This window comes from Vigna unguiculata, chromosome 4 (assembly GCF_037176805.1).
Source record: "Vigna unguiculata cultivar grain cowpea cultivar isolate G323 ecotype 2 chromosome 4, ASM3717680v1, whole genome shotgun sequence".
NCBI lineage: Eukaryota > Viridiplantae > Streptophyta > Magnoliopsida > Fabales > Fabaceae > Vigna > Vigna unguiculata.
Genome location: NC_140795.1, coordinates 10,299,913 through 10,372,001, shown reverse-complemented (window position 1 = coordinate 10,372,001; position 72,089 = coordinate 10,299,913). Strand labels below are relative to the sequence as shown.

General features: G+C 36.1%; 2 protein-coding genes and 2 pseudogenes across 3 annotated transcripts; all 4 read left to right on the top strand.

Moving 5' to 3' along the window:
- Positions 1 to 7,928: 7,928 nt before the first annotated feature.
- Positions 7,929 to 8,582, top strand: LOC146886765 (uncharacterized). Its single transcript, XM_085671861.1, has 2 exons — positions 7,929 to 8,169; positions 8,311 to 8,582. Exons 1-2 carry the CDS (start codon positions 7,929 to 7,931, stop codon positions 8,580 to 8,582), a joined length of 513 nt encoding a protein of 170 aa, XP_085527987.1.
- Positions 8,583 to 47,179: 38,597 nt separating this feature from the next.
- On the top strand, positions 47,180 to 49,456 carry LOC114171933 (uncharacterized). Its single transcript, XM_028056705.2, has 4 exons — positions 47,180 to 47,362; positions 47,439 to 47,577; positions 47,662 to 47,861; positions 47,965 to 49,456. Exons 1-4 carry the CDS (start codon positions 47,285 to 47,287, stop codon positions 49,285 to 49,287), a joined length of 1,740 nt encoding a protein of 579 aa, XP_027912506.2. The 5' UTR covers positions 47,180 to 47,284; the 3' UTR covers positions 49,288 to 49,456.
- Positions 49,457 to 54,987: 5,531 nt separating this feature from the next.
- Positions 54,988 to 56,406, top strand: LOC146886764 (uncharacterized; annotated as a pseudogene).
- A 2,824-nt stretch (positions 56,407 to 59,230) lies between these two features.
- Positions 59,231 to 60,176, top strand: LOC114181039 (uncharacterized; annotated as a pseudogene). The gene is made up of 4 exons (XR_014994221.1): positions 59,231 to 59,491; positions 59,585 to 59,797; positions 59,886 to 59,998; positions 60,054 to 60,176. The product of XR_014994221.1 is annotated as an uncharacterized LOC114181039 (transcript).
- Positions 60,177 to 72,089: the final 11,913 nt, after the last annotated feature.

Genomic DNA, 72,089 nt, shown 5'->3' with positions numbered 1-72,089 from the left:
TTAGAAAAAGCAGTGGAATTGACCTATTTACTATTATTGTGTTTACAATCTTCCGTGTCATTTTCTTTGCACATCAAAATCCCCCTATTTTTATAGTTGCTAGTTTCAATTGCATTTTTAAGAATCAAATATTTGAGATCAATTCCGTATTCGTTGTGAGACAACTCAGGGTTATCTTAACCCTAACTATTTTGTTCACTACAAACTGGCAATACTGAAGTTGCTAAAGTAGTGGTAATTTGATCGCCTAACGACGGCAATATCAGTCTCACTCATTTCTTCTATTTGATGTACTACTGGAGCTTGGCTAGTAGAAGAGTGAGCACCTGTAGAACTAAAATTTTTTTTGCTTAATGTATCAAGTCCATACACATTCCCTTTTTACTTTCACCTCCAACAACACTAAAGTATATTTCATTGTCAATAATAGAGGGAATATGAGAGTTTTGTGAAGATGAGCCTTCATGCATGTGTTGTTGTTGGAGAGATTTTAAGATGATACTTGGTTCAACTTTTTGAGCTACTCTTTAAAAAAGAGTAGCTGGGCAAAATAATATTTCAAGATAAGCATTTTAAATGAAGAAAATTTCTAAAAATGTGGCTTTAAAATTTTAGAGTTTAAGGTTTAACTTAAAGAGAGTAAGAGAATAAACTAATTGTAGCTAAATTTTACTATATATTATCTCTGTTGCAAGAAATGATGCTGAATCCATTTGAAAAGATGTCCCTGCATACCCATGCCACCACCGTCACTTAGTATTATTGTTATATAGGATGCATAAGGCTAGATTAATTTATATAACTTAGTATTATTGTTATATAGGATGCATAAGGCTAGATTAATTTATATAAGAAATTACACAACTATAAATATATATATATATATATATACATATATACAAAATTTCTTGAAATTTTTCTTGCAATCACAATCAGTAAACAAAAATAAAAGTTCTATAAAGCATTCAAATGTTAAAAATAAAGCTAAATTCTTTTTTTTTTCAAATGCGAAACATATCCAAATCCACTTTTTCAAGCTTCAAGCCAAGTTCTTTAGTAAATGTATCAGTAATAAGTTAACAAAATAAAATTTAATCCAGCAGTTACTTGTAAACAGTAAATTTACTGCTCCTCATGTTAGAACTGCAAATATGTCTTACTAATTGGACTTAACAATTTTATTGAAATGAAATTAATTAAAAATAATTATTATTTTAATAGAAATTTTAATATTTTAAAATCCTATATTACATATTTTAACTATATAATAGCAAAAGTGTAGTCCCCTACAAGAGTCATGTTTGAACACGAAACAGTCCTTTCCTCATTTAATATTTCAGCCAAAATCACCCAGCACCTCACATGGCTTACACATACTGACATTATGCAGAGTCATGGATTTAAGCAATATCAGACTCACAAGAGTCAAGGATCTACACCAATATTACCACTCTTTTCTTAGCTCAACAAGGCATTGTTCATCCCAAGATGTGTAAACATAGCGATCATTGATTTCAACCCCTCTAATAACCATTTAAACAAATTCTACCATAAAAATCCAATTTCAAGGAACACAAAAGTTAGACAGCAATCAAAACGCAGGGGATTTTATTTTAAAATATCAACTCTGAATATCCAATATGCTACAAGGGAAAACATCATAGAAATTGTGTTTGTATGGTTTTGAGTTCAATTCTTTCAGTTACAATTTCTCTTTATCTATCTGTTTGTATGTGAATATAGAAATGGAAAAGAAAAGAGATAGAAATACAAAAATAAACAATAGTGGAGAGACAAATAAGTATTACCTTGCCTACTAGTCCCAGAACTATTGTTGCATCTGAACACCCATAAACAATAGCATATCTCAAAGGTGCTAAGATATATATGGCAAACTCGTGGAAATTTAGAACCTGAATGATCAGACAGGATTCAACACGACTTCACCAATATCAGAAACAAAATATTTTATCATAGCCAATATCATTTTTTTCATGCACACACAATCAAAAGAAAAGCTTACAACCAAATTAAAAAATTCATTCACTTAGAACAATGGTTTAGCAACCAATATACATAAAAGCTACCACATCCCAAAATGAAAAACCCTAAACCCATCACTTACGAATTTTTTCCAATCCACAGAGGGTTTCTGATTCCTTTCCTGTTCACAAATTTAGGGTTTGTGAAGGGGTTTTGTTTCTAAGTGTGAACCTCGTTTTGGACGGAGCTGGGTCGTGTTAGCTGTTGATGAACCTTTGCTCCCTTTCCTCTCAAACAATACTCCCATTGCTGCCGACGAAGTCACTTTGCGTTGATCGATGAAGGTCAACGTGAACTGCTATGTAGGATGAAGGCTAAGTTGTTGCGTTGCTGTGACGGAGGAACGATCCAATGTCGATTGAGGTTTTTAGTGAGTATGGAGGATTCTGAGTGAGTGTGGAGGTCTAAGTTACTGACTTCGAAAAATTATTGTGTTAAACAAAATGAGTTAGGGGTCTTTGAAGTTGTTTGGAGCATTAGTCGAACCTGTGAAGGACAGGAAGGGCAACGTATTGCTTTCTGAATACAGTATTACAGCCTAGAAGTTCGATGCGCCTGGCGCCTCATGGCTTGCGCCATGCGATGGTACTGTGGTGAAGGGGCGTTGTCTTACTTCGGGGTGCGTTGTCTTACTCTGGAACGTATCCCTTGAGTTGAGCTCGGGATAGGGGTTAAGCATGTGGCATTCCTCGAGTTGAGCTCGGAATGACATCCCTCGAGTTGAGGTCGGGATGGCGGATGAACACGAGGAACCCTTGAGTTTAGCTTGGGTTGGCGAGTGTTGCCGATGTGAGTGTGCTAGTTGTGGCCAATACGGATGGGTCCAGATAGATTGCCCTCCTCAGTAGTTGACTAACGAGTTTGGTAGTCTTGGGATGTTGCGAAATATGTTCGTATTTGGGAACTCCACCTGACATTACGGTGTGTGATCCGTAGCAATGGCAGCAAATCACCTTGGGGTAATCACTAGAAGATATAGAACACGATTCACATGGTGGTGGCCATGTGATATGGAATTAGCGAAAGGAACTTTCCCTGATATGAATGATGTGTTATATATATATATATATATATGTGTGTGTGTGTGTGTGAATATATAATTATATGCTTTATTTGTTAAGCTCACCCTATCTGCTTGTTTTTGGCGATGATCGTGTACGTGGTACACGTGAGCAGATGATGTTGTTGCAGGTGGTTCTGGTGAGGCTTAGCCACGGAAATGGGATATCTCGGGAGTTTTATGTATATATTTTATGTTTTTGGAAATAAATTATAATCCTTTATTACTCAAACTTTGGAAGTGTTACTATGGATTATAATTATGGTTTTGAATTATATTGGTTATAATAAAAGATTTAAATTTCCCACGTTTTTGGGAAATGAGGTTTTATTAAAGGCAACTTATTTACTATTTTCTTATTCTTTCATTTAAATTCGTAATATCCTGTCGGGATGTTACATCATCAATTACCTCCTTAAAACGTCACTTTATATAATGTATAAAATGATGTTTACTGTGACGTTTCATTTCAAAACGCCATATTATAATTTGTGGTGTAGGAATTACGACACTTTCAAAAAACACTAGGCATGTAAAAACCAACGTCTAAAATGTCATAAGATACAAAAATAAACGCCACAACTTACATGATTTTTTGTAGTGAATAAGAGATATAATTGTTCAATGAATATTTGTATTAAATTAATTATTAGCATATGTATATGCATAAATATCTGAGTCATACAAAATAATTTTTCAACTTGTCAAGGGGAAATCTACTTGTAGGAAATTCTCCAACACTATGGGCAAAAGAAATTATAATTATATTATTGAGTACGAGAATAAAGTGAGGGATATATAAGTCTTTTTGAGCCTAGCCAGAAGTAATCAAGTCATATTTCAAAATAATGAGGGATATAATTGTTCGATGAATATTTGTCTTTCAATCAATTATTAGCATATGTATGTGCATAAATAATCAAGTCTAAGATGATGCATTAACCTAGTTCTAACTCTAAAAAAATACATAAAACATAAGTTGTATGAAATTAATGAAGTTATGCACAAATGTGATTCTATCTTTGAATTTCCTAATTTGATGGATGAAATGACATTATGAGTGAATGGAATGTATAAGTGGATGTATTATAAGATGTTTTGATCTTTCCAATGGAATGAATTGATGCAAAAATAAGAAAACTAAAACGGTTTGTTAAAAGTCCTCAATGAAAACCTATCTAACCTAAGTGTTTGACAAAATTCCTAAATGAACTAGAATATGGTTTTTACAATGCAATTATCCAGGACCTAAACATTAAACTAACTCTAATATGCAATTAAAATTGAATGAAAGCTATAGGAATTGAAACTCGTGAGTTAAACTAGGAAAATCATAAAACTAATATTTAACATTCATGAAAAACCATAGCCGAAGGACCAACCACAAGAGCCAAGACCAAGCATAAGCAAGAAGAATGGGCTTCATTTGTGGAAGGTTAGCCTAAGCTCTTATTCTCTTGGACCATAAGTGATTGTAATTAGTAGATTAGGTTTTTTATTCCACTATGATTGTTCGTGCCATGTAAGGCCCTCATAGAGAAAATACCATGTAACAATGATTAAAACCATAGCAAAGAGAGAAAATATCAAACACAAGTACATAAATTTTTATATTGGTTTACTCATAACAAAGCTATATCTAGTTTGTCAAGGCAACCTGAGTCTGACTTGCACTATATTAAAAGATTTACATAATCCACAAGATTACACTTTTAAAATATGAAAAATCCCAAACCAAGACTCTTGAATCGCACAAGAGTCTCAACAAGCACAACAAGATCACACTTGCAAACTTGGAAACCCACTAGCTAACATCTAGAAATCTGAGAAAGATCAAACCAGAATGAAGGCTCTCCTAAACCAAACAAAATTGCTTCAAGAAGATCAAAGATCAAGCCTATATGATTTAAAGAGAGAGAAATTTCCCAAAGTTTAGAATGATTTTGCGCTCAAAATGGCAAGTGTTACCACTCTCACTGAAAAACCATAACATAAAGCCAATTTGTTAGTGTAACACCCCAATTTTGGGATGTCACAAAACATTAGAAAATTTTTACATTTAGCAGAAAAGGAATTAACATTAAAAATGTACTTAATAAAAACTTTTAATTTAATTTAAATTACATAATTCAAATCGCCACTTTGTCAAAAACTTCCAATAACATTTGCGATCAAAAGAAAATTACATAATTTTTAGTATATGATTTAAAACAACCAAACAAATTATAGAGACTCCCGAGTTCATCCTAGCCTCTCGTCGATTTACTTCATGCCAAAAGTATCTGCATTATCATTTGCTCCTGTATAACACACATGTTATCCCTTTCATGCGCCCAACGCTTCGTGGAGAGAACAAGCCACAATTCTTACCTGCTCACCAAAACCCGGTAAGAGCACTACTTTCCTTAAGACTTACAAGGAACCACCCTTGTCTGCTCACCAAAACCCAACAAGAGCACAACCCTTACCTGCTCACCAAAACCCGGTAAGAGCTTAAACCAAAGCCTTACAATAGAACAAAACCCTCCTTTTACCCGACTCACCAAAGTTCTATGGATAAAATTGCAACTTGATTTTACAAATATGAGAGAATTCATACTACACATCACACACACACAATCAAGTATAACATGCTTCATCACCATAGCACTCACTAAACATAGCATCTCACCCAAGCATGCATCACACTAACATTACCAATCATACCTTACATACCATGTAAATATCACCAAACAATTAATACAAGTCAACCCAAAGGAAACCATCCAAAAATACCTCAATCAAGTCTAATTCACAACATTGTTTAGAGTAACACAACATCAACTAGACAAGCTCACTCCCCACAATCCCAAAGTTTTTCAAAAGCCAGGCTTTGATACCAAAATGTAACACCCCAATTTTGGGATATCATGGAATGTTAATTTTTTTTTTACGTTTAGCAGAAAAGGAATTAACATTGAAAATGTACTAAATAAAAACTTTTAATTTAATTTAAATTACATAATTCAAACCGTCACTTTATCAAAAACTTCCAATAACATTTGCGATCAAAAGAAAATTACATAATTTTTAGTATCTTATTTAAAACAACTAAACAAATTATAAAAACTCCTAAGTTCATCCCAACCTCTCGTCGATCTACTTCATGCCAAAAGCATCTGCAATATCATCTGCTCCCATACAACACACACGTTATATGATCATCGCACACACAACAAACAAACAAACAAATAAGGGTAAGCTAACCATAAACAATGATATATAAAAGAATTTCGTAAATAAAACACAACAAATAATTCTCAACATCTCATTCAAGTAACACTTAAGCATTAAGATTACAATCAAACTTTATTTTGAACACACAAACCCCAACATCCAAACAACCATATCAAGCCAACAACTATCACATTCATGTTTCATCCTTAAACATAATAATTATAATCAAGCTTTGGTTTTCCGCGGCCTCTCACCCCACAACAACATCTAGTTTCCTAGAACAGATGGTTTGATGTGTCCCACTATTGCAGCCAAACTGTCTCCCTTATTCCTCAAGGAATTATGAGTAAAAACGTCGATGCATCGCATACCGGGTACTATACTCGCAAAGAGCCGAAATAAGGTGAAACATCTTACCCTACCCCACTGCTTCACACAGGCGAGAGAGTACAATACTCGAACCAATCCTCTACCACTACTTCACATAGGCGAAGAGAACCCCTTTCCATTGCTTCACACAAGCGAAAGAGTCTTCACTAGGTTCCTAGATACGAAAAACCTCACACAACATTTAATTCCACTAAGAACTTTCAATAAGGCAAAACACTCTCAACATGCAACACAGAGAATTTATATATTGCCAACAAAATACACGCCACCACATCATGCATGGGAATTAAAGTTTAATAACATAACCCATCAACTTATCAAATAATACATTCGTACACCGAATCCAACGAGTGACATTCATTCAACCACAACATAACATCACACTAAATTGATTATCCTCAAACTACCACTTAAATTCCATACCATGTAATCCCATATGACTTACAAATCAACAAAAGTTACACTAATAATTATAGATAACCAAATAATATCATAGCATTATTTAATATTATCATGTATGAAGCCATTTACTACAAAAAAGCCAATGAAACAAGAAAACAACTCCATGCATCCACATAAAATGCCAGATATCCAATCAAACTCCCATGAACCAATCAACACATGAGAGATAGTTGGAAATTCACACAGTGATGCACTAGTATTAGAGAAAACAAGAGAACTACACCAAAGAGAGCACTAAAAACCAACACCTCACGTGAATGAGAAAAAACAAAATACTTGAATGAATTGTAATATTAAAGAGGAGTGACTACACCACAATTACACACCAAAGGCTAATGAAAGAGAAAAATTATGTCTATGATGAAAAAGAAATGTAACATTTGACAACTCCCATCGGGCCCCACATGCGGAAGTTAAGTTGGAAAAGTTTTGTTCTCATAAAACAATTTGTGTTTAATATGCATAGGCCTTGACACATTAATAGTGGAACGAGAAACTACCATGCTTCACATCACAATTTCAAAGTTGCAAATAAATGCATGGCTACAAAATAGAAAGAGAAAAAACAACAAGGTTGCAAACGAAAAGAGAAGCAAGGTGGAACCAAATTTATATCATGCATTCCCGTGAGATTCATATAGAAAGAGAAAAGAAATAGAAAGAAGTGAAGAGAAAGGCAAATATGAAATTACGTATGGTGGTCTGCACCATGCTTCTCTCCAATCACCAAAACTTACAGAACCCACATAGCATCTCGATGGATTTTGTGAGCCATTTGCCACGAACTTTTAGGGGACATGACACCATCTGGGTTATAGCAAACCGACTGACCAAGAGTGCTCATTTCTTGGTGATGAACTTGAGGATGTCTATACCCAAGTTGGCCCAACTGTATATTAAGGAAATAATGAGGTTGCATGAAATACCGTCGAGTATAGTATCAGATAGAGATCCACGGTTCACTTCCCGGATTTGGCAGACCTTGCAGATTGCTCTAGGTAGTAAACTGACTATGAGCTCAGCCTATCATCCCTAGACCGATGGTCAGTCAGAGAGGACGATTCAATCGCTTGAGGACTTGTTGAGAACATGCGTACTTGATAATTTGGGTGCTTGGAATGACGTACTACCTTTGATAGAGTTCACCTACAATAACAGTTTTAACGCGAGCATTGGCATGGCGCTATACGAGGCTCTTTATGGCAGGAAGTGTAGGACTCCCTTATGTTGGTATCAGGATGGGAAGGAAGTATTGGTTGGACCAAAGTTGTTAGAACAGAGCACCGAGAAAGTGAGATTGGTGAGAAACAGAATGCAGGCTTCACAGAGTAGACAAAAGGCTTATGCGAACCGTAGGAGGAGACCCTTAGAATTCGCAATTGAAGATCATGTATTCTTGAGGGTGACCTGAACCACTGGTGTGGGGAGAGCTCTCCGCTCAAGGAAGCTTTCTCCTAAGTTCCTTGGTCCTTACCCGATCTCGAGGAGGATTGGGCCTGTGGCTTACGAGATTGCTTTACCTCCTTAATTGGCAAATCTCCATCCGATGTTCCATGTGTCACGACTGAGGAAGTATGTGTGTGATCCATCTCATGTGTTGGAGGCCGAAGATGTGCAGATCAGGGAGGATCTCATTATGGAGGTACCACCCATTGCTTTAGAGGATAGTCGGGTGAAGGAACATTGAGGGAAGCCAGTCAGTCTAGTCAAAGTCATTTGGGATCGGAGGATAGGTGACTCTACTTGGGAGTTAGAGGAGGATATGAGGAAGTCACATCCACATCTACTTTCCTGGTAAGTCTTCATTTTCGAGGTCGAAAATTTTTCTTATTGGGGTGAATGTAAGGCCTACTTTTATTAAGTGCTCTAAGGTTTAAGGGCTGCCACACTATTGGGCCTAAAGGCTGGCCCATAGGGTGCCAAGGCACCTAAAGCAGCCAAGGTTCTCCATTTGCAAATCATTCTCAAAAATCAGTGCCCTAACTCTCCCATTTTCTCTCCACAAAACCTCTACTAGGGTTTGGAGATCCATCCAAGTTCAAGTGGGCTCAACCTCCTTCTTCCATTCGCGTAACTTAGTTCTTGAACCTAACCCCCCTTTCTAAGTTGTTTTCGTGGTTTATGTTGGGGCTCACTGTAGTGAATTCAATCTTCTTTGTTGTGCCATAGTTTCAGCTCATGATTTGCTCTTGGAGTTACTGGTTTCATTGACTCAAGAGTCAAAGTCTAATATTAGCCCCTTTCCAAGTAAGGGAAGCTAGGGTTTCGAGTTTTAAATCATTTTTGGCCTGTTTTTAAGTCTGCTTGGTGTTTGTATGGATTATACGTTGTTGTGAACATACGGGATGCCTTCTGTTGTTATTTGGATGTGAAAATGTGACTCCTGCAAGTGAGAACAGGGACGAGAACTGATAAGCTCGCCCAAGCGAGTTAGTCTCGCCTAAGCGAGACAGGTAAAGGCTCGCCCAGGCCTTCTGCACGAGTTATTGCTCAGGAGATCTCGCCTAAGCGAGGTAGTGCGAATGGCCACTATTCCAAATTGTCGAGCTCTCGCCTAGGTTAAGGGAGCTCGCCTGAGCGAAAGCCCCTCTCGCCTGAACGAAACCCTTCAGCCGGAGCGAGGAGTTGGGCAAGGGTACTGTGATATTTTGTTGTTTCTCTGTTATTGGATGGTTGGCAATTGCTAGATTTGAATCGTTATATTAAAAGCATGAGGAGAATGATTATGTATGAATGATATGGTGCATGGGTTGTAAATGATAGGTGTGGTATGATCTTGGCATGTGATTTTAAATGGAATGGTTGGTTATCAAAGTGGCATGGTGTCAGTATGAAATACACTTCTATATTCACAGATTGGGAAGGATGCGTTGAAATGGATTCAACATGGCATATGACAGAGGATTGATTATAAAGGCTGGCATGAGATTTATATGCATGATAAATATTACTTGATTGATTGAGTATGATTGGTATGTGGTCAGTACGTAAATCCATGAGCCTCTAGGTGAGACCTCATGGTTGTGCTTCAGTGGTCGGGACGTAATTCCATAACCCTTGTTAGTGGGAGTTCATGGTGATGCCCCATCTATATAATTTGGTAAGGATTCAAGGTAAGGTTGCATCCTGACACTTTAAGGAGTCAATTAGTCTCACTTAGAGCGGATTGACTCTTGTGGTGAGAGTAGCAGGAGGCCTGAAATCCATTAAGGGTTAACCTTGTGTGTGGGGGTTGAAACATTGTAACACTTGGCTCGGGGGTGAGCAGGGAAATCCACCACAAGTGCAATCCAGCTAAATTATATGTATCCGGATGAGTCGATTCTGAGTCTTAGTGTATTGTTTGAGAAGTCATAACATGTTTGGATGACATATACTGCTTGGACTGTGATGGCTTCTTCTTGTCTCCATTGATGCTTGCATGAAGAATGGAGGCTCCATGGATGGTGTTGGATGCGGAAGCATGAAGGAAAGAAGCTTAAGGTGTTTGGTTTGGTGTAGGTGAAAGGATTCTTAAGAGAGGTGAGGCCAACTCCTAAGGAAGAAGACTAGAGTAAACTAGAGAAGAGTTTACTCTAAGGTGAGCTCAAAAGAGATTTGTGCACAAATTTGGACAGCAATTCATTACTCAATTTCAAGCTGAAAAATACATCTCCTAAGCCTTCTATTTATAGGCTAAAATGAGACCAAAGGGTCTCCAAAAAGTGGAGGGAAAAAGGAGCCTAGAAAGTTGAATTTTGGAGCCAAAAAGGAGCATGTGGGAGGTGTGACTTGCCACCTAAGCAAGTCACACTTGTCTTGCCATGGGAAGCTAACTCTCATCCTTGGAGAGCAAGTTTGAGAAGCTTCTAGGCTTTTCTAGAGTAGACACACTACTCTTAGCCCATTTGGCCCAATTCCCCTTTTTGGTCCAAAATTACTTCTAAAGCCCAATTTCCTCTAAGGCCCAATACATGGCCCAAAGAAAACCCTATTCTACTGGGCCCAAAATACAAAGCCCAAAATAAAATCCTAATCTAGTATTACAAGCAAAATGTCCTAGGCTAGGTCTTCACATCTTCCTTGGCCCATGTGAAGTTCATCTTGGGCCTTGCATGCGCATTTAAGGCCCATTCCTCTTGTATTCTCCTAGCCATGGCTCTTATTGTAGGTCCCTTGGCTCGAGGCATCTCATTATCCCCTCCCTCTTGAGAAGGATTTGTCCTCAAATCTGTAGTCTTTGTCTCATCATCTGTACCACCTGCAAAAGGTATTAAGTCAGCAACATTAAAGGTGGCATGCACATCATAGCCTTCAGGCAACTCTAGCCTATACGCATTATCATTTACTCTTTTCAGCACTTTAAAGGGACCATCACCTTGAGGACAAAGTTTAGACTTCCTTTGCTTAGGAAATCTATCTTTTCTAAGGTGTAGCCACACCCAATCCCCTTCTTCAAAAATCATTTCCCTCTTCCCCTTATTGTTATACTTAGCATACCTCTCTGCTTGTTGCTGGATTTGACTTTTAATCTTTTCATGCATTTTTTTAACAAAATCAGATTTTGCCACCCCTTCTTTATGAATAAAATCAAAAGATGTAGGAAGTGGTAGCAAGTCCATGGGAGTGAGAGGATTAAAGCCATAAACAGCTTCAAATGGAGAGATTTTAGTAGTCCTATGAACTACTCTATTGTAGGCAAACTCAATATGGGGAAGGCATTCATCCCAAGATTTGTGGTTCCCTTTCAAAATTGCCCTTAACATAGTAGACAAAGACCTATTAACAACTTCAGTTTGCCCATCAGTTTGTGGGTGACATCAAGTAGAGAAATTAAGCTTAGTTCCTAACCTTGACCAAAGTGTTTTCCAAAAGTGGCTAAGGAACTTGGTGTCTCTATCAGAAACTATAGTGCGGGGTATACCATGAAGCTTGACCACATCTCTAAAGAAAAGCCTAGCAATGTTGCTAGCATCATCCACTTTGTGGCAGGGTATAAAGTGTGCCATTTTTCTAAAACGATCTACCACCACAAAAATGGAATCAAAACCCCTTTGTGTTCTTGGGAGTCTTAAGACAAAATCCATACTTATATCTTCCCAAAGGGGGTGTATAATCCATGAGGCATTGTTTTAGACTTTGATTGTAAGCATGAAATACATCTATTACAATGCCTTTGGACATCCTTCCTCATATGGGGCCAAAAGAATTTCTCTTTTAAAAGACCTAGGGTTTTTTCTACCCCAAAATGACCCATTAATCCCCCTTCATGTGTTTCTTGAACAAGGAGTTTTCTTTGTGAACATTGGGGAATACAAATTTTTCCTTCTTTAAACAAATACCCCTCATTCACATAGAAACCTCCTTGAGGTCTTTCCATACATTCAGCATAAGTAGAGGAAAACTCAGAATCTTGATTATACATTTCTGGAATGTGATCGAATCCAAGAATTTGGGCTCCCAATTTTGAAAACAAGGTGTGCCTTCTAGATAAGGCATCAGCCACCACATTACTTTTGCCCTTCTTGTACTTTATCACATAAGGAAATTGTTCCAAGAATTCCATCCACTTAGCATGTCTTTTATTCAGCTTATGTTGACCCTTCAAATATTTTAGCGACTCATGGTCACTATGAATGACAAACTCTTTGGAAACAAGGTAGTGTTCCTAAGTTTAAAGGGCCCTAACTAAGGCATACAATTCCTTATCATAGGTGGGATAGTTGAGGGAGGCACCATGAAGTTTTTCACTGAAATAAGAAATTGGGTCCCCTCCTTGCAACAACACAACACATATTCCTACACTGGATGCATCACACTCTAGCTCAAAGGTTTTTGAAAAGTTTGGTAAAGCTAGAATGGGTGCATTGGTGAGATTTTCCTTGAGTTGTTGAAAAGCAGACTCTGGTTTTTCACCCCAATTAAAAGATACATCTTTCCTGACAAGTTCATTGAGGGGTGAAGCCAAAGTAGAGAAGTTAGGAACAAACCTCCTATAAAAGCTTGCCAAACCATGGAAGCTCCTAACCTCTCCAACATTTTTAGGAGTAGGCCATTCTTGGATGACCTTTATTTTTGTAGGGTCAACATGGACCCCATTTTTGTTCACAACAAAACCTAAGAAAACTACACTATCTACACAGAAAGTACATTTCTCTTTATTAGCAAACAAACTATTTACCCTAAGGATGGTAAGGACAAACCTCAGATGGTCTATGTGCTCATGCAAGCTTTTTGCTATAAATCAAGATATCATCAAAATAGACAACCACAAACTTTCCTATGCACTCTCTAAGGACATGGTTCATTAGCCTCATGAATGTGCTAGGTGCATTAGTAAGCCCAAAGGGTATCACCAACCACTCATATAGTCCAAATTTGGTCTTAAAAGCGGTTTTCCACTCATCACCTTCTTTGATTCTTATTTGGTGATAACCACTCATTAGATCAATTTTAGAAAACATGAGGGACCCATGCAACTCATCAAGCATGTCATCAAGCCTAGGGATTGGATGCCTATATTTAATGGTGATGTTATTTATGGCTCTACAATCACAACACATTCTCCATTTCCCATCCTTTTTAGGTACTAACAAAACAGGCACAGCACAAGGGCTAAGGCTCTTTTGAACCCAATCCTTCTCCAACAACTCTTGGACTTGAGACTCTATCTCCTTTGTTTCTTGAGGATTTGTCCTATAGGCTGGTCTATTTGGTAGACTAGCCCCAGGCACTAAATCTATTTGATGTTCAATTCCTCTAAAGGGAGGAAGCCCAATAGGCCCTTCCTTAGGGAATATATCCTCAAACTCTTTCAAAAGATTTTCAATTTTAGGAGGTAGATTCTTAAGTTCAAGAGTTGTGGCAGTACATGTGAGTGTTCCTTTACACAACAAGAGGCATGAAGGTTGTTCATCATTGAGAACTTGGTTCAAAGATTTTATAGTCAAAATGTTCTCATGTTGAATGACCTTGGGAGAAGGAACACCAATCTCTCCCACCTCAGATTCATCTTTAGTTACTTTTTTTGGGAGAGAAGGAGGACTTTTTTTTTATCCTCTTTTCTCTCCTTTTCCAACTTCTTTCTCGTTTGGATTTGATCCTCTACCACTTGGGATGGTGATAAAGGATGCAAGACAAATTTTCTATCCTTGTGAGTGAAGGTGATTTCATTGGTAAGACCATTATGCATGGTTTTCTTGTCAAATTGCCAAGGTCTTCCCAATAAAACATGGCAAGCTTCCATAGGTACTACATCACATAGCACACTATCTTCATATTTCCCTATGAATAACTTGACCTTCACTTGATGTTGGACTGTCAAATCCCCACTTTCTTTAAGCTAATGCAATTTGTAAGGTTTTGGATGGGGAATGATAGTCAAAGCCAACTTATCAACCAACCTTGTACTACAACAATTGCAACATGAACCACTATCAACAATGAGAGAACAAGTGTTTTCTAAAATTTTACATCTTGTATGAAAGATGTTCTCTCTTTGTGTTGGCTCTTTTGGAATGGGTTGGTTGCTAAGAAGTCTTCTAATCATTAGAAGGTCTCCTTTACAAGGATAGGCAATTTCCTTAGCCTCATCATTAGACTCCTCACTAGAAGTCTCACTCTCACTTTCTTGCTCATCTTGGCTACTATAATGGTCAACACCCCTTGAGATCATGGTCTTTTTGGTGGGGCATTGAGATGCAACATGACCTCTACCAAGACACTTGAAACATTTGATTTCACTAGTGCGAGTGTGTGAAGATGTGCCTTCCCTTGGTTTCTCCTTTTCCTTGAAACTTTTGGAGGGTTCCTCTTTGACTTGTTTACCCTCCCTCTTGAATTCTTTCTTGGTATAAGAGTTAGAGTAGTCATTTCGAAAATTTTTTCTTAGAATTTGTTGCTCTACCTTTATGCAAAGTTGAACCAAGTCATTTAAGTCTTGGCAGGGCAACAATTCTACTCTATCTCTTATCTCAAGACTTAAGCCACTAAGAAACCTTGCAATGGTGGTATCCTCGGACTCCCTAATCCCAGCCTTCATCATATATAACTCCATCTTTTGTCTATATTCTTCGACTTTCATTTTATTTTGATGGAGTCTTTGGAGCTTATCCATTAGCTCTCTATGATAATAGGAGGGAATATGTCTTCTCCTAAGGGCTCCTTTGAGGTCATTCCAATATTTGACCTCGGGACTTTGATTGATTCTCCTATCTCTTTCGAGGGCAGTCCACCAATACATAGCATTGCCCTGGAAGCTAAGGGTAGCTAAGGGTACTTTCCTCTTCTCACTTATTTGATGGCAAGCAAAGAGTTGCTCAACCTTCATTTCCCAATCAAGATAAGCTTCAACATCATCTTTCCCATAAAAGTGAGGGAGGTCTATTCTAATGGCTCTTGGTTCCCTAGGCTCTCTTCTTTCTCTTCTTAGAGGAGGAGGTTGATAGAAGTTGTCAACTAGTCTACTATCTTCTTCATAGTGTGTGACTAGTGTTGGAGTGTGGGAGTACAAATGTTGACTCCTATAACTCATCCTCTCATGCAACCTTTCCATATTTCTTGTTCCCCTCCTCTCTTCATCTAAAAGTTGATGAAACCTATCTCTTTCTTGTTTTTCCCTTTGCCTTGCAATTATTTCATCTTCCTTCCAACGTAGTAGTGCTCTCAAATCAAAGGCAATTTGTTTCAAACTTATTTCTTCTTCATTTGAAGCACTCATACATTGAGAAGGAGGTTGAGACATTTTTTTTTAGAAGACTTTGGTCTTTAAAAGAAAATTTCAAAGAAGAAGTAGATAACAAAAGCTTTTAGTTCTCCTCCAGGAAAGAGAGGTTAATCACTTGGATTGCTTACATACCAAGTCTTTCCTAGCCAAGGGAACTTGAAACTTTTGTACAAAACTTCTTAAATGAAATTAATTCAAAGACTAAGTTGACACACACTAAACTATGAAACAAGAAAATTAAAACCAAGAAAGATTATAAGCTATATGCGGCCTAAGTTTTGGTAGAAGTAGAAGGCACTTGGAACCTTCAAACTTCACCACTAAAAGCGCTTCACTAATGTATAGAAGAGGTTCTAGTTAGGAGATGGAATTGAGTACCTAAGACTCCCCCAAGAAACCTAACTAGGCCATGAACACAAGAAGGAAAGCATTACAATTTTACAACTCAATTTGAATACAATCAAAGTGCACAAAATGTAAAAGGTCTTCTTGGCTTTGTCTTCTTGGCTTGGTCCTCACAAGTGTTTCACTCTTGCACTTCCTCTTGATCTCACCAAAGAGGATTCTCTTTCGGGACTAGGTACTCCACCTCCTAGGATGCTACCTTAGGAAAATTAGATCACCTCCAAAAAGAAGTATGCACCAAATATAGAAACCAAACCAAAAGAGGTCAAGAAATAAAGCAAGAAAAGCACAAAATTATAATTGCTAAACCAAAAGTGAATAATGCCATGACAAACTCAAAGGATTACCAAAGAAATGACAAACTAGAAATAAGGTAAAGAAACAAGATAAACACTCAAATGAATTACCTAATGAATGACACTAGAATGGATGAAAAACAACCAAAATAAGCTAGAAAACTGCACTGAATTTGATTTTTCACTCACTGCCAGTCCAAAAACGTGAATTCAGGCCTCTGCTTCAGATATTTTTCATTTTTTCATTTCTCAACATTTTTCAATGATTCTTTTTTTCACTTTTTCGTCTATGTCTTAGCTAAAAGAGGAAAAAACTAGATTTGGATTTGCACCGGCCATTGTTTTATGATAAATCAAATACAAACAGTGTGCAGTCAGATAGAAACTGGAACAGCAGTAAAATGCAACAAAATAATGCTCTCAAATTCAAGTGATGGTAGTGATTCTAGTGTACTTCTTTTGCCACTTTCTTTTGATCTTTTCTTTTGATTCTTTTTGTGCTCTTTTTCTTTCTTTTTATAGCTCTTACAACAGCTAGTTTCCACCACAAAACAGAATCACCACCACACTATGCTTGATCATTTGCATTTTAATGGAAACAAAAAGCACAAAGGAGAAGGAAACTTAAAGGAATCAAAAGAAGATCATGAAACACAAAGAAACACAATGGAAATTGACTCTAAGACATTGCTAAGATCTAAAGAGCAATCTGAACTCAAAAACAGAAATGAAAAAGCACCAAAGCACAATTAATTGAAAGGAAATTTAGTGTGGTTTATGGTGATTTTAAGCAAGCACAAGGAAAATTCCCACTGGATATTAAGATAACTAAGGTTATCTAGATGTGAAGGTTCATTTCCAAGGCTCAAAGAGAAAAGAGAGTGTTAATTTTTAAGGATTAAAAACTGCACTCAAATCTGAAAAAAAATTCAGCAACACATCATCAACAAATTCAAAGAAAATTAAAATCCAAACAAGGAATTAATGACATATATGGACTAAACATGACTCTAGACAAAACATATGGATCTTAAAATCAAAATAAACTCAAGAATCAAGAGAATGAACTGAACAAAAAAAAACAAATACTCAATTAAAATGAAAAGTAAATGGTAGAAACCAAATAGAACACCTAAAGCACACAAGGATGGTTCAAGATGAAGCAAATGAAGATGAACCAAAGTAAAGAGACATTAATACTCAAAATAAAATGAACAAAAACAGCAAGACAAGTAGGAGAAGTGATGAACAACACGGAATTGAAAAAAAAATGGAGAAGAAGCACTTAACTCACTAAAACCAAGGCTCATGATACCACATGATGGCTTCTTCTTGTCTCCATTGATGCTTGCATGAAGAATGGAGGCTCCATGGATGGTGTTGGATGTGGAAGCATGAAGGAAAGAAGCTTAAGGTGTTTGGTTTGGTGTAGGTGAAAGGATTCTTAAGAGAGGTGAGGCCAACTCCTAAGGAAGAAGACTAGAGTAAACTAGAGAAGAGTTTACTCTAAGGTGAGCTCAAAAGAGATTTGTGCACAAATTTGGGCAGAAATTCATTACTCAATTTCAAGCTGAAAAATACATCTCCTAAGCCTTCTATTTATAGGCTAAAATGAGACCAAGGGGTCTCCAAAAAGTGGAGGGAAAAAGGAGTCTATAAAGTTGAATTTTGGAGCCAAAAAGGAGCATGTGGGAGGTGTGACTTGCCACCTAAGCAAGTCACACTTGTCTTGCCATGGGAAGCTAACTCTCATCCTTGGAGAGCAAGTTTGAGAAGCTTCTAGGCTTTTCTAGAGTAGACACACTACTCTTGGCCCATTTGGCCCAATTCCTCTTTTTGGTCAAAAATTACTTCTAAAGCCCAATTTCCTCTAAGGCCCAATACATGGCCCAAAGAAAACCCTATTCTACTGGGCCCAAAATACAAAGCCCAAAATAAAATCCTAATCTAGTATTACAAGCAAAATTTCCTAGGCTAGGTCTTCACATCTTCCTTGGCCCATGTGAAGTTCATCTTGGGCCTTGCATGCGCATTTAAGGCCCATTCCTCTTGTATTCTCCTAGCCATGGCTCTTGTTGTAGGTGATGGACGTCCTTGGAGTAGGAGATGGAGGAAATCCATGGAGAATGTTGAGGAGAAGATGAAATGCAGCGGAATTTGGAGAATTAGAGAAAGGTTGCTCTCGGAAATGGAGAATTTGGTGAAGATGAAGAGTAGAAGTGGAGCTATGGTATGGAAGGTGGCTAGAGGAGATGAAGGAGAAAGTTAGCCATGTGTGCTCTCAAATTAATAGAAGTGTGGAGTGATCTCAAACACTAGCATCTATTAGCAATTCAAGAGTAACCATTACAATATTTGAGTGGCTCTATTTATAGGCACATGGCCGGCCAAATAAAGAGAAAATGCAACAAAGATGAAATGCAAATGTAGCTTGGAGAAGAAGCTTGATTGTAGACCATGTGATGTAGTAGATGAGTCTAGATGGTGCCAAGTGGCGTATCACACTCTCCTTGCCCAAGTCACACACACCATGCTTCCATCACATGCTCCTTGCTTAGTTCATGCTTTGCTTGCATCCAAAAGGAGAGCCACTCTAGTAACTCTTGGCCAAAGGTGGCACATTGGGCTCGGCCCAAATGATCCCAACAAGTGTTCTAGCTTTTATTGAAAGCAAAGCCTAAACAATGGCCCAATTTAAATCTAGACTACTTCCTTCATGCATCATCTCATATTTTAGAGATTTCTTTAGCCCATGTAAATAATGTAAAAAGCCCATGATTGACTTGATCATCTTGTGAGAGGCCCATGTGAATCTTTCTCATCATGCTTCTAGTGATTGGGCCTTGATATGGGCTTGGGCTTGTTGATGCACTTGAGCTTGGGCTTGTTGGGGTCACATCATCCCCTCCCCCTTGAAGAGGATTTGCCCTCAAATCTTGGTGGTCACCCTCTTCATCAAAAATACCTACAAAAGGAACCAAATCAGTAATGTTGAAAGTAGGATGCACACCATATTCCGGAGGAAGATCCAATTGATAAGCATTATTATTGATCTTCTTGATGATTTGGAATGGACCATCACCTCGGGGACTAAGTTTGGATTTTCTTATATTAGGAAATCTTTCCTTCCTTAAGTGCAACCAAACTAAATCTCCTTCATTAAAAGACCGAACTCTCTTTCCCTTGTTTTTAGAATGAGCAATCTTTTCAACATGGGCTTGAATTTAGTGTTTAACCTTCTCATGAAATTCTTTTATGAACTTGGACTTAGAAACCCCTTCTTTATGAACAAAATCAAAAGAAGTTGGAAGAGGTAATAAGTCCAATGGTGTGAGAGGGTTAAAACCATAAACTACCTCAAAGGGTGAGAGTTTGGTGGTGCTATGGACCACTCTATTGTAAGCAAATTCAATGTGGGGAAGATACTCATCCCAAGATTTATGATTCCCCTTAAGCAAAACCCTAAGCAATGTGGAAAGGGATCTATTGACTACCTCAGTTTGCCCATCAGTTTGTGGGTGACAAGAGGTAGAGAAAGAAAGTTTTGTTCCTAGCCTAGACCACAAGGTCCTCCAAAAATGGCTTAGGAATTTAGCATCCCTATCAGACACAATTGTTTTGGGTAATCCATGAAGGCGAACCACTTCTCTAAAGAACAACTTTGCTATGTTGCTAGCATCATCTACTTTGTGGCATGGTATAAAATGTGCCATTTTAGAAAAACGGTCCACTACCACAAATATAGAGTCAACACCCCTAGAAGTCCTTGGAAGCCCTAGGACAAAATCCATACTTATATCCTCCCAAGGGGTGGAAGCAATAGGCAAAGGAGTATACATCCCTGCAGGCATTGCGCTAGACTTAGCATGCAAACAATTCAAACAACTAGCGCAATAGTTTTGTATTTCCCTTTTCATATGGGGCCAAAAGAATTTCTCTTTAAGCATGGCCAAAGTTTTGGCGACCCCAAAGTGACCCATAAGTCCCCCCTCATGCATTTCTTTGATCAAAAGTTTTCTATGAGAACCTAGAGGAATACATAGGCGGCCTTCTTTGAAAAGATATCCACTTGAAAGATAAAAGCCGCCTTGGGACTTAGTGAGACAATCATGATAAATGGTAGCAAAGAAGGGATCATGAATATACAATTCACATATGTTGTCAAATCCAAGAATTTGGGATCCAAGCTTGGCTAAGAGAGTATATCTCCTTGATAGTGCATCAGCCACAACATTAGCTTTCCCTTTCTTGTACTTGATAACATAAGGGAATTGTTCCAAGTACTCAACCCACTTTGCATGCCTTTTATTCAATTTGTGTTGGCTCTTCAAATACTTGAGAGTTTCATGATCACTATGGATAATAAACTCTTTTGTTACAAGATAATGTTCCCAAGTATGAAGAGCTCGCACAAGAGCATATAGCTCTTTGTCATAGGTGGGATAGTTACGAGAAGGACCATTTAGTTTTTCACTAAAATAGGCAATTGGATGGCCTTCTTGTAACAAAACCGCACCTATTCCCACCCCAGAAGCATCACATTCTAGCTCAAAAGTTTTCTCAAAATTTGGAAGAGCAAGAATGGGAGCTTGGGTGAGCCTAGTCTTGATATCATCAAAAGCCTTTTGTTGTCTTTCACCCCACTCAAAAGATATGTCTTTCTTAACAAGTTCATTGAGGGGTGAAGCAATGGTGGAGAAGTTGGGGACAAATCTTCTATAAAAACTTGCTAATCCATGAAAACTTCTAATATCCCCAACATTCTTTGGCACAGGCCATTCTTGGATGGCCTTGATTTTTGCGGGGTCAACATGCACCCCACTCTTATTGACCACAAATCCCAAAAAAATGACACTCTCTACACAAAAAGTGCACTTGTCAATGTTAGCATAGAGTTGGTGGTCTCGGAGAAGAGATAACACAACTCTAAGATGACCCACATGAAGTTTAGAGCTTGTACTATACACCAAGATATCATCAAAATAGACAACAACAAACTTGCCTATACAATCTCGCAAGACATGATTCATTAGGCGCATGAATGTACTAGGAGCATTGGTTAGACCAAAGGGCATGACTAACCATTCATATAGACCAAATTTTGTTTTGAAAGCAGTTTTCCACTCATCACCTTTTTGAATACGAATTTGGTGATAACCACTTTTGAGGTCTATTTTTGAAAATATTTGTGCTCCATGTAACTCATCCAACATATCATCTAGTCTTGGGATTGGATGCCTATATTTTATGGTGATGTTGTTGATAGCCCTACAATCACAGCACATACGCCACTTTCCATCTTTCTTGGGCACCAACAACACAGGCACAGCACAAGGACTTAAACTTTTTTGAACCCATCCCTTGTCTAGCAACTCATTCACTTGAGTTTCTATCTCCTTGGTCTCAATTGGGTTTGTCCTATAGGCAGGTCTATTAGGAAGACTTGCCCCTGGGACAAAATCAATTTGGTGCTCAATCCCTCTAAAAGGTGGGAGACCATGAGGGCCATCCTTTGGAAAAATATCTTGAAATTCATGAAGGAGAGCACGAATGGAAGGAGGTAGATCCTTAAGAGAAGGATGTTCAAGACAAGTAAGGATTGCTTGACAAAGTAAGAGGAAGGGAGGTTGCTCATTATGAAGAGTGTGCAAAAGAGTTTTATGAGTTAAAAGAACTTCATGAGCAACATCCTTAGAAGAAGAAACTTCCTCTACCTTTGTCTTGTCCATAGAATCTTTAGAAGCATTAGAGTTCTTGGAACTCTCTTCCTTTCTCCTAGCTCGCATTTGAACTTGATCACTAGCAACTTGGCTAGGAGTGAGGGGATGTAACACAAAAGTTTTTGAATGATGTTGGAGGGTGATCTCATTGGTGTGGCCATTGTGTAAGGTTTTATGATCAAATTGCCAAGGCCTCCCCAAGAGAATATGGCAAGCTTCCATTGGGATTACATCACATAAAACTTTATCTTTAAATTTCCCAATGGAGAACTTGACTTTCACTTGATGTTCAACTTTGAGATCCCCATCTTCATTAAGCCAATGAAGTTTGTAAGGTTTGGGATGGGGTAACAAAGTCAAATTCAACTTCTCAACCAATCTTGTGCTACAACAATTGCAACAAGATCCACTATCAATGATCAAAGAACAAGTGTTTTTCAAAACCTCACATCTTGTGTGGAAAATATTTTCTCTTTGATCATTGAGAGGAATGCTAGGTTGGTTATTGAGAAGGCTCCTAATCATCAAAAGTTTCCCTTCATTTGGATATGAATGTTCTTGAGAATCACTAGAATGAGAAGTGTCGGAGTCACTTGAAGATGACTCCTCTTGGCTAGTGTAGAGGTCTTTGCCCTTAAGCACAATGGTGCGTTTGGTAGGGCATTGAGCGGCCACATGACCTCTACCTAGACACTTGAAACATTTGATGTCACTACCTCTTTTGTTGGTGGAGGATTCACCCTTGTCACTTACCTTTGTAAGGCTCTTAAGAGTGGACTCTTTTTCTTTTGAAAAATCTTTCTTTGGAAAATCACTTTTAGAAAAAGAGGGAGAATCCTTGCGAGAAGGACGTCTCAAAAGTTGTTGCTCCACCTTGATGCTCATTTGAACAAGATCATTAAAATTGCGGTAGGGGAGCAACTCAACTTTATCTCTTATGTTGTAATTGAGTCCACTTAAGAACCTAGCAATGGTAAGTTCCTCTTCTTCTTCAATTCCGGCTCTCATGATGTAGAGCTCCATCTTTTGTCTATACTCTTCTATAGACATAGATCTTTGTTGGAGCCTTTGGAGCTTGTCCAAGAGCTCTCTTTTGTAGTAGGAGGGAACATGGCGGGCATGAAGGGCTTCCTTAAGATCATTCCAATACTCAATATCATGTAGCCCTTTTCGCCTTCTTTGGAGGACTAAGGAAGTCCACCAATTAAGAGCATGCCCTTGAAAGCTAAGAGTAGCTAGAGACACACGCCTCTCTTCCTCCACAACATGACTCTCAAACAATTGTTCTACTTTGGCAACCCAATCAAGAAAAACCTCAACATTATCCTTCCCATAGAAATGAGGCAAATCAATTTTGACTTCCTTTGGGTGAGGAGGTATGCGCCTTTGCCTTCTTACACGAGGCGATTGTCTAAGGTTAATGCGCTCATCTTCCTCCTCTTCAAAATCATACTCATGCCTTGAAGGGGCACGAGAAGGCCTAGGAGAGGCACGGGTATTGTGGTTGGGAGGGGTAAGTTGATTGGCAATTAATTGAAGATTGGCTTGTATGGAAGCCATTTGAACTTTAAGGTCCCTAACCTCTTGAGAGAGATTATTTAGGACTCTAGGATCAACCTCAACCTCCTCATCACCACTTGTGTGGAGGTTGTTTTCATCATGTTGTTGATGTTGGGTACTAGCACGAGTAGCCCTTCTAGTGCTCATGGTGATTGAAAGAACTTAGAACTTTAACAAAATAGTGAAAGAAGAAACCAAGCACAAGTAGACCTCCAGGTAGGCGAGGTGAGTCTAAAAGACTTCTTAAGTACCAAGGCCAATCCTTGCCAAGATGTACTTGCAAAAGGTTTCAAAGATCACACAATTGTTTAAGACTAAGTAAATAGAATCACTTGAGACACTAAGCACTAACAAACAAGACTCAAAGAAAAGAAAAGACTAACACTAAAAACGGACCCCTAAATGGCAAAAATTTAGAGACTTTGGTCTCACAAAGTTAAACCACTAAGCGTCTAACTATGCGGCCTAAAAGCAAGGTGAGAAAGCACTTAGAACTTTCAACACACTCACTTACTAAAACGTTGCACTAGAATATCAAAAAGGTTCTACTTAGGAGATGGGATTGAACACCTTTGGTTCCCCAAGACACCTAAGTAGGCCATGGATACAAATGATAATTTGAAAGCATTTTTGGTTCACTAATTTGGTACTCAAAATGAAGCAACCTCAAGCGACTTATTATCTCAAATTTTGATGCTCAAAAGATGCAATTTCATAATCAAGGAGGCTTCAAAATGGTACCAAATAAGATGTGCCAAAAAGAAGTACAAAGTACAAAGAAATAAAGCCAAAAAAATAAGAAACAATGCAACTCCAAATGTGCTGCCAAAGTGCTGCCAATTTGCACAAAATCAAGAGCCAAGAGCTTGGCTTGTAGCCTCCTTTTGATTTGAACAAAGACCACCACCAAGTAAGGCACTTGTAAGCACCTTAAGCCACCAAAATGAAGTGCAAAACAGCAACTATAGCCTTGGTTTTAAGGCCAAAACAGCCACCAAACCTGCACCAAAAAACAAAACAGCAAAAAAACAACTATACCAAGCAATGGAGTTAGCACACACACTCTCAAATGAATAGGTCCAAAACTCTCAATAGGTGAGGAAAAGGATAAGCACACAAGCTAAAATTCTACTTCAATATCCACCACCTAAGATGCTACCATATCATACAAACCATTCTAAACTCCATAGCATCATTAATCAACCAAAACCGAGAGACAAGTAGATGAACCCAAACAAAGGAGAAAGCAAGAAAAGCTAATTAGAAATGTTAAACCAAAAGAGAATTGAAATGAAACATGACTAGAAGGAGGTTCAAGAAGTGACAAGCAAGAAATTAAAGGCTGGAAAATAAAAGCAAGCACCACAAAAGGAACCTAGAAATGCACTAGAATAGATGAAAACAGCAAAAACAGCAAGACAATAGTGCTCAATCATATGGCTGAAATACTCATTGCAAAGCAGTAGCAAATGAAGTGATGAATTAACTTCCAAAGCAAATCAATAATGAAGCAATATAGAGTACAAACTCAAGCCAAAATTCATGTGAAAACGAGCACTAAAAACACACAAACACGCACAAAACAGCAATGAAACAGTGAGTTTTCGGAAACTGCAGTGCCAGAAAACGGAAATATGAGCCTCAACTTGCGTGATTTTTCATTTTTTTTGTACTCAACATTTTTGAATGATTCTTTTTTTGTATTTTTCGTCTGGATGTTAACTAAATGAGGCAAAAATCAGATTGAATTTTGGTGCACTGAGTTACTCACAAAAAATTAAAAACAGAGACTGTGCGTGCAGTGATTTGGTAGAAAACAGAAGAAAACTGGAGCAGATTTGCTCTCTGAAATTGTAGGAGATGTTCTATGGAAAGCATAGCTAAAGAACTTGATTATGAACTGAAATCAAGCATGAATCATAGAAGAACATCTTAGACACACAAAAGCACAATCCAATCGGTGAAATGGATGAAAAACAGTGAGGATTCAGGCCTTAAACATCCACACACTTCCTTGAAGGATCATAGTGTTTTGGCTGTGAGATGTGGCGCGGAAACTCAATCAATTCAGTAAGCAATGCAATTAAACGGTGGAAAAGATGAATTAAAGCACAAACAAAGCATAGAACATGACTTAAACATAACTGAAATGATAAAATGCAAAGAAGGACTGAATTCACCGAATAAAAATGCAGAAAACTCAAGAACCAAAGAACAAGTGCTGGAAAAACGAAAATGGAACCTAAAAACAGATTTGCACCAATGAAGCAAGGAGTACTACAAGGTGAATCAATGGAGATTCATGTAGCCTCAATGTTAAACGGTGGAGAACATTAAAAACATGAAAAAACAGCAACAAAAGTGAAGAAAACAGTGGAGAAGAGAGACAAAACGGAAAATGAAAGAGGAGACAAGTATGGACCAAGAACCTTACCCAAACCAAGAGGATGGATGCACCAAAGGCTTGGATGGCTCTAGATACCAATTGATGGACGTCCTTGGAGTAGGAGATGGAGGAAATCCATGGAGAATGTTGAGGAGAAGATGAAGTGCAGCGGAATTTGGAGAATTAGAGAAAGGTTGCTCTCGGAAATGGAGAATTTGGTGAAGATGAAGAGTAGAAGTGGAGCTATGGTATGGAAGGTGGCTAGAGGAGATGAAGGAGAAAGTTAGCCATGTGTGCTCTCAAATTAATAGAAGTGTGGAGTGATCTCAAACACTAGCATCTATTAGCAATTCAAGAGTAACCATTACAATATTTGAGTGGCTCTATTTATAGGCACATGGCCGACCAAATAAAGAGAAAATGCAACAAAGATGAAATGCAAATGTAGCTTGGAGAAGAAGCTTGATTGTAGACCATGTGATGTAGTAGATGAGTCTAGATGGTGCCAAGTGGCATATCACACTCTCCTTGCCCAAGTCACACACACCATGCTTCCATCACATGCTCCTTGCTTAGTTCATGCTTTGCTTGCATCCAAAAGGAGAGCCACTCTAGTAACTCTTGGCCAAAGGTGGCACATTGGGCTCGGCCCAAATGATCCCAACAAGTGTTCTAGCTTTTATTGAAAGCAAAGCCTAAACAATGGCCCAATTTAAATCTAGACTACTTCCTTCATGCATCATCTCATATTTTAGAGATTTCTTTAGCCCATGTAAATAATGTAAAAAGCCCATGATTGACTTGATCATCTTGTGAGAGGCCCATGTGAATCTTTCTCATCATGCTTCTAGTGATTGGGCCTTGATATGGGCTTGGGCTTGTTGATGCACTTGAGCTTGGGCTTGTTGGGGTCACATCAGTAGGTCCCTTGGCTCGAGGCATCTCATCAGACTGTGAAATAGCATGTGATTGCATGATAGACTGTTTTCTACTCTAGCTTACCCTTTTGTTTATTGTTGTGTTCTGTATGTATCGTTTTCTCTTTTTTCGATGATCATCAACTTGTTGATGTGAGTAGATGCGAGAACTACCCGTAGTCATCAGGGTGACGAAAGTTTCGCTACTTAGTTGATTGGACTTGGGCTATACTCGTCATGTCTTTTGCTAGGGCTATGGCCCATGTATTATATTATTAGTACTATGTTTGTGGTTACGTTAGACCTTTTACCCTGTCTTGTATTGGCATCATGGTGTGCCTTAGGATTTCCTTTTATAAGCTTTTGGATATCTTTAAGGAGTGAGTCTATACTCTGTATCTTTGCTCGTATTATTATATTGTGTGACTTGTCATTTAAGCAAGTTTATGTATTAAATGTGATGTTACAACTATACCCACAACAAACCAAGCTTAGAGATAAATGAAAGGAAGAAAGAGAAATTTATGGCTTTAGAATAAAAGTGTGGTTGCACCAACAAACTAAAGAAACAGACCCTAACCAAAGCATACGTGTGGCATAAACCGAAACCAGAAACTGTGCTATGCACTCAATCTCAACGTGAAAGCACTGAAACACATGTTAACTTCCCCTACCTGGATTGCTTCTTTCACTCTGCCCCCGCAGCCTTCAACTGTCAATTTCTCTATTCTTCTTCCTTTCTAAAACTCTAACTTTCAACCATTGTATTATTTAAATCACAATTCAAAAGATAGAATATGATGCAGCGTGAAAAAAACACTGCACCACGTGATCACTTAATCTCAATGGAGAGAGAAGTTAACTTAAGACATTTTTCGTGGGTCCCACAATTAAAGAAGGAGAGGAAACAAAACAATATTAACCGACGCATGCCACTGCCATGGTTTGAACACATGTGTTTTTGGACCAGTAGCACCCGCAACAACCACCAAACTATGACCTTTCTTAGTATGTATGATGCACCAATATATTATAAACGCAAGGTCCATATGCTTTAATTGATTAATAAAATAATTAAAACCAAAACATAAAGGTGGTAAGATTCGAACCCATGTACCTGCACACACAAATTCACTCTCCAACCACCAGGCCAATTACTTTCTCATTTTACAACATGCACAACTTAATTATATACACAAATTTGCAACCTTATATATGATATTAAAATTTAAAATAAATAAAACAATAACTTATGCTAATATGCTTTCATATCTTCATCAAATTATCATAGCTTCATCACATTCCAATGCAATATGTTTTCATATATCTTCATCAAATCTTCAACATCAAATCATTTATGCTAACACTCATGTGAGTTATTTTCATCTGGCTCAGTTTCTTGTGTGCAAATTTCGCATCACCCTCCTACAGTTGTTCCCTATGTAGCGGATGAGTAGGAAAACATTGAAATTATATGGTTCATATTTATTTGGACTTGGTGGAAACATTTTTGGTAAAATTCATTGATTTTTAGACTTCTTGCCCAACTTCTAACCCTGCATGTGTGGCTTATGTACATGTCTTTCATTACCTTACCTCAATCTTATGGCTTTATGTTTAATGTAAACTAGTAGTATTCCTAATGTTTAATGTATACTAGTAGTGTTTGTAATGGACATCATATATGTCAGAAGATCTGATGTTGAGTCACTTCTTGAGAATTTACTTGTGTAAGATCCGAGAAATTTAATTAATTAAATAAATAAATAATTAGTAAATGCGGGTAGTGGGAGCCTTTATGATATTAAATATTAATTGTTGTTACATGGAAAAGTACTAGCTCAAATGGTTGAGCGTAATTGGTTCTTATGAAAGGACTTGAGTTCGAGTCTTATGTATCTCACGCAAGAACTGTCGCCTAGCGGTGAAGAGCTGTCGCCAGGCGATGTGCGTGGTGTTCTGTTCACGAAAAATGCTGTTTTTTATGTTTTTGCAGAGCAGGTATTGTTGGGCATTGGCTTTGTATCGCCAGGCGTTAGGTTCTTGACATTTGGGCGCTTGGTGCCACAAATTTTTCTGGTCTGTTCAGTTTTCGTAAAATTGTGGTTCCCGATTCGTTAACCGTCGATTAAGGTGAAATTTTGACAAGTAATCCATAACATAATGTTCCTTACTTTGAACGGTGGATATTTTATTTAGATGTCTTTAGCTAGAGATATATATTATGCATGATTGCTGGTTTTGAAGTCTTTAAAATGGATGAATAACCTCTTGATAATTTCAAGTAACTACTAATGTAGCATGAGTTAGAAGCATGATTGGGTTATGTTGCAAGTCTCTATGAATTTGAATGTTCTTTTGGGTTAGTCACATGTTGAGAATTGGTTTATTGGTGAATGCATGTGTATCAATATAAATTAAATTGTTGCATATGAGGTGTGAAGTGCTATATAAATTTGCATTGGTGCATAGAATCATGTGCTTAAGTTGTTAGAGTGTTGTTGCTTTATATTTAGTTTGAGCATGCATTATTCATAAGTTGAAATTGAATGCTAACATGGATTTCAATGGTGGAGTATATGTATGAATATATAGGGATTGATGCATGTGATATGTGGTGAATTCTATTAATAATTGAGTAATGGTATGATCTCAAATGTGAACCCATTTGGTATATGAATGTGTTCAATTGTGATTCAGTCATGCTAATATGACTAGAAAAGTGTGGTTGATGTTTTGGATTGCCTGTGGATTATTTGGGTTCATTGAGAAACTATCCAAAGTGCAAAAAAAAAAAACAGTAGCCTTAACTCTATTGGCATGGCGCCTGGCGGCGCGAGGCGAGTTGCTAGGCGATAGGGGCCAAACAGAGGCCATTGGGATCGCGTGGCGCTTGACGGCAAGGGTGGTTCCGCTAGGCGACTATACTGTCAGAAAATGGCTATGTTTTTCTCTGGTTTGTTGACAGAGAGAGGGTTTCGCTAGGCGATATGTGCTGTGATTTTGCCTGATAGTGCTTAGGTAGCGCCAGTCGATAGCACAGAGCAGTGTGCTCTTTTGATTTACGTTTTGCGTGTTTGTGATGTGGGACTTGGACCAAGAGATGCTTGTTTGTGTCATGAGCGAGTAGGTTCATGGTTGGTGGTGAACACGTTATAATATGAGCGGGGAGGTTCATATTATGATGCTCTCGTGTGAGGGTACGAGCGGGGAGGTTCGTATGTTTCGTGCTCACACTTGAGGGCTGCTACGAGCTGTGAGGTTCGTAGTTGTTGGATCACGTGTGTTGGACTACGGGTCAGGAGGTTCGTAGAGTTGGACTACGAGTAGGCAGGTTCGTAAAGGCAGGACCACGAGCGGGTAGGTTCGTGGAAGCATCATATATCTTGGGTCCATGCTAAAGTAATTGCTTGGTGATTTGGATGTGTGTAACATCCCGACAGGATATTACGGATTTAATAATAAATAAAGAAATAATAAACATTTTTATTTAATAATACTTCATTTTCCAAAACGCGGGAAATTTAAATTTTTATTACTGCCAAATGTAATTCTAAAACCATAGTTTATAAAACTGAATTAATAAATAAAATGTTTCATAAGAGTTTACAAATCATCTCCAAAACATAATAATTAAAAAGACTCCCATGCTATCCCCGCTCCATGGCTAAGTCTCACCAGCACCACCTACATCAACATCAACTGCTCACGTGTACCGCGCACACGATCATCGCCAAACACAAACAGATAGGGTGAGCTTAACAGATTAGACATATAAATGGGTATACACATATATAACACACAAATATATGTAGACAACACATTCACCCCATATGAAGTCCAACCCATCTAATTCATTCCACCTGGCCACAACCAGGTTATTCAAGTTCTACTTCTTCTAGTGATCACCCCAAGGTGACTTACTGCCATACCTATCGGCCACAACCGATAGAGCACGTGCTGGAAACCATGCTACGGATCATACACCGTAACGCCAGGTGCAATTCTCAAATAGGAACATAGTTTGTAACATCCCAAGGCTACCAAACTTGTCAGCTAATTGCTAAGGAGGGCAATCCATATGGACCCATCCGTACTGGCCACAACCAGCACACTCACACCGACAACACTCACCAACACGAGCTCAACTCAAGGGTTCCTCATGTTCATCCGTCATCCCGAGCTCAACTCGAGGGATGCAATTCTAAGCTCAACTCGAGGAATGTGACGTGCTTAACCCCTATCCCGAGCTCAACTTAAGGGATACGTTCCGAGCTCAACTCAAGGAACCCAACAATCCCACCTTTGAAGTATCACCAGAAGCCTTGTAGATCACGCCTGCAGAATCCAACAACTAGGACTTACACCAACCAAATCGCCTAGCGAGGGATACGTACCGCCAGGCACCAAGTGCCTAAGAACCACCAATTTCTGCAACCACCGGCTGGTGGGACAGTCCACACCGCCAGGCAGACGCTCTCCAGGAGGCTGTTGTTTCTGCCACTATCGCCTGGCGAGACCTTCCCTTCCGCCAGGCGCCATCTGTACTAGAACCCCATTGTTTCCTTGCTATCACCTGGCGGGTGCTACTATGCCGCCAGGCGCTACACCAGTAACCTACGACAATAAGAAATTTCCAATCCTCTGATCCGCTGATTGCCCAAACTTGAGCTTGTAACCTACATCATTTTCACCCAACTTGGTTGGTTCACATCTATACACTTCACACTAAATTGGATTTTTCTCCAACATCACGAGATTAGTTACTTAGCTAGCTTTCCCTCTCCATTCTGGTTTAACAACTTGGTTGCTCCTTAACACAAGTTGCCAACAATACTTATTTCTGAATCTCACATTTGCCTCAATACTATAGTCACTCTCGTAATTATTCAAAATCCTGATTCTCATTGCACCATACCTTAGCTTGGCTAAATCTTGAATCCCTAATATCAAAATAGTTCACTTAGCAGTCATTCCCATCCCATTTAAAATATATTCTTTGTTCCTTTGAACTGCTTTCCCACCTGGTCATACACTTCCTTAATCTAGTCATCCAATTTCTACTATATCATGATTAAGCTTTAATAAGAGTTATACTAAATATTCTCACCAAAACACACCTCCTCGTCCATCCCTCATTCTCAGACTATACACCACCAACCCCAATTAAATTTTCCAATATCCATTGCACATCAAAACCTCCAAAACAGAACTACAGCCCGCAACCACGCAGAGATGCGACCCCGCAGCCACGCAGAGATGCTACCCCTGCGCTGGCGCCTGGCGGGAAACCTCGTGCCGTCAGGCGGTGCATGCCTTTTTGGGCAGTTTCCCAAAACTCCATCACCCCGTGCGAATCTGAAACAGCAAACACTCCTTTTTGTTCCTTCAATCTTTCCATACAATTCACTTCCATTATGTAAGTAAGATGAAAACTCTTGCTAAACCCCCATTATACAGAATTTTATTATATTGCTCACTTCGTTTACCCAATATGCAAAATCCCCAATTTCAACCCTAAAATTTTCCTTCGTACTATTCCATCAATTTTCTCCATTAATTATACTTAATTCATAGAAATACCACATTATATCATCACTTAACAGCTTTCACAGGATTTCCCTACGATAAAAAACAAACCAGAATCCTAAAATCACAAAAATCGAACCACATTGGTTCGTGTCGCTTGGCGGTTCAACAATCACCGCCAGGCGCTTCATCAAAAACCCAAAAAAACTGTGCAAAGCTTTGTGTCACCTGGCAGTCAGGAGCTTACCGCCCGGCGGTTCCTCATCAGGAACCCAGAAATGGCTAGAACTGGATGTGCCGCCTAGCAGCTATGAACAACCCGCCAGGCGGTTTCTTGAATTTTTTCTAGAATCCCAAAAATACAACCTGAAATGAACAGTACTCAAACAGTTCAACATATATCATGCAATTCAAAACAAATAATAAAATTCTAACGTATAAAACTCCCCTAACTTGGATTCTTTAGCTTTAACTGTGGCAATTGAATTCTCCCTACTCCAATGACCTCCTTATTCTTCTCTCTATTCAGCCCCACAATGCCTCACTCAAGCCTCAATTTCGTGCTCTGTTTCTAAGTGAAATTCCCAGCCTTGCAAAACCCTATCTATTAACAAAATTTTGCTTTTTAAAGGGTGCCTAAAAGCTAGGTTAATAATCCAAAATGAAAATGCAACTTAATTGGTGGTTAATTGCTATTCATTGTCCCATTATGGCCTGTTTTACAGCCACCCTTGGCTGCTAGTTCCTCTAGGGTTTACGTTAACCCTTCACATTCAAGCCAAAGCAAAAAATAGCAAAAAGATTGTTTAATTTGGGTTCTTCAAGGTTTGAACCCACAACTATGCAAATACCAAATCAATGCCAAACCATCATGCTAATTCATGTTTCTTGTTAACTAATATAATCCAATTACTATATTATTCCACAACATGATCATATATTAGAAATATAAAAAATCACGTAAATAACATATAAACATGCATAGGACTCGAACCCAAGTCCTCTCACATAATAAAAGTACTCTCAACCACTTGAGCTAGTACTTTTCCACATCATACAAGTTAGAATTAATTACCATAAATGCTCTCCCTACCCGCATTTATTAATTAATTATTTATTTAATTAATTAAATTTTGCAGGTCTTACAATGTGCGTGGCCTACGAGGAATTGGGTGAAACCTTAAGGATGAACTTTGGTGTAGGATTAACTATAAAAGTCACTTTTGATAGAGAGTTGACCCAAAGGTTGAGTTTTCAAGTCAAAGCTCCAAATCAATGTTTGAGCATCTTAGCATCTTGGTTTAGTGATTTGAAACATGTTTGAGCCTTCAATTATGTCAAGAGACACTTAAAATAAGAAACCCTAGCTTCCCTTACCTGGAAAAGCTAGCAGAAAAACCCCGACACCCAAGCAAGACAGTACAACAATCTGTGGAGCAGATTCGCGAGCTGGAAATCCGAATACAGATGAAGCACGAGATTACTACAAGGAACCCTATCAGTAACCACGAAGAACCAAACCAGAGAAGAAGGGCAGGACAAAAACCACTTACGTGACTTAGAAAACAAGACTAAGCTAGCTTGATGATGAATGGGATTCAAACCCTAGCAAAGCCTCTATGGAGAGAAAATGAGAAGGTAAGACCACTGATTTTTGCCAATTAGTGTAAAAAGAGGCACCTTGGCTACTCTAGGGACCTTGGCACCCTATGGGTCAGCCTTTAGTCCCATCTACTTAGGATAAGCCCTTAAAAATTAGGGCAGAAAAGCAAAGAAATAAAGTAGGCCTTACAGATGGTTAACCTTGCTTCATTATTTATTGATTTACAGGCATAGGACCACTAAATGCATTTTATAATGATTTACAAGCATCATAATTTTTTGGATTCCACATGAATTAACTTTCACAGGAATTAGGAAGCCACCATATCCTTTCAGCTTCCAAACAACTGTTTTGGACACCAAATTGCTTTTTTTAAAAGTTGTGCAACATAACTCCCATTTGGAAGGTATGTAAAAATGTACAAAAGAATGTAAAAAGGTGGAAGATGCTTAATTAGTCTAAATAACGTCTACTTAAAATTTTTAACATCAATTTCATGTCTATTTATTTTGTACCAACCATATTACACAATATGTCTACATTTTACTTTGACAATGACCCATGCATACACATTTCATTTTAATATAACATACATGTGTTTCTATTCAAATATTTTAACATCACTTTCATGTTGTATTTATGTTATATGGGACCATATTACATGGTATGTATGTTAGTTTTGAAATGGTGAATTTAGCCAAGAAGGGGGGGTTGAATTGGCTTTATAAAACTTTTTCGAAAGGTTAAACTCTAATAGACTGGAATGTTTGAATGTAAATGTAGCAGACCAGTACACTTTCAGTCGATTAAAATTTAAAACAACAGAATAAATTTTTCTTGATGCTATGAAACAGTCGATTAAAAAGACAAATCAGTCGGCTAAAATACTGGAGAATTATGCAGAATGCAGAATTCGCAAATTTAACTCAAACAACAATCTTTTACATACAAGAATTGTTTCAATCAATATTTATAACAAGTATAAAGCCTCAGATTACACAAGAACGCATTAAATCACACTAAAGATCAAATTGCTTGGTTTTCTTAAGTTTTTAAAGAGTTTCAAATAGAGTGAGATGAAGGAAAGAGAAATGCACAACTGTTTTTATATTGGTTCACTCAATCACAGAGCTATATCCAGTTTACCAGGACAACCTAAGCTTGGTTTCCACTATATTCAAAAGTTTTACAAGTCAAACACTAAGATTACACTTTTGAACAACAAAACACACAAGATTTTTTACTAACACAAAAATCTAGAACCACAACCTACAAGAATCACACTTGCAGACCTGAAATCACATCAGGCAAACCATCCAGAGGCACAAGAACATCCAAACCTGATGGTGGATGTCCCTAGCCAACCATACATGTGTTCTTCAAGCTACTCACAAGCCAAAATGACTCCAAGACAAACCAAGATCTTCTAAACACTTCTTCCAGCTGTGTATTGCACAGAGAGAACGCTTCCTAGAGATGAATGACATGGTTTCGTTCAGAAAAACTCAAATTCATACCTCTGATCGCGAAAACACAACATATATGGTCTGGTTTAAGTGAAAACAATCGATTGAATTTTCTGTACAGTCAACTAATTTCTCCCGACTTAAGTGAAATCAGTAGATTGAAAAATAATTCAACTGACTAAATGCATTCATACCAGAAACTATATACAACAAGCCTTTTAACCTGTTAAAACCCATTTTAATAGATTAAAAGAGACACACTAAGGCACACAAGACATCTAACCTATGTCATATAGCCTACCAACAAGATATAACACTAACACATTACATTTAACATGTTAATTACAAATTTAACACACTAAAACTTAATCTTCAAGTGGATCTTCATCAATCTTTATCAATCTTAATCAAACACTTAAGATCTTCATGAACATGGCTTTATCAATTCTTTGCTTCAAACTTGCTTGTGCAAACAATCTCCCCCTGAATTGATGAAGCCAACATCCTCGAGTTGAATTGATGAGCTAAGATTCATAGAGAAACCTGAAAAAGCTTTTGCATATAAGATACCAATATTCCAAATATACAACCAAGCAAAAGCACACAAGCATACATACATATCACATATGCATATGCTCCCCCTATCATTAATAATATGATTTAACTTTAGATTTTTGATTAAGTTTGCATTATTGAATGGTTCCAGCAGATTTATAACATATTTTCCAACCTTAATACACAACTGGAACTTGTGTTTTGAAGATTTTTGTTGATCTTGGTTGATCTTGGAGGCATTTTGGCTTATGAGTAGCTTGAAGAACACATGTCTGGTTGGCTAGGGATAACCACCATCAGGTTTGGATGTTCTTGTGTCTCTGGTTGGTTTGCCTGATGTGATTTCAGGTTTGTAAGTATGATTCTTGTAGGGTGTGTGTCTAGATTTTACTGTGATTCAAAAATCTTGTGAGTTTTGTTGTTCAAAAGTGTAATCTTAGTGTATGATTTGTAAAACTTTTGAATATAGTTGAAACTAGGCTCAGGTTTTCCTGGTAAACTGGATGTAGCTTTGTGATTGAGTGAACCAGTATAAAAACGGTTGTGCATTTCTCTTTCCCTCATCTCACTCTCTTTGAAACTCTTTAAAAACTCAAGAAAACCAAGCAGTTTGATCTTTGGTGTGATTTAATACGTTCTTGTGTAATCTGAGGTTGTATACTTGTTAAAAATATTGATTGGAACAAGTCTTGTATGTAAAATATTGTTGTTTGAGTTGAATTCGCGAATTCTGCATTCTGTATAAATCTCTAGCCGACTGAATTATCCTTTTAATCAACTATTTTATAGCTTCAAGAACAATTTAGTCTGTTGTTTTATATTTTAATCGACTGAAAGTGTATTGCTCTGCTGCATTTACATCCAAACTTTCCAGTCCATTAGATTCAATTGAAAAGAAGTTTAGGCTTTCGAAAAAGTTTTATAAAGCCAATTCAACCCCCCCCCCCTTCTTGGCTAAATTCACTGTTTGAAAACTAACAAACCATCTTATAAGCTTGGGAAAGGAGCTTGATAAACAAGAGCTAAGCCTCAAAGTGCTAATGTGTCTTAATAGGAGTTGGTATCCCAAGCTCATGACTATCTCAAAATCAATGGATCTATCCAGTATGACTACATCGGCGTTGTTTGGTATGCTAAGGGAACACGAAATTGAGATGCAAAGGCTAAATGAGAAAGAGTCAACTGAGAAAAAAGGTGAGGAATATAGCCTAGAAGACTAGTACCAAAACCAATGATGAACCCAAGAAGGAGGTGGCTGAATCAAGTGTCAATGAGAACTTGAATCTACTTGTTAAGAGGTTTTGAAATTATCTCAAGAGGAAAGGCAATAAAGGTAATCAAAAGAGGTACACTCCTAGTTTTTCTTATTATAATTGTGGAAAAGAAAGACATATCAAAATTAAATGTCCAAACATTAACAAAGTTAATTAGCTATAATCAGAATTAGCCGATTTAAAAATTGATTTCGAACACCTGGATATGATTTACAGTAATTCAACATGTTATTGTGAAAATCAACTAGCTTCAAAACCTTGTGAAAACTGCACTGTTTTGAAAAAATCAAGTTAAATACCATTTGTCAACACCTAATTTCATCCGGACAAATAAAATGATTTTTTAAAATAAAAAATATTAAATAGTAAATAATGATAATAAAAATAAAATTAAATGAAATAAGGTGTATGAAGAGAAAATTAAATTTTCTTTAGAAGGTAAATTAGTTAGCTTCATCAAGAAATAAAAAGATAATAAATAAATAAATAAAAATTATTTTGGGCCCAACTTCTTCTTCTCTACCAAGCCTTAAGAGAATGAACATTCTTCATTTTCTTTAGTTCACCGATTTTCCTTATGCATATATATATATATATATATATATATATATATATATATATATATATATATATATATATTCAAGGATCAATTTCATCATCACAAACACCTAACTCTCAACCTCAAGGAACATAACATTTTCATCCTCACTCTAATCTCCCTCCCGAGAAACCAAGAACATCCAACGATTCGGTCATTAATCCTTTCCATCTCCGACAAGACCATTTGTAAACACCTTTTGAGATGTCACATATAAAAAAAAATCTTTCCAACTCAAAACACAATCACTAGTATCATCCTATCAAAGTAGGAGTTTTCACAATTATTATATCTCAAATTAACAATTGCAAAAATTTTCCATCTAAAACGACTTTCTTCATAAAAACCAAGTATGGTCCAACCAACCAACTTGAATAAATTGTCTAAACAAGTCTTAATATAATGCTTTAGGTTTAAACGTCGAAAAAGCTAACTATTACAATTTTAGCCAAAGGAACTTTTTAAAACAAAAAAATAAAAGTTTGTAAGCTTCCCTACGAGCTCCTACCCATTAAGCTTCTTTGGCTAAAACTGCATCGATATCTACTCTTGTATAACACAAGTTATACGATCATCGCAAATGGAAACAACAACGACAAACTTGCAAGGGTAAGCTAACTATGTAACATATCACATAAATCAACATACAACTCACTTAGCATTGCCATAACATATCATAACTCATCCAAGCATTCAACTATCACATGTTCTCAAAGCCATGGCATGTAATCATCAACATATTTCCACTAAGTAATATTAAATGGAATGGAATTATCTCATAACTAACCACCCAACTAGTTCTCATATGCAATTTACCAAAGATGTCACTTCTCATTACTCTCACATTACAAATATCAAGAGCCTCGACGAAGTCCACAACTTCTCATCACTCTTATCGAGCCTCAACAAAGTGCACTACTTCCCAATACTCTTATGGAGCCTCAACGAAGTGCACCTCCAGTACAATTTATGTAGAGATACCTTCCAATATATTAATATCGAAGTATATACTATCTCATCATGATCACACATCAATCAACAATCACATGATTATCTACATGCAAGATCAATAAACACACAAGCATATAAAGGCCTCATCATCACATGTATCACAATACATTTACATCATACAATCCTCATCATTATACTTAACATACATCATTCATAATGCCTAACATCCAATACACCACAAACAGAGTGTATCACAATTTATCAGAACAAAATATCAGCTCAATACACTAATGAAAAAAAGTCTTGTGTAACATATATCTCCAACTACAGACCTCCAAACTAAGATCAGACCGTTCAAACTAAAGAATAACATGATATGGACTCACTATCAAACTTTCACCAAAATCTGACGGTTAACGACGAGAAAAACATAACTTTACGAAAACTACAAAGACTTTAAAATCAGTGGCGCCTAACGCCCAAAACTTGGTGCCCAACACCCAAAAACTCGAGACATGGAACTCGAAAATAGGAAACTAGCATCCAACGACCCCAAAACTCGAGACTCGGGGCCTGGCTAAAGGAAGCCAGTGCCCAACAGTCCCTACTAGGCCAAAATACAAAAATAGCGTTTTTTCATGAATAAGGCACTTGTTTCACATATACCACGCATCTAAAACATGTACGAAGCATACCAACCATCTCATAGCATTCCCATGAACTAGAAATTGTGCACACATCATGAGAACCCTTATATTAATATCTTCATGTGCGAGTACACACCACCTAATTCAACTCTAAAACATAAAACCCAAAATATATGTATGCTCACTTTGCCTAAAAAAAATAGAACAACATTAGACCATATTCACTCCATAAACCTTTCCCCTAATTTGATCAACATTAACTTCAAAACACTTATCAACTCTAATGCAATTTCCATAAAAATAATTGCAGTTCTCTCTTTCATCATTCCCTAAATTTTCATTATCAGAAATTAAGAAAACTATTCCCAATGCCCAAATGTAAAGATTCATAGCCAACCAAAAATTGTTATCATTCAAATTTACCAACATGCTTTATGAAAATTATCATGCCTTAAGGACCATAAATATCAACACACCAAAATTATACAATGTCAACCAACTTACCTCCTAATGGCCTCCTTCTCCATAGCCCAAAAATCACAATTTCAAGAAAAGAAAAAATAAACCAGTTATAATCATTGACTATACCAAATTATCTCAAAACTTCAAGATGATAAATAAAAAAAGAAAAAGAGTAACACAATTTTACACCATGAATTCATCCACAAAATAGGGCCAAAATTCATGTTCTTAAAATTTATTCCTTAACCAATCAAATTTAACCATTAACATTAGAAGACCATGTAATCCCATACCCCATCACAATTCAAACAGAAAAATCAAAATAGCTTCCATTGGATCTCTATTAAGAAACCTTACTGCGCAACACACGTCCATAAAACAAGTTCTCACACCAAATCACAAATTTCTTTTTTTTTTGCAAGTAGAATACATGGTGTAGTTCATGATGAGTCATTATTTTCTTCCATTCCACTAGCCTTTGTGTACCCATTAGACAGTTGATTAGTGCTTAATTGTTCATCTTTAGAGTGTTTTTCATCTGTTGGGCTTTATTGGGCCACTATTCTGAATTTGGACCCATTAGACAGTTTATTTTTAATTATTTTTAGGTATTTGGGTGAAGCAATTTTGTAGCTTGGATGTCAATATTCAGTTTAAGAGAGTCGCCACATCATTTCCACATCATTTCCACATCATTTCCATGTCATTTCCACGTCAGCAAAGTCAATGGGTCAACATTTGAGGCCTAGAGTGGCATTTTTGTAATTCTGCAGCTCATAATGGCAGTTTCGTAATTCTGAGTGGCAGGGGTGATATGACAACGAAATTAGGTCTGCATGGGGGAGACCAGCGCTCCTTCTTCTTCCACACTCTCTCAAACCTCCATTTTTGTTGTTATTAAGCTTTGGAAGGTGACCCATGGTGGCACAAGCGAAGTTTTTACGTTTTCCATTGGTTTTTAACGTTTTATGAGCCTTGGACAGCACATTGAAGTTGTATTAACGTTTTCTACCATTTGGGTAACATTTATATTGAAATATTCTCATTTTTTGTTGTTGTTATCGTTGTTGCCCCTTTCTTTCCTTGCTCATTTTCGATTCCTGCACCAATTTAGGTTTTCTACATCAATTTGCACTCATTTGGATGGTTGAATCAAAATTTATGTTTAAGCCTTATTCGGATTCCATGAGAAACTAAATTTGCGTGTTGATTCTTTGCAGAGAATGGATTGAAACCTTGAGATCAGTGTTTTGTTCGGTGGAGTTATGTTAATCTCTCAATTTTGAATTTGCGTTGGGTTTAAATGAAGAAACCATTCTGTTTTTGCTTAATTTGTAGAGTGGAATCATTATGTGTTCATGCTTAGTGAACTGTAGCAAATTCATGGTTGTGTGCTTTGCTTAATTGCACTTGAGTTCGAGTTCATTTGCGCTTAGTAATTAATTCGGGTCTCATTAGAGTTAATATAACACTTTTGAGTTGTAATCCGTGATTGGTGGATGTTCATTTGAAGCAAAGAATCAATGTTGTTTTTACATTGATTTTACATGTCTGCATTGAAGTTTTCAATTGTGTGTTGCATCCGTAAATCTGCCAACCCCCCCTTGTGTTATTGTTGTGTTCATCTGGAAATTTCGCTTTGAATGAAAATATTGGTCGTTGGGAGACAACTTGGTTCACTTTCATATACTGCATTTAATATGTTTTAATTTGGTGGGGTACGGTCTCTATCAGTTCCCCTTACCTGTAATTCCATCAAAAAGACTACCTTAGCTTTGCCCACTCCTCCCTTGCTCTTCAATCTCATGTTGCCTTCTCTTTTCTTTTCTTCACCAACTCCAATTTATTTTATCCATAAAACCTCTCTATTTCTCTAACAGTCATAGTAAAAAAAAATACTAGGGTTAATTGGATGAAAATAAATAATACTAGGATTAATTGGCTGCACTTAACAACGTATTTGTCCCAACTCTTCACCTTCCAAGGTGCACCACGAATTTACCAAAACAAATCACATACAATTTCATCTTTTTTCCTCTAGCCAGAATTCAAACACACAACCCCTAAAACTCAAGCAACACTCTAAACCATATAAGCTATCCCATTTTTCTTGACCACCCACTCATGATAATTATTTTTCATGGGTCTTACATTCTCCCCAACCCGAAAAATTTTCGTCCTCGAAAATTGTACTTACTAGGAAACACATATGAATATGACTTCATTATATCTTTTCCAGCTCCCAATTAATCTTTTAGCATCCACTCAATTATTCATTTACCTAACTTACTCTCTTATGACCTTAATAAACCGTTCAGTTCCTCATCAATGTAACAAAATATTGTCATCCATAATTAATAGTAAAATGAGCTTTGACCACAAATTGCCCTTCCTACATCAATAATAAAACATCCTAAAATTTCAATTACCTCAAATTACTGCACAAAGATTAAATCCTAAAATTTCATCCATTAAAACTAAATCTCACAACCTATTTCCCAATTCATCAATTTGATCAACAAAATATACTATAACACCCAACAAAATATAAACACATAACCGTAACTCAGTCCAACATCCTTTCATAATTTTAACAAGCTTAGCTTCCAATATTAACCATCATATTTACTAAAGTAATACATATGTGTATACCATAAAAATTTTTCTACATCTATACCAAATATTTCTCCACAAATACATTTATCAAATTGCCATGGACTTATTAATCAAACTTAGTTCTATTGGACCATATACTATAAGCTACATGGTTGAAACACGACACCCACATATTTCTCTTACTTCCAATACTTAATGACTGAAACCATCACATACATTAAATTTTCAATGGATAAACCATATCACAACTTCATACATTTGACATAGCTTACCTGCACCTCCAATTGTTTTTCACGTAACGTCTAAATATCTAACACCTTGCAAATTCAATTCCTTTAACTTGTCATTCAAACAATATAAAAACTACAAAACTTTTTTAGCAAAAGAATTTCCAAAACCACTAATTGATCAAGTTTTTATAATATATACATAACAACATTTCATAAACCCATTGTATCCTCACACTCAAATATTATAGTTTGTACACAACATATATTGATATTAGTATTTAAAAACAAAAACCCACCACCAACACCTAGTAAACATTTTCACACACAGATGTATGTGAAACTAAAATTGTAAATGATTAACCATAAACCAAAATATTTTTATGTTTTTGCATGCATATATATATATATATATATATATATATATATATATATATATATATATATATATATATATATATATATATATATATATATATATATATATATATATATATATATATATATATATAACTACCAAATCCATAATTAAGATTACAATAAGATTGAATATACTCTTTTTATTTTTAATTGATTGAAAAGTGTGATTCTACAGCAATACATCTCATATTTACTGGTCAATTGAATTCATGTTAAAAGGGTTTTCATAAGTTTCAATTGGACATATTTTTTAATGCTCATCAAATTCACCCCTCCCCCGCTTCTTGGCTTAGAAAGATCTTTTAAACCTATACTAAGTTTAGAAGTTAAATTGTTACTCAAATTTGCACTCATCAGTTGACATCATAGAGTTGGTGAGACAAACCAGCTTTAGGTCGAGTTCCAAGGGATTATTAATGTGATAAAAGCTTAAAAGAGGATCTTGTTGATCATAGGAAAAAAATTGACATTCTTTACAACATAGAATAAGTAAATGATTGTACGTAAAATATGACGTTTGCTTAACGCTACGTGTTTATCGTTTGAGCTCATAAATGCTTATCAAAAGTACTAGTGATATCGCTGTCGTTAGGCGATCAAATTACCACTACTTTAGCAACTTCAGTATTGCCAATTTGTAGTGAACAAAATAGTTAGGGTTAAGATAACCCTGAGTCGTCTCACAACGAATACGGAATTGATCTCAAATATTTGATTCTTAAAAATGCAATTAAAACTAGCAACTATAAAAATAGGGGGGTTTTGATATGCAAAGAAAATGACACGGAAGATTGTAAACACAGTAATAGTAAATAGGTCAATTCCACTGCTTTTTCTAAATAAGATTCTTCATTGGTTATCTAGAGATTATTGTTAAATTAATTATTGTTGTTGATTTACAAATCAATCAATGTAAAGACTCAATTCATTTGTTGGCATCCTCACTTTTAATCAAAGTATAGTCTCAATTAAAAGTGAGAATTGTTAGATTATCCATAGTAAATTCAATCAAAGTACAGTCTCAATTAATTTTACTATGTCTAATCATGTCTATTCCTTTGTTTATTCACCAAATAGAAAACTTAATTAATCAAAGTAAAGTCTTGACTAATCAAAGTAAAGTCTCAATTATTGGCAAAAACTTATTTAATCAAATGAAAGTTTCTAAATAAAATCAAAGTAAAGTCTCAATTTAATTTAAAAACCTTTTAGCTCATATGATTAGCATACATGTAGATTTAAAATCATTATTTTCTATTCGATTAAGAAGCAAAGGACATAGATAAACAAAAACCACAACAATAATCAAAATAACAAACACATAAATTCATCTAACCTCAGAATCCATTTAAGAAATTACAGTGGAGTCAACCCTAAAAGCTTAGCCCTCCATGGCTTTGATGGAATACATGATGATATGAAGGAAAGAAAATAAAAGAAAGAATGAGAGATGTGGTGGAGACGGTATCTGCCAAAACCAGAGAGTTCTAAGAGTCTAAGCTGTCCGTTGAAAGTTGTCCCCTCTTCTGCTCCCTTAAGTTTCTTTATATAGGCTTCCACTGGACTTTGGGCTTTATCTGTCAGTTGCTAAAATCTTTTATTTTTATTTAATTAATTAGCAACTTAATTCCTGTCCAATTTCCAATTCTACCCCTCTCATTTAACCATATTTGCAGTTTTGACCAGAGTTGACTGCTGACTTTGACTAGTTGACCAGAGTTGACCAGTTTGACTGTCCTATCAAATGCTGACACGTGGCGCAGAGTGCACTTTCTCTCTCCAGACTAGGGTTTTCTGCGTTTAGGGTTTCATGGAGGCTTGTGGGTGACGGCGCGGCTGACGGCAATGGCGGCTGCTGACGGCGCGGCTCCTCCTTCTCCGGCCAGGCTTGACGGTGGCGGAGCAATGGCTGCCATGGCTGCTACTGCGGACGTTTCGCAGGTGCAGGCGTGAATGAAGATGGTGAAGTTGCTCGCGCAAATCTGGTCCAGGTGTGTTTGCGAGGTGAAGTGGTGGTTGTTGGTTCGTGCAAAGATGGACGAGAATGAGGGTGCAGATTCGTGGTTGCGCTACTACAGCGAGAACGGTGATGACGGACGTCTCCGCTGCTGCCATGAGATGGTGCGAACGTGGCAGAGTTGCGGTGTTCATGGTGGTTGACGGAGATGGCGCTGCTGGATGTGCGTTGCAGGTGAAGGTGGCGCGAAGGAGGAAGATGGTGGTGGTGGAAGCGCGAGGTTGCTGTTGTGCGAACGAAGATGGTGGCTGCTCGTCGTTACTACAGGAACTCGCGGTGGTGCGGGAAAGCTTGCGGAGGAGATCTGCAATGGAGGTGGCATGACGGAACTGCGGAGTTGTGGCAGGTCTGCGGTGGTGGCGGAAGCTACGCGATCTGTGGTGGCGCGAGTGAAGAAGATGCGCGCTGTCACGGTGCTGATGGTGCGTGAAGGTTGCGGGAATGGAGGCTGCTGTTTCCGGCGAGTTACAGTGGTGGCCGGCAAGGAGATGGCGGCGGCGGCTGCCATGGTGGGTGGAAGGGAAATTAGGGTTAGGGTTTCATGTGTGAGATGGAGGAGATGATGACGTGGCAAGATCTGAGTGCTCAATTTGGTGAGTGGAGGATTATGACACGTGGCAGCTTATGGTTGGCTAATTTTAAAAGGTGGGGATTGCCACATGGCATGATCTGGTTGAGTGGAGTTTAAGTGGTAGGAGGGGTGCAACTTAGTGAAAACTGGGGGTGCACAACAGGTTTTTGGTGGTCCATTCTAGAAGGAGTGTGCAAATAAAAACTAGGGGTGCATTTAGCTCCTGATTTATTCTTTTCCAAAATTTCCTGATTTTTGGACTTATTTTGTAACTTTTAATATTTTAAATCCACACTATTAATGACCAAAAATAAATTCCAGCTGCATTAACAAACGTTAGAATATCCAATAATATTTTATGCAACTAAAATCAATTTTTACGCCACTTTTACCAAACTTATTCAAAAAATCCAATAATCACAAATCCTAATTAAATCAATCTTTAAGCACAGAAAATTCAATTAAATCCCCAAATTTAAATATTAAATGAGGGCAAAAATTTGAATTCATCAACTAGTAAGTCTATAATGTCATATCATCCAATAGACAAAACACTTATGTATTCATGATTTGTTACTTATTGAAACTTGTGTCTTACAGATGAAGCATATAATCCAACTGAGACATATAGAACTTAATAATAACAATTAATATTAGTAAAAATTTAACGTTATGAAAGCTTGTAAACTTTTAAATTGTAGAATATTTTGCTACTTTTATTTTATATTTAATTCAATTTTTCAATAGTATTTGTTTCACTGTTTGTTTTATTCCTAATGTTCTATTTATATCTATTCATATTGTGTTTAATAATGAAAACTAAATACAATGTGTTCATGCTCCAATGAAATAATTACTTCATTAATAATTTACAGGAAAAAAATAATTATTTGTTTAAAAGTTTAAGAAAACCATTGATTAATAAACGTTAATTTATAATTTTAAAGCCAATTTATTAATTAAGTTTAATAATTAATTAATTAATTAATATTAATTTAAGGCAATAAAACTAAATATGGATAATGATTTTGTATTAAATGGATATAGTGGGTGGTTGTGGTTAACAAATACAAAGGTTCGGTTGTGAGTGGTTTTGTTTCATAAATTGATTCAATCAGATTGTTGTTATTCCAATGAAATTGTAATCGCAAATGATAAGATCTTGGTGTTAGAAGGTGAGAAGAGCGAGATGTTGAGCTTGGTGAAGAAGACTTTCTATTCTAACAAAGGAATTTTTCTTCGTGAACTTATCATCAATGCTTCTAATGTAAGTTATCATTTAAATTTGATTTTCTATTTGTAAATTTTTGGTAATTGTTATTGATTACGATATGTATGCACAGGCTTTGGATGAAATCCAATTTGAGAGGCTCACAAAAACAAATATTTTAAATAATGATGAACTAATTGTTAGATTAATCATTCACAAGGCTAACAAAACACTTTCTATCATCGACAATGGTATTGGCATGACCAAAGCAGGTAGGTAGGTGGTGATATTTCACTTTCATTTGCATTGCATTGTCATTAATTGTATTCACATGTGTGTGTGTGTGTTTGTTTTAGATTTGGTCGATAATTTGGGTGTTGGCTTCTACTCTACTTATTTGGTTGCTCATAAGGTTATCCTCACCTCCAAGCATAATGACCATGACCAATATATTTGGGAATCTCAACCTAGTTCCTCTTGCTTTTTAACCACGGATATCAATGACCAACGACTCCCCAGGGGAACTAAAATTACCCTTTTCCTCAAGGATGATCAAGTACAGAAATTAAGTCATTCCATATTTTAAATCATTTCTTTTGTTTAATTTAAGTCATTCTCATGATTTGTTATATATTTTGTTCACTTATTATTGTCAATAGTCAGAGTATTTGGAGGAGACCACCATCAAGAATCTCATTAGCAAAGATTGCCAACAAATTACCCATCCTATTTACCTTTGGAGCGAGAACACCAAAGACCATTGGAAACTTATTAACATTTGGTTGCACGACCAAGAGATGGACAATAAATTTGTGGCTCAAAATCTTGGCAAACACTTACCAGATCATCTTGCATTCAACATTCTTTTCAAATTGTCATTGAAATCTCTTAAAAGATTTGGATGCATATGCAAATCATGGGCTCTCTTGTTGGAAAATCCTAATTTCATGAACCTCTTTTACAATAACTTCATATCTAACCAAAACTCTTATTTTGATGATAGCTCTCTCCTACTATGCCTCGGTCCAAATTACGACCAATATAATGATGAGTCTTCCTTATATTCACTTTTTGGTATGAAGTTTCAGAATTCGACAATATTAAATTGGCCAAATCCACGTATAGAAGGTCATTCTCCTGGAGTTTATATTTTGGGTTCTTCTAGTATTAATGGAATTATTTGCCTCTACCTAGAAGCAACAGACATTGTGTATTTATGGAATCCTTCTACCAATGAATGTAAGGTCACTGCGCCCAGCCCAGTTTCGGATGTACGATATGATTTCGATGTTGTGATTGAATATGAAGGATTTGGTTATGATATTGCTAGAGATGATTATAAAGTGATTAGAAAAATAGGTTATTATGCACAAGGAAACTTGGTTGAAAATAATCATAACGAATGGGAATATGACCGGTTTTGGGAGATTTATAGCCTAAGAAGCAATTCTTGGAGGAAACTTAATATCGAATTTCTTAACTGTCAAGGTATTAATAATAGATTCTATTTAGAGGGAATGTGTCATTGGTTATGTAACAATGGCGATGAAGGATATTTGGTTTCGTTTGACATAAGCAATGAGGTATGTTATACAACCCTCACACCCTTAGATATACCCACAAAAACATACAATGATTTCAATTTCTGTTTGGTGATGAGACACTTATTTCTCTTAAATGGGTCAATTGCTTTAATGTCAAGTTATAAAGACACAACTATATTTTACATATCAATTTTGGTTGAAGTTGGCAAGAAGGAAACATGGACTAAACTCTTTACTATTGGACCTTTACCGTCACTTTCGTTTCCTATTGGAACAAGTAATATGGGCAATATACTCTTCGAAACAAATGATGGTGAACTAGCTTGGTTTGACTTAAGAACCAACCTGATTGAGAAGCTTGGTGTCAACGTACAAAATCGTGATTGCCAAATAATACTTTATAAGAAAAGTCTTTCCAATAGAAGGATAAATACTTAGTGTTTTTTTTTGTTTTCACCTAAATGACTTATGACTACTTATATTAGAGTTTTCTCCTACAAATATCCTAAGTGGCTTGTGAATTTCTCATTGTAGTTCTCTCGGTTTATGCCCCCTTTATGGCTAAGTGGAAACTATAAATAAAATACAACCAATCATTGTAATGGAATTTTGTATCACTGTTATTTGTGAATATAGCCAACTATCCTATGATAGTGTTAAATTGTCATCAATTTTATTATTATTATTTATTCAAATCTTCCTAGAAGTATGTGCCAATGTTCCTTCTTAAATTTTAGGAAAAGGTCGGGTGTTCAATGTGTGAACCATTCACTTGAATTACTTTTACATCTCATGTTGATTTTTAAAATATAGATTGAAGTTTGTTTTGTTTAAAATACTTTAACTAAGTGAGTTAGTTAGTGCTGAATTAGAATACATATAAATTATCTATTTAAATTAACCAACTTCTTATTATGAATTATTATATTTATTTATTTTCTTACTTTAAGAATCCAAAATCTTATTTATTAAGATTAATGAAAGTAATCAAATATTAATGGCTAACGTATTACTAGTTCATGTTAATAAGAATATGTAAACATTTTTCTCTCTCGTCCACTTTATCACCAAGTCAAATCTGTAACTTCTAATAATGAAGTTAGATAATTTGAATTGATAAGAAATTCAAATTCTATTTGAAAAGAATGGAATTGTAAAAGAAAATATTTTATGGAATTAAACATTGTATCACACATAGCCGATTCACCCAAATAATAATAATAAACGATCACCACATCTATATCAAAGATAATTCAGGTAGTCGGCCTAGCCTGACCTAAGCCTAACCGGCCTAAACCGATAACCTAAGCCATTAAAGGAATAGCCAGCCTAAGACGACGTACGAACAATGGCGGCATAAGCCGCTAAAGGGGTAATCGGTCTACATCGACCACTCTAAGAAACTTGATGAAATCAAAACACTCCTAATCAGTAAGCCCACAATAATCAGGACTAAGGGCCTGGGCTAGGGCCCAGACCCACCTATGGCCCAAACCAGGGCCTAACCCATGGAATGGTCAAACATAATTAATAAGCTATAAATATACATGAACCCCACGAATTAAAGGTGCGCATTCATTACTTCCCTAATCATCTGATTTGACTTTCTCTGAAATTTTGCTGACTTGAGCTTTAGAGTCCCTTCTGCAGGTAACCCCTCCCGGGTCCAAGCAGACATATGCCAACCGGAAAGAGGCCTACTAAGGAGATGGCGGACTATGGGTAAGGTGTTACTTATGCCTGACTCATCTTATTTGTTCTCTGCAGGAACAAACATGATTTAATTTAGGATTTTATTTGATTTCACTATATGTAATTTGAAATGAATTTATGTATACAACACAATATGGTTTATATTATTTTTATTGAGAATTATAAATGTGTGTTTTGTATTACTCGTAATACAATGCATTGTAGAAAATAAGAGAACAAATAGTTATAAGATATAACAATAAATATATATTATTTTCTTAAAAGCAAAAGAAAACTAACAAACTAATATCTTATTCCATGTCAAATTGATTACTAAAATTACAATTTAATAATAAAATTATCTCATGAAACTTACGTGACGTGTTTATAAATTGGGTAATGAATCAAGTTTTAAATGTTTTGAAAGAATAAACTAACATGATACGAAGTGTTCTTCCCCAAAAATGAGTACAAATATCTAAGGTGGAAAAGATGCAATGTTTTAACTTTTCTGAAGATTGATCACCAACTTAAATGAAGAATGCTAACGTGAAATCTACTTGTAGAAGATTTTCCGACACCGAAAAAAAGTATGGGCAAAAGAAATTATTATTATTATATTATATTATATTACTGAGTACGAGAATCAAATGAGTACTTCTTTTGGTATATATAGGTCTTTTTTAGCCTATGCTGAAGTAATCAAGACATTTCAAAATAAATGAGAGATATAATTGTTCAATGAATATTTGTAGTTAAATTAATTATTAACATATGTATATGCATAAATATCTGAGTCATAAAGAATAATTGTTGAACTTTGATAAAGATTGTCAAGGGTAAATCTACTTGTAAAAAGTTTTCCAACACTAAAAAAAGTATACACTACAAAAAATTTTGTTAAATACAAGAGTTATTTGAAGTATAAATTGGCAGTTATGACTGCCATATTTTGTGGGTATGGTGGTACGGGTACCGCCATATATCCTGCCGCCACAATGCATAATATGGCAGTATTCGACGAAACGTCGCAACACCCACCTTTTAATGCACTGTGCAAATAATAGCAGTTCAGACCACCATATTTTGTGCACGTTGGCAGTTAAAACTGTCCTAATTTGTTTATTTTAAAAGAATTCAAATGTCAAATACGACACATAGAAATTTCTTTATTTTCACTATACTAACGTGTTATACGACGTTTTAACTTCCATAATTTGAATATGAAATTATTATTATTTTTATTTAATTATTTATTTAACCTGCTTTCCATTAATATTTAACCTATTTTCCATAAAATTAGAAAAAGTAAAAAATTCACATAGATAACATTTTGATCATTAATATTTTCGTTCATAATTCATATTAAAAAGGTTGATATCATCCAACACCATCCAAAAGTTTGCATGTACGTTTACATATTGAATACAAAAACCATAATAGATCAGACACATTATTATAATACATTTTGCTAAACTTCTATAGTTATGTTCCTAACTAGTATTTTTTGTCCCGCTTGATCTTCTTATGTCAATAGGTGATGGAGCACCACTTCCAACATCTGGCCTAGAATAGAAAAAAAAACTTATAAGTTATTAAAATTCAAATGGGTATTATAACAAACTTATGTAATTTCTTAAATAAACTATTAAATTTTACTCATTTTCCTTGTTCAGGAACTTGTCATCCATATTTGTCGATGTTGCACTACATGAAGCAAAATTTGTACCATTTAACCTTGTATTGGTTTGCTTAAGTGTAAGTCATCTCATAGGTTGAACTACTTGATGAAGAGAAAGGTGTTTTTCTCACCAAATATCTTAAGTTTTTCCTAGAGTGCATAACTCTTGAATAAGTGACTATCAAAAAGAAATTAGAATTGAATCAAATCATGAAGCAAGCTTTAAGCACATACTTATATTCTAAAAGGGTCCAATTGGAGAGAATGACTCATGTAAACCAGAAAAGAAAAAGGTCATGACATATATAACATCCCGATTTTTTTTGGATGTTACAGAAAGATATAAAATGAGCATTTTTAGCGGAACGATTATCGATAAAATGAACTTAAGAAAAAAAATTATAATTTAATCTATTAAAAACGTAGTTCGAACGTCCATTGTCTAAAAGTTTTGAAAAACAAATGTAAGGCCCACTTACTTTTACGCCTTATTTTAAAAAGCCATTCCAAATCAGATGGGCCTAGGGCTGGCTCAAAGGATAAAACCCAACCCTAAGTTTGCCCTAACTCACTCATTCTACTCTTTCAGAAAACCTTAGAGCTGTAGTCGTCTCCCTCTCTGCTAAGGTTTTGCTTCCATTGTTACGTTGAACTAGGAGGACTCGTTGCTCCACATAAGTATCTCTTCCTAGCTCGTACTGATCCACATTAATCATCCTTCGTATTTCTAGTTAGGGTTTCTTGTTAACCCGTTTCTTGGTTATGTTCCACTTTATTTCAACCCTTTAGTTCGTTCCTAGAGCTGTTGTGCTCGTCGTCGTGTCGTCGAGGCGTAGTTGAGAAGCACTTGATTTTAAAAGCATTTCCCACAAAATATGTTATATGGAATCTTCATGGTGAGAAACAAATAGAAGATATTTCTAGTAATGAAGATGATATACAAGAGGCATTTCATTATGAAAATCCAATGGAAACAATGATCAATGAAGCATTTGGGCACTATAGGCAAGAAGGTACTAATCTAGGCAAAACACAACCATTGGGTGTAGATGATGTTTTGAATGAAAGGCCAAAGGAGGATCATAATGAGTTTATTGAGTTTCTCAATGATAGAAATCAAACATTGTGTGACGGGAGCAAGTACACAAAATTAGAGTTTGTAATCAAATTATATCACATCAAGGTTTTGTGTGGATTAACTGACAAGGCAATGACTATGATCCTAGATTTGTTAAAAGATGCATTTAATGAAGCAAACTTGCCTATTTCTTTTTATGAGGCTAAGAAAACCGTCAACAAACTTGGTCTTAACTATACCAAAATAGATGCATGTCCAAATGATTGTATGTTATATTTAAGAGATGATGAAAAAGATTTGTAAACATGCAAACATGCAAACGTTGCGGTACATCTAGATGGAACCCAAAGAAGAAAAAAATCAACCTGCAAAAGTTTTGCGTTACTTTCCATTGAAGGGACAAGGATGAGATGGCATTCTTTAGAGAACTAGGATGGGTTCATAAGGCATCCAAGGGACAGTGAGGCATGGAAAACATTTAGTTTATTGCATCCTGAGTTTGGTTCTGATCCTCGAAATGTTCGTTTAGGCCTTGCTAGTGATGGTTTTAATCTTTTTGGTACTATGAGTTCTACTTATAGTATTTGGCCAGTGTTTTTAATTCCATGCAATCTTCCACCATGGATATGTATAAAGCATACTTCATTGATCCTATCCATGATCATTCCAGGCAAGTAAATGCCAGGAAATAATATTGATGTGTACTTACAACCCCTTGTTGATGTGTTACGTGAGCTATAAAATGATGGTGTGGAGACCTTTGATTCTTCATTGAATGAAACTTTTAGGATGCGAGTAGCTCTTATGTGGAAAATTAGTGACTTTCCTGGCCTAGTCATTTTATCTGGTTGGAACACACAGGTTTAGCTTGCCCTACTTGTAACTTTGATGCAAAACCTTGTCGTCTCCCTAATAGTAAGAAGTTGTGTTTTATGGGGCATCGTCGCTTTTTGAGTAGAAATCATAAATTTAGATTGAATCGTGTTCGCTTTGATGGAAGCACTGAAACAAGGAATCCACCACTAAAATTATCAGGATCTGACATTTTTAGGCAAGTTGAAAATATTAATGTTACATTTGGGAGAGGAGTAATTTTGGATGGTAGAGGAAAAAGATCTAGAGAAGAAGTTAAACAATGGAAAAAAAGAAGCATTTTCTTTGAACTTCCGTATTGGGAGTCTAATTTGTTACGCCATAATTTAGATTTCATGCATATTGAAAAAAAAAGTATTTGACAATTTGGTATATACTTTGTTAAATGAAAAGCCTAAATCCAAAGACAATGTAAATGCTAGGAAAGATTTAAAGGAAATGGGCATAAGAGAGGATCTTTGGCCATATGATAATGGAAGATATCATCTTGCTTTGTTTTCATTAACTCGTGATACCAAAAAGTTATTTCTCAAAACTTTGAAAAATGTTATAGTACCAGATGGTTACTCAAGTAACATTTCTAGATGTGTTGATGAGGTGCAAGAAAAAATATTCGGGCTAAAAAGTCACGATTTTCCATATTATTATGGAGTAATTACTACAGCTGGCAATACGTAATTTGTTACCAAACCATGTCACTACAAACTTGGTGGAGTTTTGCTCATTTTTTAAAGTCCTTTGTAGTAAAAGTTTAAATCCACAAGAACTTGAAATGCTTTAAGATCGCATTGTGCTAACACTTTGCCACTTAGAGATGTTATTCCCACCATCATTATTCACAGTTATGGTTCATTTAACTATCATCTAGTACAGGAAGCAAAACTTGGAGGTCTAGTTCATTATCGATATATGTATCCTATAAAAAGGTAATGCTTAGTGCTTTTAGATTAAGGTATCATTATCATAAATATCCAAGTTGTTTACTCTAATTATTTCTCATTATTGTAGGGAATTAGGTCATTTAAAGACCTTTGTACGAAACAAGGCGAAACCCAAAGGTTCTATAGCTGAGGGATACTTAGCTGAAGAGTCTCTTACCTTTTGTTCTAGATACATTGAAGATATAGAGACAAGGTTCAATAGACCAAGATGTGTTTGTGATAAAACAGGATGAGCCTTTTTTGTTATCTATCTTTCCACAAGGTGGGAAGCCAGTAGGAGGTTCTTCGAATTTTACTTTAACTCAGATGCAAAAACTACAAGCCCATCGATATGTGGTTTTAAATTGTGCAATAGTCACACCATTTGTTGAGTGAGTAATCTACATTAAGTGTGTGATTGTATTTAAACTAATTAAATTATATTAGTCATATTGTTTGATTATATATGTAGTCAATTTAGACAACTAATAAAAAGAAGTTCAAGGGGAAGGCGAGCTTCAACCACTAAGATCGAAACTAGAGTGTTTAAAGAGTTAGTTGATTGGTTTCAAAGGTGGGTGGGTTATCACATAGTACACTTTCTGTTATTTACTATGTTTTCTTTCAATTATGGCTAACATAACTTCTTTATTTAGATTATGAATCCAGAAACAACAAATACAATGTCTAATGACTTAAAGTTTCTAGCACGAGGTCCATTGGAAAATGCTAACAGATTTATTGCGTACAACATCAATGGGTTTAAATTTCAAACATTGACTCGAGATGAGGGATTGAGAACACAAAATAGTGGTGTGTTTTTAACATCTAATACAACTTGTGTATCAAGCAGTGTTGACAGGAACTTAAGGCAAGTAGACTTATCCTATTATGGAAAGTTGGAGGATATCATTGAGTTTAATTATTATGGTCAATTCAATGTTGTTCTTTTCAAGTGTAAGTCGGCAAATACTACACGAGAAAGAGGATATAAAAAGGATCAATGGAATTTTAATTGTGTTAACTTTGATAGACTAATTCATATTAGAGATCGTGAAGAACATGAACCTTATATTTTGGCATCTCAAGCACAGATGGTATATTATGTAGATGATGTGGTCAATAAAGGATGGACTGTTGTTGTGCATTTAAAGCCAAGAGATTTGTATGAAATGGGAGAAATAGTAAAAGAGGTATATGAAAATGAGCCATACCAAGATCAAGAGCTAGAGAAATATTATAGTAATGACAATGAATATGTGCAATTGGCTACAAACTATTTAGATGGTGATATCCTTGACTCAAATGTATGAGTTGAAAAAATAATTAGTAATAAATTTTTTCTTAAAGGTAATGATTTTTTATAGTCAAAGTTATTTTCAATGCATGTATACTCGACTCATGTTTAATTTCTTAATGTTATTTTCTTAAGGTGATTATATGTTGCTTCCTTTTGTCAATTTCAAGTTAGGAAGGACATATATATAAAGAACCTATAATAAAAAGTGTACTCTTTATTCTCTGGTTCTCTTTCTTCTCTAGTTCTCTTTCTTCTCTGGTTCTCTTCACAGGTTATAACTTATATACAGTTTCGTGCACTTCATTAGCTTCTAGAAAAGCATAACAAATCCTCATTATATACAGTTAGATAATATGTCATTATAGAATTTTCTCTAGAATTTTCTGCTTCATATTCTTTGTTGACTTTTCTCAATAATTAAGATGTTCACTAATTTGTCCTTGTAGAGTTTATAAACCTCATCTTGTCAGAATCGACTGAAGTCTACAACAGAGAGCATGTATTGAAGGCTCCACAAGTGGTTTCTTTTGTTTTCTATCCTTCTTCTCTTGCTCTAACCCTGGATGGTTAGAACTATGAGTCTCTTATTTTTTTTCTCTGCTACAAATTTTCTTCTATACTTTTTGTTTAGTTTTTTTTCCTTTTTGTGGGGGGAGAATAAATGCATTTTGGGTACTTTTTTAGCTTCCTTTTTCTCTGCTATAAATGCTCATTGTAAATGGACTGGTATCTATTGCCACCCTGGCGATCAACAGAGAGTTCGCATAATGTATGCAAACATCACATGCACTTCATTATGTTTCTTTTTTCCCCACTTTCTCAGTTGAGTATGACACTTTGTGTTTTGTTTTTCAAAAATCTGCCATACTTGCAACTTGGCATAATTTTATCTCATTGGTAAACTCAGTGGACTACAAAGACTGTAAGTAGAAAACAAGTTTCTCTCTTCATTGCTAAACTTACACATGAGACTTTTATCATTCTCATTCCATATGATGGCTTGCAATGAATCAAGGCACTTCATCATAACAACTTGCATGGAACCATTCCTAATGAACTTACCAATTGTTCTGATTTAAGAGCACTGTAAGTGAAATGGTTCACTCCTAAAGAAATATTTATTAATTTCCTATAAATTGCAGTGCTTTTATGTTATGTCCATGATGATGTGTCTCATCTGATTGTCTTCAAAGGTACTTGAGGGGTAACTTTTTCCAATGAGGCATACCGTCAAACATTGGAACTATTTCATATTTGAATATATTGTAATTCCTTGTTCCTTGCTTTTCTTTCTATTTCTTTATGATTCTTTGAACTTGCTTCTACACTTTATTCTCAGTTGCATTTAATTTATCTGGAATTTACTACATAATTTAAATACAAGGATTTATCCAGTAACTTATTGAAAGGTGCCATACCTTGCTTTATTGGCCGTCTCTCATAGTTGAAAATTTTGTAAGTTAGTGTAGCCTAAACCTCTTTGGCATAATGATATTAATAACTTTATGATTCATTTTTTCCTCCCTGTCTTAGGAACTTGACTATCAATTTCTTTTCTGGTGAAATTCCTAACTATGGAGTACTGAGCAACTTTAGCATATACTCGTATGTACACCTTCCTTTGCATGAACTTCTTCATGTTTGATGCTTTTGTTGGATAAAACACTTAACAAAAACATGGGGTTGTTTTATTTTTCTCTAACAAATGTCTTTGTTGAAATCAGCATTCCACTCTGGTTGTTTTAATGGTTTGACTGGCTAATAACATAACTTTTGAATAGTTTATGGCAGAAAAACCAATTTTGGTTGAGATGGAGTGACAAATAAACAAACACTTAGAGTTCATTGGAATTCAAATATAAACAAAACCAATATGTATTCATTTTTAATTGGAATCACCTAGTTCAAAAATCAGAATTGAGAAAAATTTCCCAAGACAAGACAAAAGTTTTATGATTTTTTTTTCAAGTGGCAACTCCAATTTCCAATACTAATATTTCATCCTTACTTAGTGGACCTATTATATGACCTATTAAGTAATAAATCTCCAATTTTGGTTGAACAACAATGTAATAGAGATACAGATCAAACAATTAGAGATGTGTTTAAATCAAATTTACCATAACAAAATTTTGTAGTTGGACATGAATAATAGAATTTTGGATTTTCTTGTTTTTTCTATTTCCATCTATGTTATTATGTTAATGTATTTGCACTATGAGCAACAAGTTGGTTCTATTATATGTGTACTTTTGTAATGACAAATTCATTGCATGTAAATAAGTCTGAGGGTACTCACCCTTGGATTTTCTTGGTTTTCCTGTTGTACTCCCCCATATTGAAAGTGATCAACCTGCAGGTAAGTCTCACCCTTGGATTTGATTTTCCTAAATACTATCTAATTTACTTGATTTAGAACTACCATACATATTAAAGAATTATGGTCATTGTTTTGTATGATAATCCCCATGCATTCTTTATATCTAGTTTTCATTGTTGTCATTCACTTTTGGTTTCTCATAAATATATGTAGCCATGCCAAAGGTGAAGCGTTTTCGAAATCCACAGAAATCATCACTTCAGCCTCCAACTAATTATTTACCATCAACAAATCCTGCACCAACAAATGAAACCTCATCACACACTTCAATGAGCACAACACCACCAGTAGATTCCTCATTGCCCACTGAGAACTCATAGCAACCTGAAACATCTACAAAACATGTTCAACGTGAATCTTCATCATATTGGACTGTTCATGCAATAAGTATATGTCATATTTATTTTTAAATGACCATAATTTTAAAAATTTTACTTATGGTTAAGTAAGTTGTTTTATGGTTAAAGACTTAGAAGGAGTTATCAAGAAAATTAAGGTGAAGGTCAGAGAAGTAAATAACTTAACTCGTGGGGAACGTATCATTGTGGACTTTGATGAGTTAGGCATGGAAATTGGTGAAGGACAAGGCGTGCTTGCAGGATATTGTGGTACATTGGCAATTGATTGTAATTTGTTTCCAATTAATTTTGAAAGATGGTCTGGGAAAATAGGCATGCCTGACACTTACTTCTTGGAATGCTTTAAGGAAATATTACAGGTATATCTTTATGCATGTATGACCTTATATCTTTTGTAAATGTTACATTTACTCAAATCTTTACTCACTAACTATGTCTTCTTTTTTCAAAAGCCTCGATTTTGTTTTAAGATTGGTGAAGCTAGTGCACAACGGTATTGCAAACTAACTCTTGGTAGGAAGTGGGTTGCACATAGGCAGAACTTATGCAATGAGTTCTATGATCCAACGAAAAGCAAAAAGGAAATCATAAGTAATGTGCCAAATGGTATAGACAGAACTCAATGGGCTCATTTTGTTACTTATCGTCTAAAACCGGAAACATTGGTACAAGTTACATTATTTTGAATGGTGTGAATTGTTTGTGTAGATATTTTTTTATTGTTGTGCGAACTTACAATTTTTTTGTTCATAGGAGATTTGTAAAAAAAATAGAGAAAATCGTAAAAGCAAGTAATTCCTCATACCGGTGGTTCTAAACCTATGTCAAGAAGAAGACATGAGATGGTAATGATATTAGTTAACATGGCACTTTACTATTTTTTAATTTTTACTATTTAACTTAACTTCTCTTTTTATTTAGTTTTTGGAAATTGGACAGCTGCCTAGTCGGGGAAAGTTATACATTGATACTTATAAAAGAAAGGATGGATCATTTGTGAATGATGCGACAAAGGCTATATCTGTTAGTTGTACCATAATATGATATCTTCGTGCATTTTCCTCCAATGTTTAGAGTTTTCACTACATATTGTTGTATGCCTATAAGAACAAATTGAAGTGGGTTTGACTCAAAGCACTAATGATGAATCAGAGGTTTCCCCTAATGATGTTGTTGGTAGAGTGTTAGGAGCAGCTCCTACTAACTCATTTAGAAATACAAGATTTTGACTTTCGGATATAAGCATTGCTTCATCTAGTGCTGCCACATCATCAACATCTTCTGATCAGTGGCAATAGAAGTACATTAATTTAGAATCCCAAATTCAAACCACCTTGCGTGCACTAAAAGCCTACATGATAATGAAGGAAGGAAAGATCCCTGATGAATTAACTCCCTGATGAGTACGTATTTTTGCCCTCATTTAATGTTTAATTCTGGGTATTTAATTGAATTTGTGTGCCTAAAGAGTGATTTAATTGATAATTCTGATAATTAGGTTGTTTGAGCTTGTGTGATAAAAATGTCTTAAAAAGTGATTTTTAGCTGCATAAATTATTTTTGGATATTTTAAAGTTTGTTGATGCAGCTGAAGTTAAGTTTTAAGCTCATTTAGAGGTGTGGAAATATATTGATTAAAGCTTCATGACACCTTAAAGATAAATCCAAGAATAAGAAATTATCAAAAGCACAAAAATTCAAGCCAAGCATTGCATGAAGACGGCAAGAAAAACTTGAAAAAGTGAAGAAGTTTGGCTAAACCAAGAAGAGAGGAACAAAAAAATTGGACCTTGCGATTTTCTTTATCTTTATGATAGAAGATAATTTGGGAAAAATATATCTTTAGATATTTTATTTGATATTTTTAAATAATTATCTTATTTAATTATATCAAAATATTAAAAGATATTAACTACCAAATCTTTTTAAATATGACAAGATCTTCTGGAATCTTTTTAGATCCACAACAAACAAATATATCTTGAAGATATTGGATTATTTAGAAGATAATTTGAGGAGATTGCAAAGGGTTGATTTGGAAAATTAATTCAAATATTAATTGGTGATAATTTATCATATATCTTTAAGTAATTAATTAATTTAATTATATTAGATATTGATATTATCAACCAACTATATTTGTCAAATAGTGTATATCTCTCTAAATATTTTTAAATATTTATATTTATCTTTATTTTAAAAGATATTTGAGAGATTTTAGCAACAGAAAAGTCCAGTCCAATTCCTATATAAAGAGACCAAGGGAGAAGCAGAAAACAAGCTCGGCACGTCGGAATTTAGGAACCCTTAGGGGGGCCTAATTTCTTTCTCTCTCTTTTCTTCTCTCTATTCTTCTTTTGTATTTCATGGATTGCTAAACTTCTTGGGTTGATTCCATTGTAATTTCATTATGGATTTTGAGGTTAGAATGAATTAATTTCTTTGTTCTTTTTATTATTGTTGAGGTTTTAATTTATCTATGTCTTTTATCTTTGAATCACATAAAAAGTAATGATTTTAAATCTATATGCATATTGATCATACGAGTCAAGGGTTTTTAAATTTAATTGAGACTTTACTTTGATTTTATTTAGAAACTTTCATATGATTAAATGAGTTTTTACCAATAATTGAGACTTTACTTTGATTAAAGGTATTTACTCTAACGAAAATTAATTGAGACTTTACTTTGATTAATTAAGCTTTTTATTTGGTGAGGAGATAAAAGAATAGACATGATTAGGCATAGTAAAATTTGATTGAGACTGTACTTTGGTTGAATTTACTGTGGATAATCTAAAAGTTCTCACTTTTAATTGAGACTATACTTTGGTTAAAAGTGAGAACGCCAACAAATTCATTGAGACTTTACATTGATTAATTTGTAAATCTACAACAATAATTAACTGAGCAATAATCTTTAGATAACCGATGATGAATCTATTTTGAAAAAGCAATGGAATCAATCTATTTTCTTTACTATTGTTTTTATTTCTTTTTATCTTTTAAACTTTATTTCTATCTTTGTTTATATTAATCCCCTATATTTTTTATTTTATTTGACTAACTCATTTGTATAGTTTTATAAGAACTAATTTGTTAAAAATCAATTCCGTGTTCGTTGGGAGACGACTTAGGGTTACTTTACCCTTTCTATTTTCTTGACTACTATCTTAGCAATACTGAAGTTGCTATAGTTTAGTAGTATTAATTTGATCGCGTCAACGACAGCGTTATCACTCAACCACAAGTAAGTTATGTCCAGTCTTTGGAAATATGCATTCGAAAATGCTCAGGCTTTGGAAACTAATTATCTTGGTACTTATTTGTGATGTGATTTTTGATACAAGAATTATACTGTATTGGTGTGAAAAACCAAACAACCAATTCTGTGAAGAATGCACGAGAGTCAAATTCGCAACTTCGCAACTCCTAAATTGTAGGTAGCCTGTAATTAGAGAGAAAAGAACTTAGAATCATGTCTTTCTTAACAATTGTATACATATTGTAAAGTTGTTAGTTCAATAAATTACGTAGTGTTAGTTGTTTCTGATAAATTCATTGATTATGAAAGCATTTTGCCCATATATTAAAGGTGAAATCCAGAAACCCCAAATCCACAAGCTTTTGATATCCCCTGTTTCATTGGCAATGAAATGCATAAGCAATAAATTAGGTTTTCCTATTATGATATAAATGCTTCAATTTTCCACTGAAGAGTTTGTGTAATTAACTTACTTTTTGACAAAATGAAACCACCTAATGTAAGAAGAGTGAGAATAGTAGAGATGCAAATGTGTTGGCGAAGTCTCAAGGTCGACAGTAGAACTCCGAACTGCATCGTGAGGAAGATGATTTGAATGGACAACGCACGACTGTTTTGATTTCGCGAGCTGGCACGATGGAGAAGTGAGATATCCGCCGATTATTGCTCCGATAGTCTCAACGGTTGGCTAACGATGAGGTGTTGTGGTGGCTTCAATCGAGACAACGAGGTGTTGTGGTGGCTTCAATCGAGACGGCAAGGTGCGAGGTCTTGTGGCTTCAATCTGGAAAATGTTTCTTTTAGGTTAGGGTAAAGAGAATGAGGGTAGGGAGAGCTATATTTTTAATTTCTTGCAGGGGTTGATATGTTTTTGTTTTAATAAAAAATAATAAATGGGAGGGAATTTCAAATAAAAAATAAGAGGGAAAGAAGAGCTTGAGGAAAAATGAACGCATATTAGTAAAAAATACTATAACGATGTTTGTAAATGTCATATTTTGTATAAGATATGGTAGTTAGGACATTGTCTTATTGTAAAGCAAAATATAACATTCTTTTAAAACCATCGTGTTAAAACCGTCATGTTTACTTTAATTTTTTGTAATATATAAGCAAAAGAAATTATAATTATATTACTAAGTACGAGAATCAAGTGAGTACTTCTTTTGGCAGATACATGTCTTTTTGAGCTTGGACTGAAGTAATCATGTTTAGTTAATGCGCACATATCTTAGTTTGTTAAGGATTTAAAGTACCATAGTTTAATAAAGTTTTCTTTTACAAACTTTGACAAATTACTTAGGTAAAAAATACTACATTATTACCTCATTTTGATTAATAAAATAAAAAAAATTATCTATTTTAATTCTTTTTATGAAAACTTTGTAAAGTTGTTCAAAAGTAAGGTTTGTAAAAAAAAATTCCGATAACTACACCGTGATATATTGGGTATAGCCTTGCCTTTATTTTCTTCCTTTTTGTCCTTTTTCTCGCTGCCAGTATGCAAGTTTCTCCTTTGAAAGTAAATATCATACCATTGGTGAAAGTGATTGGTTAATGGAGGCCCATATCCCACATATAAACCTAGCTTCATTCTTTTTTAATTTTGGATGCAGTCTACACTATAATACTTTGCCATCTAGTTTAGTGATTAGTATATAGCATTGATGGGACACCTTGGCATTTCAACCAATTCATTATTTACAAAAATATGAATTTCATAATAATAATCAATGTAGTTACTGCTCAATGTAGTTTATTGTTTCATTTAAATATGAATGTGTAGTTTTTACCTGAATCTTAGGTAATTTATTTGTTACATCTATGTTTAATTGTTTTTTTATTTATTTTATTATTGCTAATGTATATTCTAATTTCTAAAATATACAAGAAAAATATATTAATTTTTTTAATGCAAAAATAAAAGAAAATTATTTACTTGAAAAGAATATGCGCAAATTCATAAATATTATGTCAAATTTACCATTTAACACAAAAATAAATAACTTTTTAGTATACATCATTGATGAATTATTATGTCAAATTTTTAATTTAACACACACAAATTCATACCCAAATATATAATAAAAAAATGTACATACACATGAATAATTAGTTATTATAGTGTCAATTCTACACTGATAATAATATTTGCAGTTCTTCTAAAAATTTTAATTTATATTCTATTGCCTTGGCGATGTCTGGTACGTCGCTATGAGATGATTGAGGAGTTCTACGCGGGGTGCCATAATCACTGGCACATAGGAAAACCATTAGTCAGACTTGATGAGACAAGAACTTAACTAAAGACACTTAGAAAGACACAACGAAAGCTAAGCGGACCCCCAAGTCCATACACTCTAAGGAATGACCGCTTTGATACCATAAATGTAACACCACATTTAAATACTAATATAGCTAATGGAATATTACATAGAATAATATAAAGAGCCAAGATATGGAGTATAAAATCACTCCTTAAAGATATCCAAGGTATTTAAAATGGAATCCTGAGGCACACCACAATGCCAATACAAGACAGAGTACAATTTTCAACAATAATCAAATTAATACCAAAAGACAAGTCAATACATGGGTCATAGCCCTAAGAGAAAGCCCAATTAAACGAAATCCAAACCAGACAGGCTACACAGCGGAATCACCATATTCCTATTGGCCACGAGGAGTTCTCGCATCTACTCACACCAATGAATTGATGATCATCGCAAAAGGAGAAACCCACACACATAACAATCAAACAGGCAAAAGGGTAAGCTAGAGTAGAAAGTGATTTATCATACAATTACTTACAATAACATGATCCAAAATGCATATGTCAACCAATCATGTTATGACTTGCAAACGATACACTAAGACTCAAGACATGACTCATCCGGATACATATAATTAGTCAGATTCAGCGGATGCTTGCACTTGTGGTTATAACACCCCAGATGGATATTACTAAATAAAACTGATTTTTCACAAAATATACTTTAAGAAAATCAGACATTTCAATAAATTCCCAAGCGCGGGAAATTTCAAACATCATAATGGATAAAACATCATAATGTCTATTACAAAAGGTAGGAAAACATAGCATAAAGAAAATCCCTCATCGGTAGCCCCGCTCTGTTGCTAAGCATCAACATGATCACCTGAATTCACGTCTGCTCCCACGTAACAAGTCACGTGATCATCGCCAAACACAAACACACAAACAAGCAAGGGTGAGCTGAGAAAAAAAACTATACAAATAATAAGATAATAAGAATTGACCCTCACCCAATCTAACTTAGTCAATTTTAGTTTATTGACCTTTTTATAACATTATACCCCAATCTCATAACCTATATGAGAAAGATCCATTCATAACCTTGGTCATTAGGGATTATCATGCTCCCACGAACCTACCCACTCGTGGTCCAACTCTACGGACCTCCCCGCCTGTAGTCCAACTCTACGAACCTGCCCGCTCGTAGTCCAACATGCGTGAACACCTACTATGAACCTCCCCGCTCATAGCAGCCTCAAGTGTGAGCACGGAACATACGAACCTCCCCGCTCGTATCCCCACACAAGAGTACAACAGATACGGACCTACCCGCCCGCATCAATCACGCATCTCCAATCTTCGTTACGAACCTCCCCGTTCGTAACTAATCCAGCATATCCCTGACCAAGCCATCAAGCCCATCCATGCGAATCCATCTGCAATGGACCCCTACCCCTACACTATTGTTTGGCGCTATATAAGCGTCGCCAAGCACCGGACACTTCCAACCCATTAGTTGTGACTAGCGTCGGCATCTTAATTTAATTTAATGTATATTCAATTATCCAAATGAAGTGAATTTCATTTCTTATCAAAAGGTAACACTCTTGACTACCAATTATATTATTTTACTTTTCTTGTATATATACATCTATTAAATATGTTAATTGTTCCATTGTCAAGAACAACATAAGAAAAACAACTTAAATATATACCCAACTACATGTACTCAATGCATAATAAAACACGCATCAATAACTTTTCCTATGCAACCACATAATAAATTTTCTAAACATTAATCCTAAATATCAAAACCACACTTTTATATTAGTCACCTAAATTGTATATTTTTGAGATAATAATATAACATTAAATATATACCCTCTGTAACAAATTTTAATTACTTAACTTTAACCTTTTACATAATATCACCACCTTTCATTGTTTTTTTTTTCACTTAATAATCCAAAAGAACCCAACTATTATTATAAAACTAACAACCCATTCTTGAAATCACTCCAAACAAACAAAAAAAAAGAAACCAAAGGAAGGAATGGTGGCATCCAAAATCACGTAACGTGGTTTGTGTAAAGGAAGAAATGCTACCTTTAAAAGGAATAGGACCCGCGGCTAAGAAAACAATTTTCTAATAAGAAGTGGGGTCCATGGCTAGAGAAACAATGTCATGCATCATGTAAAAACCACACCACCAGAAGCTTAAAGAGAAATATAATGAATGATTGAATGTATGCAAATAGGTGGATACTTTCTCTTTCCCGAAACACATATGACAAAAATAAACAAAGCTGCCAAACGTAATCATCAACTTGGTCATGCATGTTCTCACATCAATTCACAAAACATAAATAATAACGAACGAAGAACCTAAGTTCGATGCCCCTCACTTTCTTCCAAAACGCACCACTTAAGGAAGAAAAATACCACTTTTCATGGCCTGCACCCAACAAATAATGAGAAAGCAAAGTGAACATGTGCTGCATAATACCACGACTAATTTACGAAACTGCAGCAGTGCAAAAAAGGAGGGCAAGGGCCAACGCCACTTAAGAAATTTCTCCTCTTAGAAAACTGTTTCACTAATTAGTGACAATGAAATCGCACCAACATTCTACTGATGCAGAATGAACAACCTGCAGTTTGGGTTCTTGACGCAGCAAGAATAAGACAAATATAACCACAATTTACAACCCCAAAAGAGCTTGCCCGTAGAACCCAAGAATCAATTCACTTTCCCAGGAACCAAACTCATGGTCCTCCACCGTTTCATAAACCTTCTCACTACACGCGAGTGAGTCCAAAAAGACTACCCCAAAACAACACAATCTGCATACAACACATTAATATTTTCTTCACGCAAAGCATACGAGAATAGTGGTGTACAACATCAAAACTGGAATCACGACATAGAGAAAACAAACAGCAAATCGCAAACAACACTCTTCTCATTTTATATATTTCCTACAACAAACATCAGTAGTAACAAAAGATAGACTAGATTAAGCTCCCCTTACCTGGTGTTTTAGCTTCAACAATTCCAAATGAATTCTTCCTTGTTTTCCAAAGCTCCCCTCCTTGCCTCCACTCTAATTCCCTCTCTAGATTGCAATTTCTCAGAACTCCCTAGCCACACAATATGACTCTTTGTTTTCTCACTCACTCCTCCCCCTCTCACCAATTCAGCCCAAAATAAATAAAAATTATAAAAAGGAAATTAATTTAAATTTAAAGTTTAATAGCCATTACTACACCTAAACAACTACCTTTTTGATTTCCAGAGAATTTCTACAGTTTCTAGATCATTTAACCACTTGGCAAAATAGTAAAACATAAGGATAATATTCACTCTAGCCGAGATTCGAACCCATATCCTTCCTACCCATCAAACACATGCACACCAACAAACTATCACATGATTCCTGTTAATTCACACATTCGTATGAACCTAAATCATGCTTTCACGTTCACGATATAATTGCAAAATAAAACAGAATTAAATAAATATACTAATGACATACTCAGGACTTGAACCCAAGTCCCCTCAACATAATCAAGTGCTCTAAACCACTTAGGTTAACATTGTTTCTTGTCTAGGATTTATCAAAGAACTCTCTTATGGTAGTCTCAACCCCTCATTTCTTATACTCTAGTAATCATTAATTTTTATGAATTTCCTGGATCTCACAGTGGTGGCCTTTACTGCTCTACCGAGCTGCTCTACCGAGCCAATTGTTATAGTCTTTCAACCTCCACACACAAGGTTAGCCGTTAAAGTGTTTTAGGCCTCCTGCTACTCTCACCACTTGAGTCAGTCGCTCTATGTGAGACTAACTGACTCGTTAGAGTGTCAGGATGTAATCCTTACCTTGAATCCTTACTAAATTATATAAATGAGGCACCACCATCAACTCCAACTAACAGGAGTCATGGAATTTCGTCTTGACCAAATGAGGCACCACCATGAATCTCACCTAGAGGTTCATGGAATTACACCCTGACCAATAAGGCACCACCACGAAACTATCGTGGGATTACGTCCTAACCAAACCAACATCACGTTCCATCAACCAATGCAACCGTATTGTTCATACCAATTCCATGTCACTTTTATAACCAACCATACTATACATGTCACATGCCAATATCATGTCAAACTTATTAATTCCAATTCATAACATCAGAAATGTCATACATATTCGCATGCCTCATACTTTAAATAGAGCAAACCAGCCAATCATACAATTAATATTAATCAGGGGTGAAAACGGTGTGGCCTGCAGCGAGTCTCGCTCAAGGCAGGAGCCCTCGCTCAGGCGAGAGGAGTGCTCTCGCTCAAGTTGCAAGCTCTCGCTTAGACGAGATCGCGATAAAGGCCCTAAGAGGTTTTGCGAACACTCGCTTAGGCGAGACCATCTTGCTTGAGCGAGATGGTCTTTCACTAAAAGTCAATTCTCTCGCCTGAGCGAGTACTCGAGAAAAACTCCTAGGCAAGCTTCTACTACTCTCGCCTAGGCGAGACAAGCTTGCTTGGGCAAAAATAACATTTCTCGTCCCTTGTTTCATGCACATATGGCAGCACACCAAACCAAAACAATATTCAGTTCATTCTTATCTGAACCCAAGCTTTATTCAAGTATATAAATCACACAACAAAAGCAAAACTACCACATACGACAAACGTACGAAAACCCTAACTTCCCTTACCTGGAAAATGCTAGCCAAGAACTTCGACACCCAAACTATGGAGCATAGTAGCTCAAGGAATAGCTTCGAGAGCTGGAAAATAGTGGAACAAATTCAAAATGGGTTACCAAGGTGAATCCTAGTTAGACTCACGACAATAGAGTTGGAAAGAAAGAAGGTACGGGGGCGAATCAACTTACGTGACCAGAAAATAACGGAGTTGAGCGAACTAGAAGAAGGAAGAGGTCCAAACCCTAGTAGAGCTTTTGTGGGGAACAAGGAGAGGAGTAAAGTACTGTTTTTGGCAAGTGAGAGTTGAGAGGAGGGGTTAGACTACTTTAGGGGCCTTGGCACCCTATGGGCCAGCCTTTAGGTGCACCTGCTTTGGATGAGCCTTTAAAATGAGGGCAGAAAAAAAAAGAACAAAGTGGGCCTTACATTCTCCCCAACAACAAAAATTTCCGACCTTGAAAATGAAGAATTACATGGAAAACAAATGCGGATGTGACTTCCTCATATCCTCCTCTAACTTCAATGTAGAGTCACCTGTCCTCCGGTCCTAGATGACTTTGACAAGACTGACTGGTTTTCCCCGACTTTGCTCAACTCGACTATCCTCCAAAGCAACTGGTGGTACTTCCATAGTGAGATCCTCTCTAATATGTACATCCTCAGCTTCCAACACATGAGACGGATCAAATACATACTTCCTCAACTACGACACGTGAAACACCAGATGGAGATTTGCCCATTGGCGAGGCAAAGCAACTCATAAGCCACCGGCCCAATCCTCCTCGAGATCTGGTAAGGGCAAGGAACTTAGGAGAAAGCTTCCTTGAGCGGAGAGCCCTTCCCACACCAGTGATTCGGCTCACCCTCAAGAATACATGATCTCTAGCCGCAAATTCCAAAGGTCTCCTCCTGCAGTCTGTATACGCCTTCTACCTATTCTGAGAAACATGCATCCTATCCCTTACCATTCTCACTTTCTCAGTAGTCTGCTCCAACAACTTTGGCCCAACAAGCAGTGCTTCCCCATCCTGGTACCAACATAGAGGGGTCATACACTTCCTACTATATAGAGCGTCATATGGCGCCATGCCAATGCTCGCATGAAAACTATTGTTGTAGGTGAACTCTATCAGAGGTAAGACTTCATCCCACACACCCAAGTGATCCAGTATACATGTTCTCAACAAGTCTTCAAGTGATTGGATAGTTCTTTCTGACTGGCCATCGGTCTGGGGATGGTATGCTAAACTCATGGTTAGCTTACTACCCAAAGCACTCTACAAAGTCTGCCAAAATTGAGAAGTGAACCTTGGATCTCTGTCTGAAACTATGCTCGATGACACCCCATGCAACCTCACAATCTCCTTAATGTATAGTTGGGCCAACTTGGCCATAGACATCCTTAGGTTCATTGCCAAGAAATGGGCACTCTTGGTCAAGCGGTTCATAATAACCCAAATCATATCATGTCCCCTAAAAGTCTGTGGCAAATGGATCAGAAATTCCATAGCAATGCTATCCCACTTCCACATTGGTATGTCCAACGGCTGTAGAATTCTATCGGGTCTCTGATGCTCCACCTTCGCCTTTTGACATGTTAAACAGGCTGATACAACATGTCTAACATCCTTTTTCATACCCTGCCACCAGAAGGTCTCGTTGAGATCTTGATACTTCTTAGTCATGCCAGGATGCAAACTAAGACGACTCGTATGCCCTTCCTCAAGGATCAACCTCTTCACCTCAGCATCATCTGGTATACACACCCTACCTTGGAACCTCAGTAAACCATCACTTCTCAAGGTAAAATCCTTTGCCTCCTCTGATCCAAGTTGTTCTCTAACTCTATTCAAACTAGCATCCAATAATTGTCTTTCCCTGACTGAGTCCAAGAAGTCCCTAGATATAGTCAAGATACTACATCTAATGAACTTTGATCCCATCTCCACTTGCAGCTTCATGTCTCTGAATTTCTATAGTAGTTTCGCTTCCTTGATTATAAAGTGTACGGTATGTACTGTCTTCCTACTCAAGGCATCTGCTACCACATTTGCCTTCCCTAGATGATATAAGAGCTCAAAATCATTGTCCTTCAGGAATTCCATTCACCTCCTTTGTCTCATGTTCAGCTACTTATGATTAAACAAATACTTGAGACTCTTGTGATCGCTAAATACACGAAATTGGGCACCATAAAGATAATGCCTCCAGATCTTCAGGGCAAACACTATGGTTGCCAACTCCAAGTCATGAGTGAGGTAGTTTCTCTCATGCACCTTAAGCTGCCTCGAAGCATATGCCACCGCTTTCTTCTCTTGCATCAACATCATAGTAAACCTTAAAAGGTTTACCAACATCGGGGATCATAAGTATCAGAGCACTCGTCAACCTTCGCTTAAGCTCTAGAAAACTTTCCTCACACTTATCTGTCAAAGTGAAGGGTTGGTCTTTCCAGGTAAGTTGTGTTAGAGGTGCCACTATCTTGGAGAATCCTTCAATGAATCTCCTATAGTAGTAAGCTAGACCCACGAAGCTCCTGATCTCTGTTGCTGACTTCGGACTTTCCCACTTAACTATTGCATCTACCTTCGTTGGATCCACTAAAATTGTAACGTCCCAAAAACTGGATAACCTCAAATTGATAAAACGTCATATGCATAAATAATCAGAGAGTACGGAGTTTGGAGTATGAAGGCATACAGTA

Bases quoted from the DNA above. Each gene is read 5' to 3' on its own strand.
- LOC114171933 (XM_028056705.2), top strand. From the start codon at position 47,285: ATGTTGAGCTTGGTGAAGAAGACTTTCTATTCTAACAAAGGAATTTTT. The intron at 47,578-47,661 runs GTAGGTAGGTGG...TGTTTGTTTTAG, and splicing joins TATTGGCATGACCAAAGCAG to ATTTGGTCGATAATTTGGGT. The intron at 47,862-47,964 runs GTACAGAAATTA...TATTGTCAATAG, and splicing joins TTTTCCTCAAGGATGATCAA to TCAGAGTATTTGGAGGAGAC.
- LOC146886765 (XM_085671861.1), top strand. From the start codon at position 7,929: ATGGATTTTGTGAGCCATTTGCCACGAACTTTTAGGGGACATGACACC. The intron at 8,170-8,310 runs GTAGTAAACTGA...TACCTTTGATAG, and splicing joins GACCTTGCAGATTGCTCTAG to AGTTCACCTACAATAACAGT.